A 72,089-nucleotide genomic window follows, 5' to 3' on the forward strand; every position below is an offset into this window, starting at 1 on the left:
ACACATTTGAACTCTCCTGGGGTACCCTCACACATATTATTCCCTCATTTAGTGGATATTTTCACAAAAAAGTGAAATTTTCAAAAATCCAGAAAATTGACTGAAAACGACTAAATATCAAGGACTCATTGGGCGAATCGCTATGGAACTGAAATCGGAACGCTCACTGACATTTGCCCTATCTGAAAGTGTGATAAACACTGGAAAAATGACTAAGTCCAAAAAAAAAATTTTTCAACTTTTTTCAATTTTACCCTCGTGGGATATATATTCTACCCACACACATTTGGAACTCTCCTGGGGTACCCTCACACATATTATTCCCTCATTTAGTGGATATTTTCACAAAAAAGTGAAATTTTCAAAAATCCAGAAAATTGGCTAAAAACGACTAAATATCAAGGACTCATTGGGCGAATCGCTCTGGAACTGAAATCGGAACGCTCACTGACATTTGCCCCATCTGAAAGTCTGATAAACGCTGAAAAAATGACTAAGTCCAAAAAAAAAATGTTTTCAACTTTTTTCAATTTTACCCTCGTGGGATATATATTCTGCCCACACACATTTGGAACTCTCTTGGGGTACCCTCACACATATTATTCCCTCATTTAGTGGATATTTTCACAAAAAAGTGAAATTTTCAAAAATCCAGAAAATTAGCTGAAAACGACGAAATATCAAGGACTCATTGGGCGAATCGCTCTGGTACTGAAATCAGAACGTTCACAGACATTTCCCCTATCTGAAAGTCTGATAAACGCCGGAAAAATGACTAAGTCCAAAAAAAAATTTTTTTCAACTTTTTTCAATTTTACTCCTGTGGGATATATATTCTACCCACACACATTTGGAACTCTCCTGGGGTACACTCACACATATTATTCCCTCATCTAGTGGATATTTTCACAAAAAAGTGAAATTTTCAATAATCCAGAAAATTGTCTGAAAACGGATAAATATCAAGGACTCATTGGATGAATCGCTCTGGAACTGAAATCAGAATGCTCACTGACATTTCACCTATCTGAAAGTCTGATAAACGTCGGAAAACTGACTTAGTCCAAAAAAAAATGTTTTTAAACTTTTTTCAATTTTAACCCCGTGGGATACATATTCTACCCACACACATTTGGAACTCTCCTGGGGTACCCTCACACATATTATTCCCTCATTTAGTGGATATTTTCACAAAAAAGTGAAATTTTCAAAAATCCAGAAAATTGGCTGAAAACGTCTAAATATCAAGGACTCATTGGGCGAATCGCTCTGGAACTGAAATCGGAATGCTCACTGACATTTCCCCTATCTGAAAGTCTGATAAACTCCGGAAAAATGACTAAGTCCAAAAAAAATTTTTTTTAAACTTTTTTCACTTTTACCCCCGTGGGACATATATTCTTCCCACACACATTTGGAACTCTCTTGGGGTACCCTCACACAAATTATTCCCTCATTTAGTGGATATTTTCACAAAAAAGTGAAATTTTCAAAAAACGAGAAAATTGGCTGAAAACGACTAAATATCAAGGACTTATTGGACGAATCGCTCTGGAGCTGAAATCAGAAGGCTCACTGACATTTCCCCTATCTGAAAGGCTGATAAACTCCGGAAAAATGACTAAGTCCAAAAAAAAATTTTTTTCAACTTTTTTCACTTTTACCCCCGTGGGACATATATTCTACCCACACACATTTGGAACTCTCCTGGGGTACCCTCACACATATTATTCCCTCATTTAGTGGATATTTTCACAAAAAAGTGAAATTTTCAAAAATACAGAAAATTGGCTGAAAACGACTAAATATCAAGAACTCATTGGGCGAATCGCTCTGGAACTGAAATCGGAACGCTCACTGACATTTTCCCTATCTGAAAGTCTGATAAACGTCGGAAAAATGACTACGTACAAAAAAAAGTTTTCAACTTTTTTCAATTTTACCCCCGTGGGATATATATTCTACCCACACACATTTGGAACTCTCCTGGGGTACCCTCACACATATTATTCCCTCATTTAGTGGATATTTTCACAAAAAAGTGAAATTTTCAAAAATCCAGAAAATTGGCTGAAAACGACTAAATATCAAGGACTCATTGAATGAATCGCTCTGGAACTGAAATCAGAATGCTAACTGACATTTCACCTATCTGAAAGTCTGATAAACGCCGGAAAAATGACAGTCCAAAAAAATTTTTTTTTCAATTTTACCCCTGTGGGATATATATTCTACCCACAGACATTTGGAACTCTCCTGGTGTACCCTCACACATATTATTCCCTCATTTAGTGGATATTTTCACAAAAAAGTGAAATTTTCAAAAATCCAGAAAATTGGCTGAAAACGACTAAATATCAAGGACTCATTGGGCAAATCGCTCTGGAACTGAAATCGGAACCCTCAATGACATTTCCCCTATCTGAAAGTCTGATAAACGCCAGAAAAATGACTAAGTCCAAAAAAATAATTTTTTCAACTTTTTTCAATTTTACCCCCGTGGGATATATATTCTACCCACACACATTTGGAACTCTCCTGGGGTACCCTCACACATATTATTCCATCATTTAGTGGATATTTTCACCAATAAGTGAAATTTTCAAAAATCCAGAAAATTGGCTGAAAATGACTAAATATCAAGGACTCATTGGGCGAATCACTCTGGAACTGAAATCGGAACGCTCACTGACATTTGCCCTATCTGAAAGTCTGATAAACGCTGGAAAAATTACTAAGTCCCAAAAAAATTTTTTTTCAACTTTTTTCAATTTTACCCCTGTGGGATATATATTCTACCCACACACATTTGAACTCTCCTGGGGTACCCTCACACATATTATTCCCTCATTTAGTGGATATTTTCACAAAAAAGTGAAATTTTCAAAAATCCAGAAAATTGACTGAAAACGACTAAATATCAAGGACTCATTGGGCGAATCGCTATGGAACTGAAATCGGAACGCTCACTGACATTTGCCCTATCTGAAAGTGTGATAAACACTGGAAAAATGACTAAGTCCAAAAAAAAAATTTTTCAACTTTTTTCAATTTTACCCTCGTGGGATATATATTCTACCCACACACATTTGGAACTCTCCTGGGGTACCCTCACACATATTATTCCCTCATTTAGTGGATATTTTCACAAAAAAGTGAAATTTTCAAAAATCCAGAAAATTGGCTAAAAACGACTAAATATCAAGGACTCATTGGGCGAATCGCTCTGGAACTGAAATCGGAACGCTCACTGACATTTGCCCTATCTGAAAGTGTAATAAACGCTGGAAAAATGACTAAGTCCAAAAAAAAAAAATTTTTCAACTTTTTTCAATTTTACCCCCGTGGGATATGTATTCTACCCACACACATTTGGAACTCTCCTGGGGTACCCTCACACATATTATTCCCTCATTTAGTGGATATTTTCACAAAAAAGTGAAATTTTCAAAAATCCAGAAAATTGGCTGAAAACGTCTAAATATCAAGGACTCATTGGATGAATCGCTATGGAACTGAAATCAGAATGCTCACTGACATTTCGCCTATCTGAAAGTCTGATAAACGCCGGAAAAATGACTTAGTCCAAAAAAAATTTTTTTTCAACTTTTTTCAATTTTACCCCTGTGGGATATATATTCTACCCACACAGGTTTGGAACTCTCCTGGGGTACCCTCACACATATTATTCCCTCATTTAGTGGATATTTTCACAAAAAAGTGAAATTTTCAAAAATCCAGAAAATTGGCTGAAAACGACGAAATATCAAGGACTCATTGGGCGAATCGCTCTGGAACTGAAATCGGAATGCTCACTGACATTTCCCCTATCTGAAAGACTGATAAACGCCGGAAAAATGAGTAAGTACAAAAAAAATTGTTTTAAACTTTTTTCAATTTTAACCCTGTGGGATATATATTTTACCCACACACATCTGGAACTCTCCTGGGGTACCCTCACACATTTTATTCCCTCATTTAGTGGATATTTTCACAAAAAAGTGACATTTTCAAAAATCCAGAAAATTTTCTGAAAATGACTAAATATCAAGGACTCATTGGGCGAAGCGCTCTGGAACTGAAATCGGAACACTCACTGACATTTCCCCTATCTGAAAGTCTGATAAACGCCGGAAAAATGACTAAGTCCCCCCCAAAAAATTTTTCAACTTTTTTCAATTTTACCCCGTGGGACATATATTCTACCCACACACATTCGGTACTCTCCTGGGGTACCCTCACACATATTATTCCCTCATTTAGAGGATATTTTCACAAAAAAGTGAAATTTTCAAAAATCCAGAAAATTGGCTGAAAACGACTAAATATCAAGGACTCATTGGAAGAATCGCTCTGGAACTGAAATCGGAACGCTCACTGACATTTCCTGTATCTGTAAGTGTGATAAATGCCGAAAAATGACTAAGTCCCCAAAAAAAATTTTTTATACTTTTTTCAATTTTACCCCCGTGGGATATATATTCTACCCACACACATTCAGAACTCTCCTGGGGTACCCTCACACATATTATTCCCTCATTTAGTGGATATTTTCACAAAAAAGTGAAATTTTCAAAAATCCAAAATATTGGCTGAAAACGACTAAATATCAATGACTCATTGAGCGAATCACTCTGGAACTGAAATCGGAATGCTCATTGACATTTGCCATGCCTGAAAGTCTTATAAACTCCGGAAAAATGACTAAGTCCAAAAAAAAATTTTTTTCAACTTTTTTCAATTTTACCCCCGTGGGATATATATTCTACCCACACACATTTGGAACTCTCCTGGGGTACCCTCACACATATTATTCCCTCATTTAGTGGATATTTTCACAAAAAAGTGAAATTTTCAAAAATCCAGAAAATTGGCTGAAAACGACTAAATATTAAGGACTGATTGGGCGAATCGCTCTGGAACTGAAATCGGAACGCTCACTGACATTTCCCCTATCTGAAAGTCTGATAAATGCCGAAAAAATGACTAAGTCCAAAAAAAAAATTGTTTCAACTTGTTTCAATTTTAGCCCCATGGGATATATATTCTACCAGCACACATTTGGAACTCTCCTGGGGTACCCTCACACATATTATTCCCTCATTTAGTGGAATTTTTCACTAAAAAGTGAAATTTTCAAAAATCCAGAAAATTGGCTTAAAACGACTAAATATCAAGGACTCATTGGGCGAATCGCTCTGGAACTGAAATCGGAACGCTCACTGACATTTCCCCTATCTGAAAGTCTGATAAACGCCGGAAAAATGAGTAAGTCCAAAAAAAAAATAGTTTCAACTTTTTTCAATTTTAACCCTGTGCGATATATATTCTACCCACACACATTTCGAACTCTCCCGGGGTACTCTCACACATATTATTCCCTCATTTAGTGGATATTTTCACAAAAAAGTGAAATTTTCAAAAATCCAAAAAATTGGATGAAAACGAATAAATATCACGGACTCATTGGGCGAATCGCTCTGGAACTGAAATCGGAATGCTCACAGACATTTCCCCTATCTGAAAGTATGATAAACGCCGGAAAAATGACTAAGTACAAAAAAAAATGTTTTCAACTTTTTTCAATTTTACCCCCGTGGGATATATATTCTACCCACACACATTCGGAAATCTCCTGGGGTACCCTCACACATATTATTCCCTCATTTAGTGGATATTTTCACAAAAAAGTGAAATTTTCAAAAATCCAAAATATTGGCTGAAAACGACTAAATATCAAGGAATCATTGGGCAAATTGCTCTGGAACTAAAATCGGAATGCTCACTGATATTTGCCCTATCTGAAAGTCTGATAAACTCCGGAAAAATAAGAAAGTACAAAAAAAAAATTGTTTTCAACTTTTTTCAATTTTAACCCTGTGGGATATATATTCTACCCACACACATTTGGAACTCTCCTGGGGTACCCTCACACATATCATTCCCTCATTTAGTGGATATTTTCACAAAAAAGTGACAATTTCAAAAATCCAGAAAATTGGCTACAAATGACTACATATCAAGGACACATTGGGCGAATCGCTCTGGAACTGAAATCGGAACGCTCGCTGACATTTCCTGTATCTGAAAGTCTGATCAACGCCAAAAAATGATTAAGTCTAAAAAAAAATGTTTTCAACTTTTTTCAATTTTACCCCCGTGGGATATATATTCTACCCACACACATTCGGAAATCTCGTGGGGTACCCTCACACATATTATTCCCTCATTTAGTGGATATTTTCACAAAAAAGTGAAATTTTCAAAAATCCAAAATATTGGCTGAAAACGACGAAATATCAAGGACTCATTGAGCGAATCGCTCTGGAACTGAAATCGGAACGCTCACTGACATTTCCCCTATCTGAAAGTCTGATAAATGCCGGAAAAATGACTAAGTCCAAAAAAAAAATTTTTTCAACTTTTTTCAATTTTACCCCCGTGGGATGTATGTTCTACCCACACACATGTGGAACTCTCCTCGGGTACCCTCACACATATTATTCCCTCATTTAGTGGATTTTTTCAGTAAAAAGTGAAATTTTCAAAAATCCAGAAAATTGGCTGAAAACGACTAAATATCAAGGACTCATACGGCGAATCGCTCTGGAACTGAAATTGGAATGCTCACTGACATTTCCCCTATCTGAAAGTCTGATAAATGCCGGAAAAATGACTAAGTCCAAAAAAAAAATGTTTTCAACTTTTTTCAATTTTACCCCTATGGGATATATATTCTACCCACACACATTTGGAACTCTCCTGGGGTACCCTCACACATATTATTCCCTCATTTAGTGGATATTTTCACAAAAATAGGGAAATTTTCAAAAAACGAGAAAATTGGCTGAAAATGACTAATTATCAAGGACTCATTGGGCGAATCGCTCTGGAACTGAAATCGGAACGCTCACTGTCATTTTTCCTATCTGAAAGTCGGATAAACGTCGGAAAAATGACTAAGTACAAAAAAAAAATTGTTCAACTTTTTTCAATTTACCCCCGTGGGATATATATTCTACCCACACACATTTGGAACTCTCTTGGGCTACCCTCACACAAACTATTCCCTCATTTAGTGGATATTTTCACAAAAAAGTGAAATTTTCAAAAAACAAGAAAATTGGCTGAAAACGACTAAATATCAAGGACTCATTGGGCGAATCGCTCTGAAACTGATATCGCAACGCTCACTGACATTTGCCCCATCTGAAAGTCTGATAAACGCTGAAAAAATGACTAAGTCCAAAAAAAAAATGTTTTCAACTTTTTTCAATTTTACCCTCGTGGGATATATATTCTGCCCACACACATTTGGAACTCTCTTGGGGTACCCTCACACATATTATTCCCTCATTTAGTGGATATTTTCACAAAAAAGTGAAATTTTCAAAAATCCAGAAAATTAGCTGAAAACGACGAAATATCAAGGACTCATTGGGCGAATCGCTCTGGTACTGAAATCAGAACGTTCACAGACATTTCCCCTATCTGAAAGTCTGATAAACGCCGGAAAAATGACTAAGTCCAAAAAAAAATTTTTTTCAACTTTTTTCAATTTTACTCCTGTGGGATATATATTCTACCCACACACATTTGGAACTCTCCTGGGGTACACTCACACATATTATTCCCTCATCTAGTGGATATTTTCACAAAAAAGTGAAATTTTCAATAATCCAGAAAATTGTCTGAAAACGGATAAATATCAAGGACTCATTGGACGAATCGCTCTGAAACTGAAATCAGAATGCTCACTGACATTTCACCTATCTGAAAGTCTGATAAACGTCGGAAAACTGACTTAGTCCAAAAAAAAATGTTTTTAAACTTTTTTCAATTTTAACCCCGTGGGATACATATTCTACCCACACACATTTGGAACTCTCCTGGGGTACCCTCACACATATTATTCCCTCATTTAGTGGATATTTTCACAAAAAAGTGAAATTTTCAAAAATCCAGAAAATTGGCTGAAAACGTCTAAATATCAAGGACTCATTGGGCGAATCGCTCTGGAACTGAAATCGGAATGCTCACTGACATTTCCCCTATCTGAAAGTCTGATAAACTCCGGAAAAATGACTAAGTCCAAAAAAAATTTTTTTTAAACTTTTTTCACTTTTACCCCCGTGGGACATATATTCTTCCCACACACATTTGGAACTCTCTTGGGGTACCCTCACACAAATTATTCCCTCATTTAGTGGATATTTTCACAAAAAAGTGAAATTTTCAAAAAACAAGAAAATTGGCTGAAAACGACTAAATATCAAGGACTCATTGGGCGAATCGCTCTGGAGCTGAAATCAGAAGGCTCACTGACATTTCCCCTATCTGAAAGGCTGATAAACTCCGGAAAAATGACTAAGTCCAAAAAAAATTTTTTTTCAACTTTTTTCACTTTTACCCCCGTGGGACATATATTCTTCCCACACACATTTGGAACTCTCTTGGGGTACCCTCACACAAATTATTCCCTCATTTAGTGGATATTTTCACAAAAAAGTGAAATTTTCAAAAAACAAGAAAATTGGCTGAAAACGACTAAATATCAAGGACTCATTGGGCGAATCGCTCTGGAACTGAAATCGGAACGCTTACTGACATTTTCCCTATCTGAAAGTCAGATAAACGTCAGAAAAATGACGAAGTACAAAAAAAAAATTTTTCAACTTTTCTCAATTTTACCCCTATGGGATATATATTCTACCCACACACATTTGGAACTCTCCTGGTGTACCCTCACACATATTATTCCCTCATTTAGTGGATATTTTCACAAAAAAGTGAAATTTTCAAAAATCCAGAAAATTGGCTGAAAACGACTAAATATCAAGGACTCATTGGGCGAATCGCTCTGGCACTGAAATCGGAAAGCTCAATGACATTTCCCCTATCTGAAAGTCTGATAAACGCCGGAAAAATGACTAATTCCAAAAAAAAATATTTTTTCAACTTTTTTCAATTTTACCCCCGTGGGATATATATTCTACCCACACACATTTGGAACTCTCCTGGGGTACCCTCACACATATTATTCCCTCATTTAGTGGATATTTTCACAAAAAAGTGAAATTTTCAAAAATCCAGAAAATTGGCTGAAAACGACTAAATATCAAGGACTCATTGGGCGAATCGCTCTGGAGCTGAAATCAGAAGGCTCACTGACATTTCCCCTATCTGAAAGTCTGATAAACTCCGGAAAAATGACTAAGTCCAAAAAAAAATTTTTTTCAACTTTTTTCACTTTTACCCCTATGGGATATATATTCTACCCACACACATTTGGAACTCTCCTGGGGTACCCTCACACATATTATTCCCTCATTTAGTGGATATTTTCACAAAAAAGTGAAATTTTCAAAAATACAGAAAATTGGCTGAAAACGACTAAATATCAAGAACTCATTGGGCGAATCGCTCTGGAACTGAAATCGGAACGCTCACTGACATTTTCCCTATCTGAAAGTCTGATAAACGTCGGAAAAATGACTAAGTACAAAAAAAAGTTATCAACTTTTTTCAATTTTACCCCCGTGGGATATATATTCTACCCACACACATTTGGAACTCTCCTGGGGTACCCTCACACATATTATTCCCTCATTTAGTGGATATTTTCACAAAAAAGTGAAATTTTCAAAAATCCAGAAAATTGGCTGAAAACGACTAAATATCAAGGACTCATTGAATGAATCGCTCTGGAACTGAAATCAGAATGCTAACTGACATTTCACCTATCTGAAAGTCTGATAAACGCCGGAAAAATGACAGTCCAAAAAAATTTTTTTTTCAATTTTACCCCTGTGGGATATATATTCTACCCACAGACATTTGGAACTCTCCTGGGGTACCCTCACACATATTATTCCCTCATTTAGTGGATATTTTCACAAAAAAGTGAAATTTTCAAAAATCCAGAAAATTGGCTGAAAACGACTAAATATCAAGGACTCATTGGGCGAATCGCTCTGGAACTGAAATCGGAACGCTCAATGATATTTCCGCTATCTGAAAGTCTGATAAACACCAGAAAAATGACTAAGCCAAAAAAATAATTTTTTCAACTTTTTTCAATTTTACCCCCGTGGGATATATATTCTACCCACACACATTTGGAACTCTCCTGGTGTACCCTCACACATATTATTCCCTCATTTAGTGGATATTTTCACAAAAAAGTGAAATTTTCAAAAATCCAGAAAATTGGCTGAAAACGACTAAATATCAAGGACTCATTGGGCGAATCGCTCTGGAACTGAAATCGGAACCCTCAATAACATTTCCCCTATCTGAAAGTCTGATAAACGCCAGAAAAATGACTAAGTCCAAAAAAATAATTTTTTGAACTTTTTTCAATTTTACCCCCGTGGGATATATATTCTACCCACACACATTTGGAACTTTCCTGGGGTACCCTCACACATATTATTCCATCATTTAGTGGATATTTTCACCAATAAGTGAAATTTTCAAAAATCCAGAAAATTGGCTGAAAATGACTAAATATCAAGGACTCATTGGGCGAATCACTCTGGAACTGAAATCGGAACGCTCACTGACATTTGCCCTATCTGAAAGTCTGATAAACGCTGGAAAAATTACTAAGTCCCAAAAAAAATTTTTTTCAACTTTTTTCAATTTTACCCCTTTGGGATATATATTCTACCCACACACATTTGAACTCTCCTGGGGTACCCTCACACATATTATTCCCTCATTTAGTGAATATATTCTCACAAAAAAGTGAAATTTTCAAAAATCCAGAAAATTGACTGAAAATGACTAAATATCAAGGACTCATTGGGTGAATTGCTATGGAACTGAAATCAGAATGCTCACTGACATTTCGCCTATCTGAAAGTCTGATAAACGCCGGAAAAATGACTTAGTCCAAAAAAAATTTTTTTTCAATTTTACCATTGTGGGATATATATTCTACCCACACACATTTGGAACTCTCCTGGGGTACCCCCACACATATTATTCCCTCATTTAGTGGATATTTTCACAAAAAAGTGAAATTTTCAAAAATCCAGAAAATTGGCTAAAAACGACTAAATATCAAGGTCTCATTGGGCGAATCGCTCTGGAACTGAAATCGGAACGCTCACTGACATTTGCCCTATCTGAACGTGTAATAAACGCTGGAAAAATGACTAAGTCCAAAAAAAAAATTTTTCAACTTTTTTCAATTTTACCCCCGTGGGATATGTATTCTACCCACACACATTTGGAACTCTCCTGGGGTACCCTCACACATATTATTCCCTCATTTAGTGGATATTTTCACAAAAAAGTGAAATTTTCAAAAATCCAGAAAATTGGCTGAAAACGTCTAAATATCAAGGACTCATTGGATGAATCGCTATGGAACTGAAATCAGAATGCTCACTGACATTTCGCCTATCTGAAAGTCTGATAAACGCCGGAAAAATTACTTAGTCCAAAAAAAATTTTTTTTCAATTTTACCATTGTGGGATATATATTCTACCCACACAGATTTGGAACTCTCCTGGGGTACCCCCACACATATTATTCCCTCATTTAGTGGATATTTTCACAAAAAAGTGAAATTTTCAAAAATCCAGAAAATTGGCTGAAAACGACGAAATATCAAGGACTCATTGGGCGAATCGCTCTGGAACTGAAATCGGAACGCTCACTGACATTTCCCCTATCTGAAAGTCTGATAAATGCCGAAAAAATGACTAAGTCCAAAAAAAAAATTGTTTCAACTTGTTTCAATTTTAGCCCCATGGGATATATATTCTACCAGCACACATTTGGAACTCTCCTGGGGTACCCTCACACATATTATTCCCTCATTTAGTGGAATTTTTCACTAAAAAGTGAAATTTTCAAAAATCCAGAAAATTGGCTTAAAACGACTAAATATCAAGGACTCATTGGGCGAATCGCTCTGGAACTGAAATCGGAACGCTCACTGACATTTCCCCTATCTGAAAGTCTGATAAACGCCGGAAAAATGAGTAAGTCCAAAAAAAAAATAGTTTCAACTTTTTTCAATTTTAACCCTGTGCGATATATATTCTACCCACACACATTTCGAACTCTCCCGGGGTACTCTCACACATATTATTCCCTCATTTAGTGGATATTTTCACAAAAAAGTGAAATTTTCAAAAATCCAAAAAATTGGATGAAAACGAATAAATATCACGGACTCATTGGGCGAATCGCTCTGGAACTGAAATCGGAATGCTCACAGACATTTCCCCTATCTGAAAGTATGATAAACGCCGGAAAAATGACTAAGTACAAAAAAAAATGTTTTCAACTTTTTTCAATTTTACCCCCGTGGGATATATATTCTACCCACACACATTCGGAAATCTCCTGGGGTACCCTCACACATATTATTCCCTCATTTAGTGGATATTTTCACAAAAAAGTGAAATTTTCAAAAATCCAAAATATTGGCTGAAAACGACTAAATATCAAGGAATCATTGGGCAAATTGCTCTGGAACTAAAATCGGAATGCTCACTGATATTTGCCCTATCTGAAAGTCTGATAAACTCCGGAAAAATAAGAAAGTACAAAAAAAAAATTGTTTTCAACTTTTTTCAATTTTAACCCTGTGGGATATATATTCTACCCACACACATTTGGAACTCTCCTGGGGTACCCTCACACATATCATTCCCTCATTTAGTGGATATTTTCACAAAAAAGTGACAATTTCAAAAATCCAGAAAATTGGCTACAAATGACTACATATCAAGGACACATTGGGCAAAGCGCTCTGGAACTGAAATCGGAACGCTCACTGACATTTCCTGTATCTGAAAGTCTGATAAACGCCGGAAAAATGAGTAAGTACAAAAAAAAAATTGTTTTCAACTTTTTTCAATTTTAACCCTGTGGGATATATATTCTACCCACACACATTTGGAACTCTCCTGGGGTACCCTCACACATATTATTCCCTCATTTAGTGGATATTTTCACAAAAAAGTGAATTTTTCAAAAATCCAGAAAATTGGCTGAAAACGACTAAATATCAAGGACTCATTGGGCGAATCGCTCTGGAACTGAAATCGGAACGCTCGCTGACATTTCCTGTATCTGAAAGTCTGATAAACGCCAAAAAATGATTAAGTCTAAAAAAAAATGTTTTCAACTTTTTTCAATTTTACCCCCGTGGGATATATATTCTACCCACACACATTCGGAAATCTCCTGGGGTACCCTCACACATATTATTCCCTCATTTAGTGGATATTTTCACAAAAAAGTGAAATTTTCAAAAATCCAAAATATTGGCTGAAAACGACGAAATATCAAGGACTCATTGAGCGAATCGCTCTGGAACTGAAATCGGAACGCTCACTCACATTTCCCCTATCTGAAAGTCTGATAAACGCCGGAAAAATGAGTAAGTCCAAAAAAAAAATAGTTTCAACTTTTTTCAATTTTAACCCTGTGCGATATATATTCTACCCACACACATTTCGAACTCTCCCGGGGTACTCTCACACATATTATTCCCTCATTTAGTGGATATTTTCACAAAAAAGTGAAATTTTCAAAAATCCAAAAAATTGGATGAAAACGAATAAATATCACGGACTCATTGGGCGAATCGCTCTGGAACTGAAATCGGAATGCTCACAGACATTTCCCCTATCTGAAAGTATGATAAACGCCGGAAAAATGACTAAGTACAAAAAAAAATGTTTTCAACTTTTTTCAATTTTACCCCCGTGGGATATATATTCTACCCACACACATTCGGAAATCTCCTGGGGTACCCTCACACATATTATTCCCTCATTTAGTGGATATTTTCACAAAAAAGTGAAATTTTCAAAAATCCAAAATATTGGCTGAAAACGACTAAATATCAAGGAATCATTGGGCAAATTGCTCTGGAACTAAAATCGGAATGCTCACTGATATTTGCCCTATCTGAAAGTCTGATAAACTCCGGAAAAATAAGAAAGTACAAAAAAAAAATTGTTTTCAACTTTTTTCAATTTTAACCCTGTGGGATATATATTCTACCCACACACATTTGGAAATCTCCTGGGGTACCCTCACACATATTATTCCCTCATTTAGTGGATTTTTTCAGTAAAAAGTGAAATTTTCAAAAATCCAGAAAATTAGCTGAAAACGACGAAATATCAAGGACTCATTGGGCGAATCGCTCTGGTACTGAAATCAGAACGTTCACAGACATTTCCCCTATCTGAAAGTCTGATAAACGCCGGAAAAATGACAAAGTCCAAAAAAAAAATGTTTTCAACTTTTTTCAATTTTACCCCCGTGGGATGTATATTCTACCCACACATTTGGAACTCTCCTGGGGTACCCTCACACATATTATTCCCTCATTTAGTGGATATTTTCACAAAAAAGTGACATTTTCAAAAATCAAGAAAATTTTCTGAAAATGACTAAATATCAAGGACTGATTGGGCGAATCGCTCTGGAACTGAAATCGGAACGCTCACTGACATTTTCCCTATCTGAAAGTCTGATAAACGTCGGAAAAATGACTAAATAAAAAAAAAATTTTTTCAACTTTTTTCAATTTTACCCCTATGGGATATATATTCTACCCACACACATTTGGAACTCTCCTGGGGTACCCTCACACATATTATTCCCTCATTTAGTGGATATTTTCACAAAAATAGGGAAATTTTCAAAAAACGAGAAAATTGGCTGAAAATGACTAATTATCAAGGACTCATTGGGCGAATCGCTCTGGAACTGAAATCGGAACGCTCACTGTCATTTTTCCTATCTGAAAGTCGGATAAACGTCGGAAAAATGACTAAGTACAAAAAAAAATTGTTCAACTTTTTTCAATTTACCCCCGTGGGATATATATTCTACCCACACACATCTGGAACTCTCTTGGGCTACCCTCACACAAACTATTCCCTCATTTAGTGGATATTTTCACAAAAAAGTGAAATTTTCAAAAAACAAGAAAATTGGCTGAAAACGACTAAATATCAAGGACTCATTGGGCGAATCGCTCTGAAACTGATATCGCAACGCTCACTGACATTTGCCCCATCTGAAAGTCTGATAAACGCTGAAAAAATGACTAAGTCCAAAAAAAAAATGTTTTCAACTTTTTTCAATTTTACCCTCGTGGGATATATATTCTGCCCACACACATTTGGAACTCTCTTGGGGTACCCTCACACATATTATTCCCTCATTTAGTGGATATTTTCACAAAAAAGTGAAATTTTCAAAAATCCAGAAAATTAGCTGAAAACGACGAAATATCAAGGACTCATTGGGCGAATCGCTCTGGTACTGAAATCAGAACGTTCACAGACATTTCCCCTATCTGAAAGTCTGATAAACGCCGGAAAAATGACTAAGTCCAAAAAAAAATTTTTTTCAACTTTTTTCAATTTTACTCCTGTGGGATATATATTCTACCCACACACATTTGGAACTCTCCTGGGGTACACTCACACATATTATTCCCTCATCTAGTGGATATTTTCACAAAAAAGTGAAATTTTCAATAATCCAGAAAATTGTCTGAAAACGGATAAATATCAAGGACTCATTGGATGAATCGCTCTGGAACTGAAATCAGAATGCTCACTGACATTTCACCTATCTGAAAGTCTGATAAACGTCGGAAAAGTGACTTAGTCCAAAAAAAAATGTTTTTAAACTTTTTTCAATTTTAACCCCGTGGGATACATATTCTACCCACACACATTTGGAACTCTCCTGGGGTACCCTCACACATATTATTCCCTCATTTAGTGGATATTTTCACAAAAAAGTGAAATTTTCAAAAATCCAGAAAATTGGCTGAAAACGTCTAAATATCAAGGACTCATTGGGCGAATCGCTCTGGAACTGAAATCGGAATGCTCACTGACATTTCCCCTATCTGAAAGTCTGATAAACTCCGGAAAAATGACTAAGTCCAAAAAAAATTTTTTTTAAACTTTTTTCACTTTTACCCCCGTGGGACATATATTCTTCCCACACACATTTGGAACTCTCTTGGGGTACCCTCACACAAATTATTCCCTCATTTAGTGGATATTTTCACAAAAAAGTGAAATTTTCAAAAAACAAGAAAATTGGCTGAAAACGACTAAATATCAAGGACTCATTGGGCGAATCGCTCTGGAACTGAAATCGGAACGCTTACTGACATTTTCCCTATCTGAAAGTCAGATAAACGTCAGAAAAATGACGAAGTACAAAAAAAAAATTTTTCAACTTTTCTCAATTTTACCCCTATGGGATATATATTCTACCCACACACATTTGGAACTCTCCTGGTGTACCCTCACACATATTATTCCCTCATTTAGTGGATATTTTCACAAAAAAGTGAAATTTTCAAAAATCCAGAAAATTGGCTGAAAACGACTAAATATCAAGGACTCATTGGGCGAACCGCTCTGGCACTGAAATCGGAAAGCTCAATGACATTTCCCCTATCTGAAAGTCTGATAAACGCCGGAAAAATGACTAATTCCAAAAAAAAATATTTTTTCAACTTTTTTCAATTTTACCCCCGTGGGATATATATTCTACCCACACACATTTGGAACTCTCCTGGGGTACCCTCACACATATTATTCCCTCATTTAGTGGATATTTTCACAAAAAAGTGAAATTTTCAAAAATCCAGAAAATTGTCTGAAAACGACTAAATATCAAGGACTCATTGGGCGAATCGCTCTGGAGCTGAAATCAGAAGGCTCACTGACATTTCCCCTATCTGAAAGTCTGATAAACTCCGGAAAAATGACTAAGTCCAAAAAAAATTTTTTTCAACTTTTTTCAATTTTACCCCCGTGGGATATATATTCTACCCACACACATTTGGAACTCTCCTGGGGTACCCTCACACATATTATTCCCTCATTTAGTGGATATTTTCACAAAAAAGTGAAATTTTCAAAAATCCAGAAAATTGGCTGAAAACGACTAAATATCAAGGACTCATTGAATGAATCGCTCTGGAACTGAAATCAGAATGCTAACTGACATTTCACCTATCTGAAAGTCTGATAAACGCCGGAAAAATGACAGTCCAAAAAAATTTTTTTTTCAATTTTACCCCTGTGGGATATATATTCTACCCACAGACATTTGGAACTCTCCTGGGGTACCCTCACACATATTATTCCCTCATTTAGTGGATATTTTCACAAAAAAGTGAAATTTTCAAAAATCCAGAAAATTGGCTGAAAACGACTAAATATCAAGGACTCATTGGGCGAATCGCTCTGGAACTGAAATCGGAACGCTCAATGACATTTCCGCTATCTGAAAGTCTGATAAACGCCAGAAAAATGACTAAGCCAAAAAAATAATTTTTTCAACTGTTTTCAATTTTACCCCCGTGGGATATATATTCTACCCACACACATTTGGAACTCTCCTGGTGTACCCTCACACATATTATTCCCTCATTTAGTGGATATTTTCACAAAAAAGTGAAATTTTCAAAAATCCAGAAAATTGGCTGAAAACGACTAAATATCAAGGACTCATTGGGCGAATCGCTCTGGAACTGAAATCGGAACCCTCAATGACATTTCCCCTATCTGAAAGTCTGATAAACGCCAGAAAAATGACTAAGTCCAAAAAAATAATTTTTTCAACTTTTTTCAATTTTACCCCCGTGGGATATATATTCTACCCACACACATTTGGAACTTTCCTGGGGTACCCTCACACATATTATTCCATCATTTAGTGGATATTTTCACCAATAAGTGAAATTTTCAAAAATCCAGAAAATTGGCTGAAAATGACTAAATATCAAGGACTCATTGGGCGAATCACTCTGGAACTGAAATCGGAACGCTCACTGACATTTGCCCTATCTGAAAGTCTGATAAACGCTGGAAAAATTACTAAGTCCCAAAAAAAATTTTTTTCAACTTTTTTCAATTTTACCCCTGTGGGATATATATTCTACCCACACACATTTGAACTCTCCTGGGGTACCCTCACACATATTATTCCCTCATTTAGTGAATATATTCTCACAAAAAAGTGAAATTTTCAAAAATCCAGAAAATTGACTGAAAACGACTAAATATCAAGGACTCATTGGGTGAATTGCTATGGAACTGAAATCAGAATGCTCACTGACATTTCGCCTATCTGAAAGTCTGATAAACGCCGGAAAAATGACTTGGTCCCAAAAAAATTTTTTTTCAATTTTACCATTGTGGGATATATATTCTACCCACACACATTTGGAACTCTCCTGGGGTACCCCCACACATATTATTCCCTCATTTAGTGGATATTTTCACAAAAAAGTGAAATTTTCAAAAATCCAGAAAATTGGCTAAAAACCACTAAATATCAAGGACTCATTGGGCGAATCGCTCTGGAACTGAAATCGGAACGCTCACTGACATTTGCCCTATCTGAAAGTGTAATAAACGCTGGAAAAATGACTAAGTCCAAAAAAAAAATTTTTCAACTTTTTTCAATTTTACCCCCGTGGGATATGTATTCTACCAACACACATTTGGAACTCTCCTGGGGTACCCTCACACATATTATTCCCTCATTTAGTGGATATTTTCACAAAAAAGTGAAATTTTCAAAAATCCAGAAAATTGGCTGAAAAAGTCTAAATATCAAGGACTCATTGGATGAATCGCTATGGAACTGAAATCAGAATGCTCACTGACATTTCGCCTATCTGAAAGTCTGATAAACGCCGGAAAAATTACATAGTCCAAAAAAAATTTTTTTTCAATTTTACCATTGTGGGATATATATTCTACCCACACAGATTTGGAACTCTCCTGGGGTACCCCCACACATATTATTCCCTCATTTAGTGGATATTTTCACAAAAAAGTGAAATTTTCAAAAATCCAGAAAATTGGCTGAAAAAGTCTAAATATCAAGGACTCATTGGATGAATCGCTATGGAACTGAAATCAGAATGCTCACTGACATTTCGCCTATCTGAAAGTCTGATAAATGCCGGAAAAATGACTTAGTCCAAAAAAAATTTTTTTTCAACTTTTTTCAATTTTACCCCTGTGGGATATATATTCTACCCACACAGGTTTGGAACTCTCCTGGGGTACCCTCACACATATTATTCCCTCATTTAGTGGATATTTTCACAAAAAAGTGAAATTTTCAAAAATCCAGAAAATTGGCTGAAAACGACGAAATATCAAGGACTCATTGGGCGAATCGCTCTGGAACTGAAATCGGAATGCTCACTGACATTTCCCCTATCTGAAAGACTGATAAACGCCGGAAAAATGAGTAAGTACAAAAAAAATTGTTTTAAACTTTTTTCAATTTTAACCCTGTGGGATATATATTTTACCCACACACATCTGGAACTCTCCTCGGGTACCCTCACACATTTTATTCCCTCATTTAGTGGATATTTTCACAAAAAAGTGACATTTTCAAAAATCCAGAAAATTTTCTGAAAATGACTAAATATCAAGGACTCATTGGGCGAAGCGCTCTGGAACTGAAATCGGAACACTCACTGACATTTCCCCTATCTGAAAGTCTGATAAACGCCGGAAAAATGACTAAGTCCCCCCCAAAAAATTTTTCAACTTTTTTCAATTTTACCCCGTGGGACATATATTCTACCCACACACATTCGGTACTCTCCTGGGGTACCCTCACACATATTATTCCATCATTTAGTGGATATTTTCACAAAAAAGTGAAATTTTCAAAAATCCAGAAAATTGGCTGAAAACGACTAAATATCAAGGACTCATTGGAAGAATCGCTCTGGAACTGAAATCGGAACGCTCACTGACATTTCCTGTATCTGTAAGTGTGATAAATGCCGAAAAATGACTAAGTCCCCCAAAAAAATTTTTTAAACTTTTTTCAATTTTACCCCCGTGGGATATATATTCTACCCACACACATTCAGAACTCTCCTGGGGTACCCTCACACATATTATTCCCTCATTTAGTGGATATTTTCACAAAAAACTGAAATTTTCAAAAATCCAAAATATTGGCTGAAAACGACTAAATATCAATGACTCATTGAGCGAATCACTCTGGAACTGAAATCGGAATGCTCATTGACATTTGCCATGCCTGAAAGTCTTATAAACTCCGGAAAAATGACTAAGTCCAAAAAAAAATTTTTTTCAACTTTTTTCAATTTTACCCCCGTGGGATATATATTCTACCCACACACATTTGGAACTCTCCTGGGGTACCCTCACACATATTATTCCCTCATTTAGTGGATATTTTCACAAAAAAGTGAAATTTGCAAAAATCCAGAAAATTGGCTGAAAATGACTAAATATCAAGGACTCATTGAGCGAATCGCTCTGGAACTGAAATCGGAATGCTCACTGACATTTCCCCTATCTGAAAGTCTGATAAATGCCGGAAAAATGACTAAGTCCAAAAAAAAAATTTTTTCAACTTTTTTCAATTTTACCCCCGTGGGATGTATGTTCTACCCACAGACATTTGGAACTCTCCTGGGGTACCCTTACACATATTATTCCCTCATTTAGTGGATATTTTCACAAAAAAGTGAAATTTTCAAAAATCCAGAAAATTGGCTGAAAAAGTCTAAATATCAAGGACTCATTGGATAAATCGCTATGGAACTGAAATCAGAATGCTCACTGACATTTCGCCTATCTGAAAGTCTGATAAACGCCGGAAAAATTACATAGTCCAAAAAAAATGTTTTTTCAATTTTACCATTGTGGGATATATATTCTACCCACACAGATTTGGAACTCTCCTGGGGTACCCCCACACATATTATTCCCTCATTTAGTGGATATTTTCACAAAAAAGTGAAATTTTCAAAAATCCAGAAAATTGGCTGAAAACGACGAAATATCAAGGACTCATTGGGCGAATCGCTCTGGAACTGAAATCGGAACGCTCACTGACATTTGCCCTATCTGAAAGTGTAATAAACGCTGGAAAAATGACTAAGTCCAAAAAAAAAAATTTTTCAACTTTTTTCAATTTTACCCCCGTGGGATATATATTCTACCCACTCACATTTGGAACTCTCCTGGGGTACCCTCACACATATTATTCCCTCATTTAGTGGATATTTTCACAAAAAAATTGAAATTTTCAAAAATCCAGAAAATTGGCTGAAAACATCTAAATATCAAGGACTCATTGGATGAATCGCTATGGAACTGAAATCAGAATGCTCACTGACATTTCGCCTATCTGAAAGTCTGATAAATGCCGGAAAAATGACTTAGTCCAAAAAAAATTTTTTTTCAACTTTTTTCAATTTTACCCCTGTGGGATATATATTCTACCCACACAGGTTTGGAACTCTCCTGGGGTACCCTCACACATATTATTCCCTCATTTAGTGGATATTTTCACAAAAAAGTGAAATTTTCAAAAATCCAGAAAATTGGCTGAAAACGACGAAATATCAAGGACTCATTGGGCGAATCGCTCTGGAACTGAAATCGGAATGCTCACTGACATTTCCCCTATCTGAAAGACTGATAAACGCCGGAAAAATGAGTAAGTACAAAAAAAATTGTTTTAAACTTTTTTCAATTTTAACCCTGTGGGATATATATTTTACCCACACACATCTGGAACTCTCCTCGGGTACCCTCACACATTTTATTCCCTCATTTAGTGGATATTTTCACAAAAAAGTGACATTTTCAAAAATCCAGAAAATTTTCTGAAAATGACTAAATATCAAGGACTCATTGGGCGAAGCGCTCTGGAACTGAAATCGGAACACTCACTGACATTTCCCCTATCTGAAAGTCTGATAAACGCCGGAAAAATGACTAAGTCCCCCCCAAAAAATTTTTCAACTTTTTTCAATTTTACCCCGTGGGACATATATTCTACCCACACACATTCGGTACTCTCCTGGGGTACCCTCACACATATTATTCCATCATTTAGTGGATATTTTCACAAAAAAGTGAAATTTTCAAAAATCCAGAAAATTGGCTGAAAACGACTAAATATCAAGGACTCATTGGAAGAATCGCTCTGGAACTGAAATCGGAACGCTCACTGACATTTCCTGTATCTGTAAGTGTGATAAATGCCGAAAAATGACTAAGTCCCCCAAAAAAATTTTTTAAACTTTTTTCAATTTTACCCCCGTGGGATATATATTCTACCCACACACATTCAGAACTCTCCTGGGGTACCCTCACACATATTATTCCCTCATTTAGTGGATATTTTCACAAAAAACTGAAATTTTCAAAAATCCAAAATATTGGCTGAAAACGACTAAATATCAATGACTCATTGAGCGAATCACTCTGGAACTGAAATCGGAATGCTCATTGACATTTGCCATGCCTGAAAGTCTTATAAACTCCGGAAAAATGACTAAGTCCAAAAAAAAATTTTTTTCAACTTTTTTCAATTTTACCCCCGTGGGATATATATTCTACCCACACACATTTGGAACTCTCCTGGGGTACCCTCACACATATTATTCCCTCATTTAGTGGATATTTTCACAAAAAAGTGAAATTTGCAAAAATCCAGAAAATTGGCTGAAAATGACTAAATATCAAGGACTCATTGAGCGAATCGCTCTGGAACTGAAATCGGAATGCTCACTGACATTTCCCCTATCTGAAAGTCTGATAAATGCCGGAAAAATGACTAAGTCCAAAAAAAAAATTTTTTCAACTTTTTTCAATTTTACCCCCGTGGGATGTATGTTCTACCCACAGACATTTGGAACTCTCCTGGGGTACCCTTACACATATTATTCCCTCATTTAGTGGATATTTTCACAAAAAAGTGAAATTTTCAAATATCCAGAAAATTGGCTGAAAACGACTAAATATCAAGGACTCATTGGGCGAATCGCTCTGGAACTGAAATCGGAACGCTCAATGACATTTCCTGTATCTGAAAGTCTGATAAACGGCAAAAAATGATTAAGTCTAAAAAAAAATTTTTTTCAACTTTTTTCAATTTTACCCCCGTGGGATATATATTCTACCCACACATATTCGGAACTCTCCTGGGTTACCCTCACACATATTATTCCCTCATTTAGTGGATATTTTCACAAAAAAGTGACATTTTCAAAAATCCAAAATATTGGCTGAAAACGACGAAATATCAAGGACTCATTGAGCGAATCGCTCTGGAACTGAAATCGGAACGCTCACTGACATTTCCCCTATCTGAAAGTCTGATAAATGCCGAAAAAATGACTAAGTCCAAAAAATAATTGTTTCAACTTGTTTCAATTTTAGCCCCATGGGATATATATTCTACCAGCACACATTTGGAACTCTCCTGGGGTACCCTCACAGATATTATTCCCTCATTTAGTGGAATTTTTCACTAAAAAGTGAAATTTTCAAAAATCCAGAAAATTGGCTTAAAACGACTAAATATCAAGGACTCATTGGGCGAATCGCTCTGGAACTGAAATCGGAACGCTCACTGACATTTCCCCTATCTGAAAGTCTGATAAACGCCGGAAAAATGAGTAAGTCCAAAAAAAAAATAGTTTTCAACTTTTTTCAATTTTAACCCTGTGCGATATATATTCTACCCACACACATTTCGAACTCTCCCGGGGTACTCTCACACATATTATTCCCTCATTTAGTGGATATTTTCACAAAAAAGTGACATTTTCAAAAATCCAAAAAATTGGATGAAAACGAATAAATATCACGGACTCATTGGGCGAATCGCTCTGGAACTGAAATCGGAATGCTCACAGACATTTCCCCTATCTGAAAGTATGATAAACGCCGGAAAAATGACTAAGTACAAAAAAAATGTTTTCAACTTTTTTCAATTTTACCCCCGTGGGATATATATTCTACCCACACACATTCGGAAATCTCCTGGGGTACCCTCATACATATTATTCCCTCATTTAGTGGATATTTTCACAAAAAAGTGAAATTTTCAAAAATCCAAAACATTGGCTGAAAACGACTAAATATCAAGGAATCATTGGGCAAATTGCTCTGGAACTAAAATCGGAATGCTCACTGATATTTGCTCTATCTGAAAGTCTGATAAACTCCGGAAAAATAAGAAAGTACAAAAAAAAAATTGTTTTCAACTTTTTTCAATTTTAACCCTGTGGGATATATATTCTACCCACACACATGTGGAACTCTCCTGGGGTACCCTCACACATATCATTCCCTCATTTAGTGGATATTTTCACAAAAAAGTGACAATTTCAAAAATCCATAAAATTGGCTACAAATGACTACATATCAAGGACACATTGGGCAAAGCGCTCTGGAACTGAAATCGGAACGCTCACTGACATTTCGCCTATCTGAAAGTCTGATAAATGCCGGAAAAATGACTTAGTCCAAAAAAAATTTTTTTTCAACTTTTTTCAATTTTACCCCTGTGGGATATATATTCTACCCACACAGGTTTGGAACTCTCCTGGGGTACCCTCACACATATTATTCCCTCATTTAGTGGATATTTTCACAAAAAAGTGAAATTTTCAAAAATCCAGAAAATTGGCTGAAAACGACGAAATATCAAGGACTCATTGGGCGAATCGCTCTGGAACTGAAATCGGAATGCTCACTGACATTTCCCCTATCTGAAAGACTGATAAACGCCGGAAAAATGAGTAAGTACAAAAAAAATTGTTTTAAACTTTTTTCAATTTTAACCCTGTGGGATATATATTTTACCCACACACATCTGGAACTCTCCTGGGGTACCCTCACACATTTTATTCCCTCATTTAGTGGATATTTTCACAAAAAAGTGACATTTTCAAAAATCCAGAAAATTTTCTGAAAATGACTAAATATCAAGGACTCATTGGGCGAAGCGCTCTGGAACTGAAATCGGAACACTCACTGACATTTCCCCTATCTGAAAGTCTGATAAACGCCGGAAAAATGAATAAGTCCCCCCAAAAAATTTTTCAACTTTTTTCAATTTTACCCCGTGGGACATATATTCTACCCACACACATTCGGTACTCTCCTGGGGTACCCTCACACATATTATTCCCTCATTTAGTGGATATTTTCACAAAAAAGTGAATTTTTTAAAAATCCAGAAAATTGGCTGAAAACGACTAAATATCAAGGACTCATTGGGCGAATCGCTCTGGAACTGAAATCGGAACGCTCGCTGACATTTCCCCTATCTGAAAGTCTGATAAACGCCAAAAAATGATTAAGTCTAAAAAAAAATGTTTTCAACTTTTTTCAATTTTACCCCCGTGGGATATATATTCTACCCACACACATTCGGAAATCTCCTGGGGTACCCTCACACATATTATTCCCTCATTTAGTGGATATTTTCACAAAAAAGTGAAATTTTCAAAAATCCAAAATATTGGCTGAAAACGACGAAATATCAAGGACTCATTGAGCGAATCGCTCTGGAACTGAAATCGGAACGCTCACTGACATTTCCCCTATCTGAAAGTCTGATAAATGCCGGAAAAATGACTAAGTCCAAAAAAAAAATTTTTTCAACTTTTTTCAATTTTACCCCCGTGGGATGTATGTTCTACCCACACACATTTGGAACTCTCCTCGGGTACCCTCACACATATTATTCCCTCATTTAGTGGATTTTTTCAGTAAAAAGTGAAATTTTCAAAAATCCAGAAAATTGGCTGAAAACGACTAAATATCAAGGACTCATACGGCGAATCGCTCTGGAACTGAAATCGGAATGCTCACTGACATTTCCAATATCTGAAAGTCTGATAAATGCCGGAAAAATGACTAAGTCCAAAAAAAAAATGTTTTCAACTTTTTTCAATTTTACCCCCGTGGGATGTATATTCTACCCACACATTTGGAACTCTCCTGGGGTACCCTCACACATATTATTCCCTCATTTAGTGGATATTTTCACAAAAAAGTGACATTTTCAAAAATCAAGAAAATTTTCTGAAAATGACTAAATGTCAAGGACTGATTGGGCGAAGTGCTCTGGAACTGAAATCGGAACGCTCACTGACATTTCCCCGATCTGAAAGTCTGATAAAAGCCGGAAAAATGACTAAGTCCAAAAAAAAAATTTTTTCACCTTTTTTCAATTTTACCCCCCGTGGGATGTATGTTCTACCCACACACATTTGGAACTCTCCTGGGTTACCCTCACACATATTATTCCCTCATTTAGTGGATTTTTTCAATAAAAAGTGAAATTTTCAAAAATCCAGAAAATTGGCTGAAAACGACTAAATATCAAGGACTCATATGGCGAATCGCTCTGGAACTGAAATCGGAACGCTCACTGACATTTTCCCTATCTGAAAGTCTGATAAACGCCGGAAAAATGACTAAGTCCCCAAAAAAAATTGTTTCAACTTTTTTCAATTTTATCCCCGTGGGATATATATTCTACCCACATACATTCGGAACTCTCCTGGGTTACCATCACACATATTATTCCCTCATTTAGTGGATATTTTCACAAAAAAGTGAAATTTTCAAAAATCCAAAATATTGGCTGAAAACGACGAAATATCAAGGACTCATTGAGCGAATCGCTCTGGAACTGAAATCGGTACACTCACTGACATTTCCCCTATCTGAAAGTCTGATAAATGCCGGAAAAATGACTAAGTCCAAAAAAAAAATTTTTTCAATTTTTTTCAATTTTACCCCCGTGGGATGTATGTTCTACCCACACACATTTGGAACTCTCCTTGGGTACCCTCACACATATTTTTTCCTCATTTAGTGGATATTTTCACAAAAAAGGGAAATTTTCAAAAATCCAGAAAATTGGCTGAAAACGACTAAATATCAAGGACTCATTGGGCGAATCGCTCTGGAACTGAAATCGGAACGCTCACTGACATTTCCAATATCTGAAAGTCTGATAAACGCCGGAAAAATGACTAAGTACAAAAAAAAAATGTTTTCAACTTTTTTCAATTTTACCCCCGTGGGATATATATTCTACCCACACACATCTGGAACTCTCCTGGGGTACCCTCACACATATTATTCCCTCATTTGGTGGATATTTTCACAAAAAATCGACATTTTCAAAAATCCAGAAAATTGGCTGAAAACGACTAAATATCAAGGACTCATTGGGCGAAGCGCTCTGGAACTGAAATTGGAACGCTCACTGACATTTCCCCTATCTGAAAGTCTGATAAACGCCGGAAAAATGAGTAAGTACAAAAAAAAAATTGTTTTCAACTTTTTTCAATTTTAACACTGTGGGATATATATTCTACCCACACACATTTGGAAGTCTCCTGGGGTACCCTCACACATATCATTCCCTCATTTAGTGGATATTTTCACAAAAAAGTGACATTTTCAAAAATCCAGAAAATTGGCTGAAAATGACTAAATATCAAGGACTCATTGGGCGAAGCGCTCTGGAACTGAAATCGGAATGCTCACTGACATTTCCTGTATCTGAAAGTCTGTTAAACGCCGCAAAAATTACTAAGTCCAAAAAAAAATGTTTTTCAACTTTTTTCAATTTTACCCCCGTGGGATATATATTCTACCCACACACATTTGGAACTCTACTGGGGTACCCTCACACATATTATTTCCTCATTTAGTGGATATTTTCACAAAAAAGTGAAATTTTCAAAAATCCAGAAAATTGGCTGAAAATGACTAAATATCAAGGACTCATTGGGCGAAGCGCTCTGGAACTGAAATCAGAACGCTCACTGACATTTTCTGTATCTGAAAGTCTGATAAACGCCGGAAAAATTACTAAGTCCAAAAAAAAATGTTTTTCAACTTTTTTCAATTTTACCCCCGTGGGATATATATTCTACCCACACACATTTGGAACTCTACTGGGGTTCCCTCACACATATTTTTTCCTCATTTTGTGGATATTTTCACACAAAAGTGAAATTTTCAAAAATCCAGAAAATTGGCTGAAAACGACTAAATATCAAGGAATCATTGGGCGAATCGCTCTGGAACTGAAATCGGAACGATCACTGACATTTCCTGTATCTGAAAGTCTGATAAACGCCGGAAAAATTACTAAGTCCAAAAAAAATTTTTTTCAACTTTTTTCAATTTTACCCCCGTGGGATATATATTCTACCCACACACATTTGGAACTCTCCTGGGGTACCCTCACACATATTTTTTCCTCATTTAGTGGATATTTTCACAAAAAAGGGACATTTTCAAAAATCCAGAAAATTGGCTGAAAATGACTAAATATCAAGGACTCATTGGGCGAAGCGCTCTGGAACTGAAATTGGAACGCTCACTGACATTTCCCCTATCTGAAAGTCTGATAAACGCCGGAAAAATTACTAAGTCCAAAAAAAAATGTTTTTCAACTTTTTTCAATTTTACCCCCGTGGGATATATATTCTACCCACACACATTTGGAACTCTACTGGGGTACCCTCACACATATTTTTTCCTCATTTTGTGGATATTTTCACACAAAAGTGAAATTTTCAAAAATCCAGAAAATTGGCTGAAAACGACTAAATATCAAGGACTCATTGGGCGAATCACTCTGGAACTGAAATCGGAACGCTCACTGACATTTCCTGTATCTGAAAGTCTGATAAACGCCGGAAAAATTACTAAGTCCAAAAAAAAATTTTTTTCAACTTTTTTCAATTTTACCCCCGTGGGATATATATTCTACCCACACACATTTGGAACTCTCCTGGGGTACCCTCACACAAATTATTTCCTCATTTAGTGGATATTTTCACAAAAAAGTGAAATTTTCAAAAATCTAGAAAATTGGCTGAAAACGACTAAATATCAAGGACTCATTGGGCGAAGAGCTCTGGAACTGAAATCGGAACGCTCACTGATATTTCCCCTATCTGAAAGTCTGATAAACGCCGGAAAAATGAGTAAGTACAAAAAAAAAATTGTTTTCAACTTTTTTCAATTTTAACCCTGTGGGATATATATTCTACCCACACACATTTGGAAGTCTCCTGGGGTACCCTCACACATATCATTCCCTCATTTAGTGGATATTTTCACAAAAAAGTGACATTTTCAAAAATCCAGAAAATTGGCTGAAAATGACTAAATATCAAGGACTCATTGGGCGAAGCGCTCTGGAACTGAAATCGGAATGCTCACTGACATTTCCTGTATCTGAAAGTCTGTTAAACGCCGCAAAAATTACTAAGTCCAAAAAAAAATGTTTTTCAACTTTTTCAATTTTACCCCCGTGGGATATATATTCTACCCACACACATTTGGAACTCTACTGGGGTACCCTCACACATATTATTTCCTCATTTAGTGGATATTTTCACAAAAAAGTGAAATTTTCAAAAATCCAGAAAATTGGCTGAAAATGACTAAATATCAAGGACTCATTGGGCGAAGCGCTCTGGAACTGAAATCAGAACGCTCACTGACATTTCCTGTATCTGAAAGTCTGATAAACGCTGGAAAAATGACTAAGTACAAAAAAAAATTTTTTTCCAACTTTTTTCAATTTTAACCCTGTGGGTTATATATTCTACCCACACACATTTGGAAGTCTCCTGGGGTAACCTCACACATATTATTTCCTCATTTAGTGGATATTTTCACAAAAAAGTGAAATTTTCAAAAATCCAGAAAATTGGCTGAAAACGACTAAATATCAAGGACTCATTGGGCGAATCGCTCTGGAACTTTAATCGGAACGCTCACTGACATTTCCTGTATCTGAAAGTCTGATAAACGCCGGAAAAATTACTAAGTCCAAAAAAAAATTTTTTTCAACTTTTTTCAATTTTACCCCCGTGGGATATATATTCTACCCACACACATTTGGAACTCTCCTGGGGTACCCTCACACATATTATTTCCTCATTTAGTGGATATTTTCACAAAAAAGTGAAATTTTCAAAAATCCAGAAAATTGGCTGAAAACGACTAAATATCAAGGAATCATTGGGCGAATCGCTCTGGAACTGAAATCGAAACGCTCACTGACATTTCCCCTATCTGAAATTCTGATAAACGCCGGAAAAATGACTAAGTACAAAAAAAAAATTGTTTTCAACTTTTTTCAATTTTAACCCTGTGGGATATATATTCTACCCACACACATTTGGAAGTCTCCTGGGGTACCCTCACACATATCATTCCCTCATTTAGTGGATATTTTCACAAAAAAGTGACATTTTCAAAAATCCAGAAAATTGGCTGAAAATGACTAAATATCAAGGACTCATTGGGCGAAGCGCTCTGGAACTGAAATCGGAACGCTCACTGACATTTCCTGTATCTGAAAGTCTGATAAACGCCGGAAAAATTACTAAGTCCAAAAAAAAATGTTTTTCAACTTTTTTCAATTTTACCCCCGTGGGATATATATTCTACCCACACACATTTGGAACTCTACTGGGGTACCCTCACACATATTTTTTCCTCATTTTGTGGATATTTTCACACAAAAGTGAAATTTTCGAAAATCCAGAAAATTGGCTGAAAACGACTAAATATCAAGGAATCATTGGGCGAATCGCTCTGGAACTGAAATCGGAACGCTCACTGACATTTCCTGTATCTGAAAGTCTGATAAACGCCGGAAAAATTACTAAGTACAAAAAAAAATTTTTTTTCCAACTTTTTTCAATTTTAACCCTGTGGGATATATATTCTACCCACACACATTTGGAAGTCTCCTGGTGTACCCTCACACATATTATTTCCTCATTTAGTGGATATTTTCACAAAAAAGTGAAATTTTCAAAAATCCAGAAAATTGGCTGAAAACGACTAAATATCAAGGACTCATTGGGCGAATCGCTCTGGAACTGAAATCGGAACGCTCACTGACATTTCCTGTATCTGAAAGTCTGATAAACGCCGGAAAAATTACTAAGTCCAAAAAAAAATTTTTTTCAACTGTTTTCAATTTTACCCCCGTGGGATATATATTCTACCCACACACATTTGGAACTCTCCTGGGGTACCCTCACACATATTATTTCCTCATTTAGTGGATATTTTCACAAAAAAGTGAAATTTTCAAAAATCCAGAAAATTGGTTGAAAACGACTAAATATCAAGGACTCATTGGGCGAATCGCTCTGGAACTGAAATCGGAACGCTCACTTATATTTCCCCTATCTGAAAGTCTGATAAACGCCGGAAAAATGAGTAAGTACAAAAAAAAAATTGTTTTCAACTTTTTTCAATTTTAACCCTGTGGGATATATATTCTACCCACACACATTTGGAAGTCTCCTGGGGTACCCTCACACATATCATTCCCTCATTTAGTGGATATTTTCACAAAAAAGTGACATTTTCAAAAATCCAGAAAATTGGCTGAAAATGACTAAATATCAAGGACTCATTGGGCGAAGCGCTCTGGAACTGAAATCGGAACGCTCACTGACATTTCCTGTATCTGAAAGTCTGATAAATGCTGGAAAAATTACGAAGTCCAAAAAAAATATTTTTTCAACTTTTTTCAATTTTACCTTTGTGGGATATATATTCTACCCACACACATCTGGAACTCTCCTGGGTTACCCTCACACATATTATTCCCTCATTTAGTGGATATTTTCACAAAAAAGTGACATTTTCAAAAATCCAGAAAATTGGCTGAAAATGATTAATATCAAGGACTCATTGGCCGAAGCGCTCTGGAACTGAAATCGGAACGCTCACTGACATTTCCTGTATCTGAAAGTCTGATAAACGCCGGAAAAATGACTAAGTACAAAAAATTTTTTTTTTCCAACTTTTTTCAATTTTAACCCTGTGGGATATATATTCTACCCACACACATTTGGAAGTCTCCTGGGGTACCCTCACACATATTATTTCCTCATTTAGTGGATATTTTCACAAAAAAGTGAAATTTTCAAAAATCCAGAAAATTGGCTGAAAACGACTAAATATCAAGGACTCATTGGGCGAATCGCTCTGGAACTGAAATCGGAATGCTCACTGACATTTCCCCTATCTGAAAGTCTGATAAACAACGGAAAAATGAGTAAGTACAAAAAAAAAATGTTTTTCAACTTTTTTCAATTTTAACCCTGTGGCATATATATTCTACCCACACACATCTGGAACTCTCCTGGGGTACCCTCACACATATTATTCCCTCATTTGGTGGATATTTTCACAAAAAAGGGACATTTTCAAAAATCCAGAAAATTAGCTGAAAACGACTAAATATCAAGGACTCATTGGTCGAAGCGCTCTGGAACTGAAATCGGAACGCTCACTGACATTTCCCCTATCTGAAAGTCTGATAAACGCCGTAAAAATGAGTAAGTACAAAAAAAATATTTTTTTCAACTTTTTTCAATTTTACCCTTGTGGGATATATATTCTACCCACCCACATTTGGAACTCTCCTGGGGAACCCTCACAAATATTATTCCCTCATTTAGTGGATATTTTCACAAAAAAGTGAAATTTTCAAAAATCCAGGAAATTGGCTGAAACGACTAAATATCAAGGACTCATTGGGCGAATCACTCTGGAACTGAAATCGGAATGTTCACTGACATTTCCCCTATCTGAAAGTCTGATAAATGCCGGAAAAATGACTAAGTACAAAAAAAAATTTTTTTCCAACTTTTTTCAATTTTAACCCTGTGGGATATATATTCTACCCACACACATTTGGAAGTCTCCTGGAGTACCCTCACACATATTATTTCCTCATTTAGTGGATATTTTCACAAAAAAGTGAAATTTTCAAAAATCCAGAAAATTGGCTGAAAACGACTAAATATCAAGGACTCATTGGGCGAAGCGCTCTGGAACTGAAATCGGAACGCTCACTGACATTTCCTGTATCTGAAAGTCTGATAAATGCCGGAAAAATAACTAAGTACAAAAAAAAAATTTTTTACAACTTTTATCAATTTTAACCCTGTGGGATATATATTCTACCCACACACATTTGGAACTCTCCTGGGATACTCTCACACATATTATTTCCTCATTTAGTGGATATTTTCACAAAAAAGTGAAATTTTCAAAAATCTAGAAAATTGGCTGAAAACGACTAAATATCAAGGACTCATTGGGCGAATCGCTCTGGAACTGAAATTGGAATGCTCCACTGACATTTCCTGTATCTGAAAGTCTGATAAATGCCGAAAAATGACTAAGTCCAAAGAAAAATTTTTTTCAACTTTTTTCAATTTTACCCCAGTGGGATATATATTCTACCCACACACATTCAGAACTCTCCTGGGTTACCCTCACACATATTATTCCCTCATTTAGTGGATATTTTCACAAAAAAGTGAAATTTTCAAAAATCCAGAAAATTGGCTGAAACAACTAAATATCAAGGACTCATTGGGCGTATCACTCTGGAACTGAAATCAGAATGCTCACTGACATTTCCCCTATCTGAAAGTCTGATAAATGCCGAAAAAATTACTAAGTACAAAAAAAAAATTTTTTCCAACTCTTTTCAATTTTACCCCCGTGGGATATATATTCTACCCACACACATTTGGAAGTCTCCTGGGGTACCCTCACACATATTATTTCCTCATTTAGTGGATATTTTCACAAAAAAGTGAAATTTTCAAAAATCCAGAAAATTGGCTGAAAACGACGAAATATCAAGGACTCATTGGACGAATCGCTCTGGAACTGAAATCGGAACGCTCACTGACATTTCCCTTATCTGAAAGTCTGATAAACGGCGGAAAAATGACTAAGTACAAAAAAAAATGTTTTCAACTTTTTTTAATTTTACCCCCGTGGGATATATATTGTACCCACACACATCTGGTACTCTCCTGGGGTACCCTCACACATATTATTCCCTCATTTGGTGGATATTTTCACAAAAAAGGGACATTTTCAAAAATCCAGAAAATTGGCTGAAAACGACTAAATATCAAGGACTCATTGGTCGAAGCGCTCTGGTACTGAAATCGGAACGGTCACTGACATTTCCCGTATCTGAAAGTCTGATAAACGCCGTAAAAATGAGTAAGTACAAAAAAAAAATTTTTTTCAACTTTTTTCAATTTTAACCCTGTGGGATATATATTCTACCCACACACATTTGGAAGTCTCCTGGGGTACCCTCACCCATATCATTCCCTCATTTAGTGGATATTTTCACAAAAAAGTGAAATTTTCAAAAATCCTGAAAATTGGCTGAAAACGACTAAATATCAAGGACTCATTGGGCGAATCGCTCTGGAACTGAAATCGGAATGCTCACTAACATTTCCTGTATCTGAAAGTCTGATAAACGCCGGAAAAATGACTAAGTCCAAAAAAAAATTTTTTTCAACTTTTTTCAATTTTACCCTTGTGGGATATATATTCTACCCACCCACATTTGGAACTCTCATGGGGAACCCTCACACATATTATTCCCTCATTTAGTGGATATTTTCACAAAAAAGTGAAATTTTCAAAAATCCAGAAAATTGGCTGAAACGACTAAATATCAAGGACTCATTGGGTGAATCACTCTGGAACTGAAATCGGAATGTTCACTGACATTTCCCCTATCTGAAAGTCTGATAAATGCCGGAAAAATGACTAAGTACAAAAAAAAATTTTTTTCCAACTTTTTTCAATTTTAACCCTGTGGGATATATATTCTACCCACACACATTTGGAAGTCTCCTGGGGTACCCTCACACATATTATTTCCTCATTTAGTGGATATTTTCACAAAAAAGTGAAATTTTCAAAAATCCAGAAAATTGGCTGAAAACGACTAAATATCAAGGACTGATTGGGCGAATCGCTCTGGAACTGAAATCGGAACGCTCACTGACATTTCCCCTATCTGAAAGTCTGATAAACGCCGGAAAAATGACTAAGTACAAAAAAAAAATGTTTTCAACTTTTTTCAATTTTACCCCCGTGGGATATATATTCTACCCACACACATCTGGAACTCTCCTGGGGTACCCTCACACATATTATTCCCTCATTTGGTGGATATTTTCACAAAAAAGGGACATTTTCAAAAATCCAGAAAATTGGCTGAAAACGACTAAATATCAAGGACTCATTGGGCGAATCGCTCTGGAACTGAAATCGGAACGCTCACTGACATTTCCCCTATCTGAAAATCTGATAAACGCCGGAAAAATGACTAAGTAAAAAAAAAAATGTTTTCAACTTTTTTCAATTTTACCCCCGTGGGATATATATTCTACCCAAACACATTTGGAACTCTCCTGGGTTACCCTCACACATATTATTCCCTCATTTAGTGGATATTTTCACAAAAAAGTGACATTTTCAAAAATCCAGAAAATTGGCTGAAAATGACTAAATATCAAGGACTCATTGGGCGAAGCGCTCTGGAACTGAAATCGGAACGCTCACTGACATTTCCTGTATCTGAAAGTCTGATAAACGCCGGAAAAATTACTAAGTCCAAAGAAAAATTTTTTTCAACTTTTTTCAATTTTACCCCCGTGGGATATATATTCTACCCACACATATTTGGAACTTCCTGGGGTACCCTCACACATATTTTTTCCTCATTTAATGGATATTTTCACACAAAAGTGAAATTTTCAAAAATCCAGAAAATTGGCTGAAAACGACTAAATATAAAGTACTCATTGGGCGAATCGCTCTGGAACTGAAATCGGAATGCTCACTGACATTTCCCCTATCTGAAAAGTCTGATAAATGCCGGAAAAATAACTAAGTACAAAAAAAAAATTTTTTACAACTTTTATCAATTTTAACCCTGTGGGATATATATTCTACCCACACACATTTGGAACTCTCCTGGGATACCGTCACACATATTATTTCCTCATTTAGTGGATATTTTCACAAAAAAGTGAAATTTTCAAAAATCTAGAAAATTGGCTGAAAACGACTAAATATCAAGGACTCATTGGGCGAATCGCTCTGGAACTGAAATTGGAATGCTCCACTGACATTTCCTGTATCTGAAAGTCTGATAAATGCCGAAAAATGACTAAGTCCAAAGAAAAAATTTTTTCAATTTTTTTCAATTTTACCCCGGTGGGATATATATTCTACCGACACACATTCAGAACTCTCCTGGGTTACCCTCACACATATTATTCCCTCATTTAGTGGATATTTTCACAAAAAAGTGAAATTTTCAAAAATCCAAAATATTGGTTGAAAACGACGAAATATCAAGGACTCATTGAGCGAATCGCTCTGGAACTGAAATCGGAACGCTCACTGACATTTCCCCTATCTGAAAGTCTGATAAATGCCGGAAAAATGACTAAGTCCAAAATAATTTTTTTTTCAATTTTACCCCCGTGGGATGTATGTTCTACCCACACACATTTGGAACTCTCCTGGGGTACCCTCACACATATTATTCCCTCATTTAGTGGATTTTTTCACTAAAAAGTGAAATTTTCAAAAATCCAGAAAATTGGCTGAAAACGACTAAATATCAAGGACTCATTGGGCGAATCACTCTGGAACTGAAATCGGAATGCTCACTGACATTTCCCCTATCTGAAAGTCTGATAAATGCCGGAAAAATGACTAAGTACAAAAAAAAAATTTTTTCAAACTTTTTTCTATTTTAACCCTGTGGGATACATATTCTACCCACACACATTTGGAAGTCTCCTGGGGTACCCTCACACATATTATTTCCTCATTTAGTGGATATTTTCACAAAAAAGTGAAATTTTCAAAAATCCAGAAAATTGGCTGAAAACGACTAAATATCAAGGACTCATTGGGCGAATCGCTCTGGAACTGAAATCGGAACGCTCACTGACATTTCCCCTATCTGAAAGTCTGATAAACGCCGGAAAAATGACTAAGTAAAAAAAAAAATGTTTTCAACTTTTTTCAATTTTAGCCCCATGGGATATATATTCTACCCACACACATTTGGAATTCTCCTGGGGTACCCTCACACATATTATTCCCTCATTTAGTGTAATTTTTCACTAAAAAGTGAAATTTTCAAAAATCCAAAAAATTGGCTGAAAACGACTAAATATCAAAGACTCATTGGGCTTATCGCTCTGGAACTGAAATCGGAACGCTCACTGACATTTCCCCTATCTGAAAGTCTGATAAACGCCGGAAAAATGAGTAAGTACAAAAAAAAAATAGTTTTCAACTTTTTTCAATTTTAACCCTGTGGGATATATATTCTACCCACACACATTTGGAAGTCTCCTGGGGTACCCTCACATATATTATTTCCTCATTTGGTGGATATTTTCACAAAAATGGGGAAATTTTCAAAAATCCAGAAAAGTGGCTGAAAACGACTAAGTATCAAGGATTCATTGAGCGAATCGCTCTGGAACTGAAATCTGAACGCTCACTAACATTTCCTGTATTTGAAAGTCTGATAAACGCCGGAAAAATTACTAAGTACAAAAAAATTTTTTTTTTAACTTTTTTCAATTTTACCCCCGTGGGAAATATATTCTACCCACACACATCTGGAACTCTCCTGGGGTACCCTCACACATATTATTCCCTCATTTAGTGGATATTTTCACAAAAAAGTGAAATTTTCAAAAATCCAGAAAATTGGCTGAAAACGACTAAATATCAAGGACTCATTGGGCGAATCGCTCTGGAACTGAAATCGGAATGCTCACTGACATTTCCCCTATCTGAAAGTCTGATAAACGCCGGAAAAATGACTAAGTACAAAAAAAAAAAATGTTCAACTTTTTTCAATTTTAACCCTGTGGAATATATATTCTACCCACACACATTTGGAACTCTCCTGGGGTACCCTCACACATATTATTCCCTCATTTAGTGGATATTTTCACAAAAAAGTGAAATTTTCAAAATTTCAGAAAATCGCCTGAAAACGACGAAATATCAAGGACTCATCGGCGAATCGCTCTGGAACTGAAATCGGAACGCTCACTTACATTTCCACTATCTGAAAGTCTGATAAACGACAGAAAAATGACTAAGTACAAAAAAAAAATAATTTTCAACTTTTTTCAATTTTACCCCGGTGGGATATATATTCTACCCACAAACATTTGGAACTCTCCTGGGGTACCCTCACACATATTATTCCATCATTTAGTGGATATTTTCACAAAAAAGTGAAATTTTCAAAAATCCAGAAAATTGGCTGAAAATGACTAAATATCAAGGACTCATCCGGCGAATCGCTCTGGAACTGAAATCGGAACGCTCACTTACATTTCCACTATCTGAAAGTCTGATAAACGCCGGAAAAATGACTAAGTCCAAAAAAAAATGTTTTCAACTTTTTTCAATTTTACCCCCGTGGGATATATAATCTACCCCCACACATTTGGAAGTCTCCTGGGGTACCCTTACACATATTATTCCCTCATTTAGTGGATATTTTCACAAAAAAGTGAAATTTTCAAAAACCAAGAAAATTGGCTGAAAACGACTAAATATCAAGGACTTATTGGGCGAATCACTCTGGAACTGAAATCGGAAAGCTCACTGACATTTCCCCTATCTGAAAGTCTGATAAACGCCGGAAAAATGACTAATTACAAAAAAAAATTTTTTTCAACTTTTTTCAATTTTACCCCCGTGGGATATATATTCTACCCACACACATTTGGAACTCTCCTGGGGTACCCTCACACATATTATTCCCTCATTTAGTGGATATTTTCACAAAAAAGTGAAATTTTCAAAAATCCAGAAAATTGGCTGAAACGACTAAATATCAAGGACTCATCGGCGAATCGCTCTGGAACTGAAATCGGAACGCTCACTGACATTTCCCCTATCTGAAAGTCTGATAAACGTCGGAAAAATGACTAAGTAAAAAAAAAAAAAATGTTCAACTTTTTTCAATTTTAACCCTGTGGAATATATATTCTACCCACACACATTTGGAACTCTCCTGGGGTACCCTCACACATATTATTCTCTCATTTAGTGGATATTTTCACAAAAAAGTGAAATTTTCAAAATTTCAGAAAATCGCCTGAAAACGACGAAATATCAAGGACTCATCGGCGAATCGCTCTGGAACTGAAATCGGAAAGCTCACTGACATTTCCACTATCTGAAAGTCTGATAAACGCCTGAAAAATGACTAAGTACAAAAAAAAATTTTTTTCAACTTTTTTCAATTAAACCCTGTGGGATGTATATTCTACCCACACACATTTGGAACTCTTCTGGGGTACCCTCACACATATTATTCCCTCATTTAGTGGATATTTTCACAAAAAAGTGAAATTTTCAAAATTTCAGAAAATCGCCTGAAAACGACGAAATATCAAGGACTTATCGGCGAATCGCTCTGGAACTGAAATCGGAACGCTCACTGACATTTCCCCTATCTGAAAGTCTGATAAACGACAGAAAAATGACTAAGTCCAAAAAAAAATGTTTTCAACTTTTTTCAATTTTACCCCCGTGGGATATATATTCTACCCCCACACATTTGGAACTCTCCTGGGGTACCCTCACACATATTATTCCCTCATTTAGTGGATATTTTCACAAAAAAGTGAAATTTTCAAAAATCCAGAAAATTGTCTGAAAACGACTAAATATCAAGGACTCATCCGGCGAATCGCTCTGGAACAAATGCTCACTGACATTTCCCCTATCTGAAAGTCTGATAAACGCCTGAAAAATGACTAAGTACAAAAAAAAAATTTTTTTCAACTTTTTTCAATTTAACCCTGTGGGATGTATATTCTACCCACACACATTTGGAACTCCCCTGGGGTACCCTCATACATATTATTCCCTCATTTAGTGGATATTTTCACAAAAAAGTGAAATTTTCTAAAATCCAGAAAATTGGCTGAAAATGACTAAATATCAAGGACTCATCCGGAGAATCGCTCTGGAACTGAAATCGGAACGCTCACTTACATTTCCACTATCTGAAAGTCTGATAAACGCCGGAAAAATGACTAAGTCCAAAAAAAAATGTTTTCAACTTTTTTCAATTTTACCCCCGTGGGATATATATTCTACCCCCACACATTTGGAACTCTCTTGGGGTACCCTTACACATATTATTCCCTCATTTAGTGGATATTTTCACAAAAAAGTGAAATTTTCAAAAACCAAGAAAATTGTCTGAAAACGACTAAATATCAAGGACTCATTAGGCGAATCACTCTGGAACTGAAATCGGAAAGCTCACTGACATTTCCCCTATCTGAAAGTCTGATAAACGCCGGAAAAATGACTAATTAGAAAAAAAAATTTTTTTCAACTTTTTTCAATTTTACCCCCGTGGGATATATATTCTACCCACACACATTTGGAACTCTCCTGGGGTACCCTCACACATATTATTCCCTCATTTAGTGGATATTTTCACAAAAAAGTGAAATTTTCAAAAACCCAGAAAATTGGCTGAAAACGCCAAATATCAAGGACTCATTGAGCGAATCGCTCTGGAGCTGAAATCGGAATGCTCACTGACATTTCCCCTATCTGAAAGTCTGATAAACGCCGGAAAAATGACTAATTAGAAAAAAAAATTTTTTTCAACTTTTTTCAATTTTACCCCCGTGGGATATATATTCTACCCACACACATTTGGAACTCTCCTGGGGTACCCTCACACATATTATTCCCTCATTTAGTGGATATTTTCACAAAAAAGTGAAATTTTCAAAAACCCAGAAAATTGGCTGAAAACGCCAAATATCAAGGACTCATTGAGCGAATCGCTCTGGAGCTGAAATCGGAATGCTCACTGACATTTCCCCTATCTGAAAGTCTGATAAACGCCGGAAAAATGACTAAGTACAAAAAAAAATTTTTAAAACTTTTTTCAATTTTACCCCTGTGGGATATATATTCTACCCACACACATTTGGAACTCTCCTGGGGTACCCTCACACATATTATTCCCTCATTTAGTGGATATTTTCACAAAAAAGTGAAATTTTCAAAATTTCAGAAAATCGCCTGAAAACAACGAAATATCAAGGACTTATCGGCGAATCGCTCTGGAACTGAAATCGGAACGCTCACTGACATTTCCCCTATCTGAAAGTCTGATAAACGACAGAAAAATGACTAAGTACAAAAAAAAAATAATTTTCAACTTTTTTCAATTTTACCCCCGTGGGATTTATATTCTACCCACACACATTTGGAAATCTCCTGGGGTACCCTAACACATATTATTCCCTCATTTAGTTGATATTTTCACAAAAAAAGTGAAATTTTCAACAATCCAGAAAATTGCCTGAAAACGACTAAATTTCAAAGACTCATCCGGAGAATCGCTCTGGAACTGAATCGAAATGCTCACTAACATTTCCGCTATCTGAAAGTCTGATAAACGCTGGAAAAATGACTAAGTCCAAAAAAAAATGTTTTCAACTTTTTTCAATTTTACCCCGGTGGGATATACATTCTACCCACACACATTTGGAACTCTCCTGGGGTACCCTCACACATATTATTCCCTCATTTAGTGGATATTTTCACAAAAAAGTGAAATTTTCAAAAATCCAGAAAATTGGCTGAAAACGACGAAATATCAAGGACTCATCCGGCGAATCGCTCTGGAACTGAAATCGAAATGCTCACTGACATTTCCCCTATCTGAAAGTCTGATAAACGCCTGAAAAATGACTAAGTACAAAAAAAAAATTTTTTTCAACTTTTTTCAATTTAACCCTGTGGGATGTATATTCTACCCACACACATTTGGAACTCTCCTGGGGTACCCTCACACATATTATTCCCTCATTTAGTGGATATTTTCACAAAAAAGTGAAATTTTCAAAAATCCAGAAAACTGGCTGAAAATGACTAAATATCAAGGACTCATCCAGCGAATCGCTCTGGAACTGAAATCGGAACGCTCACTTACATTTCCACTATCTGAAAGTCTGATAAACGCCGGAAAAATGACTAAGTCCAAAAAAAAATGTTTTCAACTTTTTTCAATTTTACCCCCGTGGGATATATATTCTACCCACACACATTTGGAACTCTCCTGGGGTACCCTCACACATATTATTCCCTCATTTAGTGGATATTTTCACAAAAAAGTGAAATTTTCAAAAATCCAGAAAATTGGCTGAAAACGACGAAATATCAAGGACTCATCCGGCGAATCGCTCTGGAACTGAAATCGAAATGCTCACTGACATTTCCCCTATCTGAAAGTCTGATAAACGCCTGAAAAATGACTAAGTACAAAAAAAAATTTTTTTTCAACTTTTTTCAATTTAACCCTGTGGGATGTATATTCTACCCACACACATTTGGAACTCTCCTGGGGTACCCTCACACATATTATTCCCTCATTTAGTGGATATTTTCACAAAAAAGTGAAATTTTCAAAAATCCAGAAAATTGGCTGAAAATGACTAAATATCAAGGACTCATCCGGCGAATCTCTCTGGAACTGAAATCGGAACGCTCACTTACATTTCCACTATCTGAAAGTCTGATAAACGCCGGAAAAATGACTAAGTCCAAAAAAAAATGTTTTCAACTTTTTTCAATTTTACCCCCGCGGGATATTATTCCCTCATTTAGTGGATATTTTCACAAAAAAGTGAAATTTTCAAAAACCCAGAAAATTGGCTGAAAACACCAAATATCAAGGACTCATTGAGCGATTCGCTCTGGAGCTGACATCGGAATGCTCACTGACATTTCCCCTATCTGAAAGTCTGATAAACGCCGGAAAAATGACTAAGTACAAAAAAAAATTTTTTTAAACTTTTTTCAATTTTACCCCTGTGGGATATATATTCTACCCACACACATTTGGAACTCTCCTGGGGTACCCTCACACATATTATTCCCTCATTTAGTGGATATTTTCACAAAAAAGTGAAATTTTCAAAATTTCAGAAAATCGCCTGAAAACGACGAAATATCAAGGACTTATCGGCGAATCGCTCTGGAACTGAAATCGGAACGCTCACTGACATTTCCCCTATCTGAAAGTCTGATAAACGACAGAAAAATGACTAAGTACAAAAAAAAAAATAATTTTCAACTTTTTTCAATTTTACCCCCGTGGGATTTATATTCTACCCACACACATTTGGAAATCTCCTGGGGTACCCTCACACATATTATTCCCTCATTTAGTTGATATTTTCACAAAAAAAGTGAAATTTTCAACAATCCAGAAAATTGCCTGAAAACGACTAAATTTCAAAGACTCATCCGGCGAATCGCTCTGGAACTGAAATCGAAATGCTCACTAACATTTCCGCTATCTGAAAGTCTGATAAACGCTGGAAAAATGACTAAGTCCAAAAAAAAAATGTTTTCAACTTTTTTCAATTTTACCCCGGTGGGATACACATTCTACCCACACACATTTGGAACTCTCCTGGGGTACCCTCACACATATTATTCCATCATTTAGTGGATATTTTCACAAAAAAGTGAAATTTTCAAAAATCCAGAAAATTGGCTGAAAACGACGAAATATCAAGGACTCATCCGGCGAATCGCTCTGGAACTGAAATCGAAATGCTCACTGACATTTCCCCTATCTGAAAGCATGATAAACGCCTGAAAAATGACTAAGTACAAAAAAAAAATTTTTTAAACTTTTTTCAATTTAACCCTGTGGGATGTATATTCTACCCACACACATTTGGAACTCTCCTGGGGTACCCCCACACATATTATTCCCTCATTTAGTGGATATTTTCACAAAAATTAAATTTTCAAAAATCCAGAAAATTGTCTGAAAATGACTAAATATCAAGGACTCATTGGGCGAATTGCTCTGGAACTGAAATCGGAAAGCTAACTGACATTTCCCCTATCTGAAAGTCTGATAAACACCGGAAAAATGACTAAGTCCAAAAAAAAAATGTTTTCAACTTTTTTCAATTTTACCCCGGTGGGATATAAATTCTACTCACACACATTTGGAACTCTCCTGGGGTACCCTCACACATATTATTCCCTCATTTAGTGGATATTTTCACAAAAAAGTAAAATTTTCAAAAATCCAGAAAATTGGCTGAAAACGACGAAATATCAAGGACTCATCCGGCGAATCGCTCTGGAACTGAAATCGGAAAGCTAACTGACATTTCCCTTATCTGAAAGTCTAATAAACGTCAGAAAAATGACTAAGCACAAAAAAAAAAAATTTTTCAACTTTTTTCAATTATACCCCCGTTGGATATATATTCTACCCCCACACATTTCTAACTCTCCTGGGGTACCCTCACACATATTATTCCCTCATTTAGTGGATATTTTCAGAAAAAAGTTAAATTTTCAAAAATCCAGAAAATTTGCTGAAAACGACGAAATATCAAGGACTCATCCGGCGAATCGCTCTCGAACTGAAATCGAAATGCTCACTGACATTTCCCCTATCTGAAAGCATGATAAACGCCTGAAAAATGACTAAGTACAAAAAAAAATTTTTTAAACTTTTTTCAATTCAACCCTGTGGGATGTATATTCTACCCACACACATTTGGAACTCTCCTGGGGTACCCTCACACATATTATTCCATCATTTAGTGGATATTTTCACAAAAAAGTTAAATTTTCAAAAATCCAGAAAATTGGCTGAAAATGACTAAATATCAAGGACTCATTGGGCGAATTGCTCTGGAACTGAAATCGGAAAGCTAACTGACATTTCCCCTATCTGAAAGTCTGATAAACGCCGGAAAAATGACTAAGTCCAAAAAAAAAATGTTTTCAACTTTTTTCAATTTTACCCCGGTGGGATATAAATTCTACTCACACACATTTGGAACTCTCCTGGGGTACCCTCACACATATTATTCCCTCATTTAGTGGATATTTTCGCAAAAAAGTGAAATTTTGAAAAATCCAGAAAATTGGCTGAAAACGACGAAATATCAAGGACTCATCCGGCGAATCGCTCTGGAACTGAAATCGGAAAGCTAACTGACATTTCCCCTATCTGAAAGTCTAATAAACGTCGGAAAAATGACTAAGTACAAAAAAAAAAATTTTTCAACTTTTTTCAATTATACCCCCGTTGGATATATGTTCTACCCCCACACATTTGGAACTCTCCTGGGGTACCCTCACACATATTATTCCCTCATTTAGTGGATATTTTCACAAAAAAGTAAAATTTTCAAAAACCCAGAAAATTGGCTGAAAATGACTAAATATCAAGGACTCATCGGCGAATCGCTCTGGAACTGAAATCGGAACGCTCACTGACATTTCCCCTATCTGAAAGTCTGATAAACGACAGAAAAATGACTAAGTAAAAAAAAAAAAAATGTTTCAACTTTTTTCAATTTTAACCCTGTGGGATATATATTCTACCCACACACATTTGGAACTCTCCTGGGGCACCCTCACACATATTATTCCCTCATTTAGTGGATATTTTCACAAAAAAGTGAAATTTTCAAAAATCCAGAAAATTGGCTGAAAACGCCTAAATATCAAGGACTCATTGGGCGAATCGCTCTGGAACTGAAATCGGAATGCTCACTGACATTTCCCCTATCTGAAAGTCTGATAAACGCCGGAAAAATGACTAAGTCCAAAAAAAAAATTTTTTCAACTATTTTCAATTTTAACCCTGTGGGATATATATTCTACCCACACACATTTGGAACTCTCCTGGGGTACCCTCACACATATTATTCCTCATTTAGTGGATATTTTCACAAAAAAGTGAAATTTTCAAAAATCCAGAAAATTGGCTGAAAACGACGAAATATCAAGGACTCATCCGGCGAATCGCTCTGGAACTGAAATCGAAATGCTCACTGACATTTCCCCTATCTGAAAGTCTGATAAACGCCTGAAAAATGACTAAGTACAAAAAAAAAATTTTTTTCAACTTTTTTCAATTTAACCCTGTGGGATGTATATTCTACCCCCACACATTTGGAACTCTCCTGGGGTACCCTCACACATATTATTCCCTCATTTAGTGGATATTTTCACAAAAAAGTTAAATTTTCAAAAATCCAGAAAATTGTCTGAAAACGACTAAATATCAAGGACTCATTGGGCGAATCACTCTGGAACTGAAATCGGAAAGCTCACTGACATTTCCCCTATCTGAAAGTCTGTTAAACGCCGGAAAAATGACTAAGTCCAAAAAAAAAATGTTTTCAACTTTTTTCAATTTTACCCCCGTGGGATATATATTCTACCCCCACACATTTGGAACTCTCCTGGGGTACCCTCACACATATTATTCCCTCATTTAGTGGATATTTTCACAAAAAAGTTAAATTTTCAAAAATCCAGAAAATTGTCTGAAAACGACTAAATATCAAGGACTCATTGGGCGAATGGCTCTGGAACTGAAATCGGAACGCTCACTGACATTTCCCCTATCTGAAAGTCTGATAAACGCCGGAAAAATGACTAAGTCCTAAAACAAAATAGTTTTCAACTTTTTTCAATTTTACCCAAGTGGGATTTATATTCTACCCACACACATTTGGAACTCTCCTGGGGTACGCTCACACATATTATTCCCTCATTTAGTGGATATTTTCACAAAAAAGTGAAATTTTCAAAAATCCAGAAAATTGCCTGAAAACGCCTAAATATCAAGGACTCATTGGGCGAATCGCTCTGGAACTGAAATCGAAATGCTCACTGACATTTCCCCTATCTGAAAGTCTGATAAACGTCAGAAAAATGACTAAGTACAAAAAAAAAAAATGTTTCAACTTTTTTCAATTTTACCCCCGCGGGATATATATTCTACCCCCACACATTTGGAACTCTCCTGGGGTACCCTCACACATATTATTCCCTCATTTAGTGGATATTTTCACAAAAAAGTGAAATTTTCAAAAATCCAGAAAATTGGCTGAAAACGCCTAAATATCAAGGACTCATTGGGCGAATCGCTCTGGAACTGAAATCGGAATGCTCACTGACATTTCCCCTATCTGAAGGTCTGATAAACGCTGAAAAAATGACTAAGTCTAAAAAAAAAATTTTTTCAACTATTTTCAATTTTAACCCTGTGGGATATATATTCTACCCACACACATTTGGAACTCTCCTGGGGTACCCTTACACATATTATTCCCTCATTTAGTGGATATTTTCAAAAAAAAGTGAAATTTTCAAAAATCCAGAAAATTGGCTGAAAACGCCTAAATATCAAGGACTCATTGGGCGAATCGCTCTGGAACTGAAATCGGAATGCTCACTGACATTTCCCCTATCTGAAAGTCTGATAAATGCCGGAAAAATGACTAAGTACAAAAAAAAAATTTTTTTCAACTTTTTTCAATTTAACCCTGTGGGATATATATTCTACCCACACACATTTGGAACTCTCCTGGGGTACCCTCACACATATTATTCCCTCATTTAGTGGATATTTTCACAAAAAAGTGAAATTTTCAAAATTTCAGAAAATCGCCTGAAAACGACGAAATATCAAGGACTCATCGGCGAATCGCTCTGGAACTGAAATCGGAACGCTCACTGACATTTCCCCTATCTGAAAGTCTGATAAACGCCGGAAAAATGAATAAGTCCAAAAAAAAAATGTTTTCAACTATTTTCAATTTTAACCCTGTGGGATATATATTCTACCCACACACATTTGGAACTCTCCTGGGGTACCCTCACACATATTATTCCCTCATTTAGTGGATATTTTCACAAAAAAGTTAAATTTTCAAAAATCCAGAAAATTGTCTGAAAACGACTAAATATCAAGGACTCATTGGGCGAATTGCTCTGGAACTGAAATTGGAAAGCTCACTGATATTTCCCCTATCTGAAAGTCTGATAAACGCCGGAAAAATGACTAAGTCCAAAAAAAAAATGTTTTCAACTTTTTTCAATTTTACCCCCGTGGTATATATATTCTACCCCCACACATTTGGAACTCTCCTGGGGTACCCTCACACATATTATTCCCTCATTTAGTGGATATTTTCACAAAAGAGTGAAATTTTCAAAAATCCAGAAAATTGGCTGAAAACGCCTAAATATCAAGGACTCATTGGGCGAATCGCTCTGGAACTGAAATCGGAATGCTCACTGACATTTCCCCTATCTGAAAGTCTGACAAACGCCGGAAAAATGACTAAGTACAAAAAAAAAATTTTTTCAACTTTTTTCAATTTTACCCCCGTGGGATATATATTCTACGCACACACATTTGGAACTCTACTGGGGTACCCTCACACATATTATTCCCTCATTTAGTGGATATTTTCACAAAAAAGTGAAATTTTCAAAAATCCTGAAAATTGGCTGAAAATGACTAAATATCAAGGACTCATCCGGCGAATCGCTCTGGAACTGAAATCGGAACGCTCACTTACATTTCCACTATCTGAAAGTCTGATAAACGCCGGAAAAATGACTAAGTCCAAAAAAAAATGTTTTCAACTTTTTTCAATTTTACCCCCGTGGGATATATATTCTACCCCCACACATTTGGAACTCTCCTGGGGTACCCTCACACATATTATTCCCTCATTTAGTGGATATTTTCACAAAAAAGTGAAATTTTCAAAAATCCAGAAAATTGTCTGAAAACGACTAAATATCAAGGACTCATTGGGCGAATCACTCTGGAGCTGAAATCGGAAAGCTCACTGACATTTCCCCTATCTGAAAGTCTGATAAACGCCGGAAAAATGACTAAGTCCAAAAAAAAAATGTTTTCAACTTTTTTCAATTTTACCCCCGTGGGATATATATTCTACCCCCACACATTTGGAACTCTCCTGGGGTATCCTCACACATATTATTCCCTCATTTAGTGGATATTTTCACAAAAAAGTGAAATTTTCAAAATTTCAGAAAATCGCCTGAAAACGACGAAATATCAAGGACTCATCGGCGAATCGCTCTGGAACTGAAATCGGAACGCTCACTGACATTTCCCCTATCTGAAAGTCTGATAAACGCCGGAAAAATGAATAAGTCCAAAAAAAAAATGTTTTCAACTATTTTCAATTTTAACCCTGTGGGATATATATTCTACCCACACACATTCGGAACTCTCCTGGGGTACCCTCACACATATTATTCCCTCATTTAGTGGATATTTTCACAAAAAAGTTAAATTTTCAAAAATCCAGAAAATTGTCTGAAAACGACTAAATATCAAGGACTCATTGGGCGAATTGCTCTGGAACTGAAATTGGAAAGCTCACTGACATTTCCCCTATCTGAAAGTCTGATAAACGCCGGAAAAATGAATAAGTCCAAAAAAAAAATGTTTTCAACTTTTTTCAATTTTACCCCCGTGGTATATATATTCTACCCCCACACATTTGGAACTCTCCTGGGGTACCCTCACACATATTATTCCCTCATTTAGTGGATATTTTCACAAAAAAGTGAAATTTTCAAAATTTCAGAAAATCGCCTGAAAACGACTAAATATCAAGGACTCATCGGCGAATCGCTCTGGAACTGAAATCGGAACGCTCACTGACATTTCCCCTATCTGAAAGTCTGACAAACGCTGGAAAAATGACTAAGTACAAAAAAAAATTTTTTTCAACTTTTTTCAATTTTACCCCCGTGGGATATATATTCTACGCACACACATTTGGAACTCTACTGGGGTGCCCTCACACATATTATTCCCTCATTTAGTGGATATTTTCACAAAAAAGTGAAATTTTCAAAATTTCAGAAAATCGCCTGAAAACGACGAAATATCAAGGACTCATCGGCGAATCGCTCTGGAACTGAAATCGGAACGCTCACTGACATTTCCCCTATCTGAAAGTCTGATAAACGCCGGAAAAATGAATAAGTCCAAAAAAAAAATGTTTTCAACTATTTTCAATTTTAACCCTGTGGTATATATATTCTACCCCCACACATTTGGAACTCTCCTGGCGTACCCTCACACATATTATTCCCTCATTTAGTGGATATTTTCACAAAAAAGTGAAATTTTCAAAGATCCAAAAAATAGGCTGAAAACGACTAAATATCAAGGACTCACTGGGCGAATCGCTCTGGAACTGAAATCGGAACGCTCACTGACATTTCCCCTATCTGAAAGTCTGATAAACGCCGGAAAAATGACTCAGTCCAAAAAAATAATTTTTTCAACTATTTTCAATTTTAACCCTGTGGGATATATATTCTACCCACACACATTTGGAACTCTCCTGGGGTACCCTCACACATATTATTCCCTCATTTAGTGGATATTTTCACAAAAAAGTGAAATTTTCAAAATTTCAGAAAATCACCTGAAAACGACTAAATATCAAGGACTCATCGGCGAATCGCTCTGGAACTGAAATCGGAACGCTCACTGACATTTCCCCTATCTGAAAGTCTGATAAACGACAGAAAAATGACTAAGTACAAAAAAAAAAATTTTCAACTTTTTTCAATTTTAACCCTGTGGGATATATATTCTACCCACACACATTTGGAACTCTCCTGGGGTACCCTCACACATATTATTCCCTCATTTAGTGGATATTTTCACAAAAAAGTGAAATTTTCAAAAATCCAGAAAATTGGCTGAAAACGCCTAAGTATCAAGGACTCATTGGGCGAATCGTTCTGGAACTGAAATCGGAATGCTCACTGACATTTCCCCTATCTGAAAGTCTGACAAACGCCGGAAAGATGACTAAGTACAAAAAAAAATTTTTTTCAACTTTTTTCAATTTTACCCCCGTGGGATATATATTCTACCCACACACATTTGGAACTCTCCTGGGGTACCCTCACACATATCATTCCCTCATTTAGTGGATATTTTCACAAAAAAGTGAAATTTTCAAAAACCCAGAAAATTGGCTGAAAACGCCTAAATATCAAGGACTCATCGGCGAATCGCTCTGGAACTGAAATCGGAACGCTCACTTACATTTCCCCTATCTGAAAGTCTGACAAACGCCGGAAAAATGACTAAGTCCAAAAAAAAAATTTTTTTCAACTTTTTTCAATTTTACCCCCGTGGGATATATATTCTACGCACACACATTTGGAACTCTACTGGGGTACCCTCACACATATTATTCCCTCATTTAGTGGATATTTTCACAAAAAAGTGAAATTTTCAAAATTTCAGAAAATCGCCTGAAAACGACGAAATATCAAGGACTCATCGGCGAATCGCTCTGGAACTGAAATCGGAACGCTCACTGACATTTCCCCTATCTGAAAGTCTGATAAACGCCGGAAAAATGAATAAGTCCAAAAAAAAAATGTTTTCAACTATTTTCAATTTTAACCCTGTGGTATATATATTCTACCCCCACACATTTGGAACTCTCCTGGCGTACCCTCACACATATTATTCCCTCATTTAGTGGATATTTTCACAAAAAAGTGAAATTTTCAAGGATCCAAAAAATAGGCTGAAAACGACTAAATATCAAGGACTCACTGGGCGAATCGCTCTGGAACTGAAATCGGAACGCTCACTGACATTTCCCCTATCTGAAAGTCTGATAAACGCCGGAAAAATGACTAAGTCCAAAAAAATAATTTTTTCAACTATTTTCAATTTTAACCCTGTGGGATATATATTCTACCCACACACATTTGGAACTCTCCTGGGGTACCCTCACACATATTATTCCCTCATTTAGTGGATATTTTCACAAAAAAGTGAAATTTTCAAAATTTCAGAAAATCGCCTGAAAACGACTAAATATCAAGGACTCATCGGCGAATCGCTCTGGAACTGAAATCGGAACGCTCACTGACATTTCCCCTATCTGAAAGTCTGATAAACGACAGAAAAATGACTAAGTACAAAAAAAAAAATTTTCAACTTTTTTCAATTTTAACCCTGTGGGATATATATTCTACCCACACACATTTGGAACTCTCCTGGGGTACCCTCACACATATTATTCCCTCATTTAGTGGATATTTTCACAAAAAAGTGAAATTTTCAAAAATCCAGAAAATTGGCTGAAAACGCCTAAGTATCAAGGACTCATTGGGCGAATCGTTCTGGAACTGAAATCGGAATGCTCACTGACATTTCCCCTATCTGAAAGTCTGACAAACGCCGGAAAGATGACTAAGTACAAAAAAAAAATTTTTTCAACTTTTTTCAATTTTACCCCCGTGGGATATATATTCTACCCACACACATTTGGAACTCTCCTGGGGTACCCTCACACATATCATTCCCTCATTTAGTGGATATTTTCACAAAAAAGTGAAATTTTCAAAAACCCAGAAAATTGGCTGAAAACGCCTAAATATCAAGGACTCATCGGCGAATCGCTCTGGAACTGAAATCGGAACGCTCACTGACATTTCCCCTATCTGAAAGTCTGATAAACGCCGGAAAAATGAATAAGTCCAAAAAAAAAATGTTTTCAACTATTTTCAATTTTAACCCTGTGGTATATATATTCTACCCCCACACATTTGGAACTCTCCTGGCGTACCCTCACACATATTATTCCCTCATTTAGTGGATATTTTCACAAAAAAGTGAAATTTTCAAAGATCCAAAAAATACCCTGAAAACGACTAAATATCAAGGACTCACTGGGCGAATCGCTCTGGAGCTGAAATCGGAACGCTCACTGACATTTCCCCTATCTGAAAGTCTGATAAACGCCGGAAAAATGACTAAGTCCAAAAAAATAATTTTTTCAACTATTTTCAATTTTAACCCTGTGGGATATATATTCTACCCACACACATTTGGAACTCTCCTGGGGTACCCTCACACATATTATTCCCTCATTTAGTGGATATTTTCACAAAAAAGTGAAATTTTCAAAATTTCAGAAAATCGCCTGAAAACGACGAAATATCAAGGACTCATCGGCGAATCGCTCTGGAACTGAAATCGGAACGCTCACTGACATTTCCCCTATCTGAAAGTCTGATAAACGCCGGAAAAATGACTAAGTCCAAAAAAAAAATGTTTTCAACTTTTTTCAATTTTACCCCCGTGGTATATATATTCTACCCCCACACATTTGGAACTCTCCTGGGGTACCCTCACACATATTATTCCCTCATTTAGTGGATATTTTCACAAAAAAGTGAAATTTTCAAAATTTCAGAAAATCGCCTGAAAACGACGAAATATCAAGGACTCCTCGGCGAATCACTCTGGAACTGAAATCGGAACGCTCACTGACATTTCCCCTATCTGAAAGTCTGACAAACGCTGGAAAAATGACTAAGTACAAAAAAAAATTTTTTTCAACTTTTTTCAATTTTACCCCCGTGGGATATATATTCTACGCACACACATTTGGAACTCTACTGGGGTACCCTCACACATATTATTCCCTCATTTAGTGGATATTTTCACAAAAAAGTGAAATTTTCAAAATTTCAGAAAATCGCCTGAAAACGACGAAATATCAAGGACTCATCGGCGAATCGCTCTGGAACTGAAATCGGAACGCTCACTGACATTTCCCCTATCTGAAAGTCTGATAAACGCCGGAAAAATGAATAAGTCCAAAAAAAAAATGTTTTCAACTATTTTCAATTTTAACCCTGTGGTATATATATTCTACCCCCACACATTTGGAACTCTCCTGGCGTACCCTCACACATATTATTCCCTCATTTAGTGGATATTTTCACAAAAAAGTGAAATTTTCAAAGATCCAAAAAATAGGCTGAAAACGACTAAATATCAAGGACTCACTGGGCGAATCGCTCTAGAACTGAAATCGGAACGCTCACTGACATTTCCCCTATCTGAAAGTCTGATAAACGCCGGAAAAATGACTAAGTCCAAAAAAATAATTTTTTCAACTATTTTCAATTTTAACCCTGTGGGATATATATTCTACCCACACACATTTGGAACTCTCCTGGGGTACCCTCACACATATTATTCCCTCATTTAGTGGATATTTTCACAAAAAAGTGAAATTTTCAAAAATCCAGAAAATTGGCTGAAAACGCCTAAGTATCAAGGACTCATTGGGCGAATCGTTCTGGAACTGAAATCGGAATGCTCACTGACATTTCCCCTATCTGAAAGTCTGATAAACGCCGGAAAAATGACTAAGTATAAAAAAAAAAATTTTTTCAAGTTTTTTCAATTTTACCCCCGTGGGATATATATTCTACCCACACACATTTGGAACTCTCCTGGGGTACCCTCACACATATTATTCCCTCATTTAGTGGATATTTTAAAAAAAAACTGAAATTTTCAAAAATCCAGAAAATTGTCTGAAAACTACTAAATATCTAGGATTTATTGGGCGAATCGCTCTGGAACTGAAAACGGAGCGCTCACTGACATTTGCCCTATCTGAAAGTCTGATAAACGCCGGAAAAATGACTAAGTCCAAAAAAAAATAATTTTCAACTTTTTTCAATTTTTACCCCCGTGGGATATATATTCTACCCACACACATTTGGAACTCTCCTGGGGTACCCTCACACATATTATTCCCTCATTTAGTGGATATTTTCACAAAAAAGTGAAATTTTCAAAAATCCAGAAAATTGTCTGAAAACGACTAAATATCAAGGACTCATTTGGGCGAATTGCTCTGGAACTGAAATCGGAAAGCTCACTGACATTTCCCCTATCTGAAAGTCTGATAAATGCCGGAAAAATGACTAAGTCCAAAAAAATAATTTTTTCAACTATTTTCAATTTTAACCCTGTGGGATATTTATTCTACCCACACACATTTGGAACTCTCCTGGGGTACCCTCACACATATTATTCCCTCATTTAGTGGATATTTTCACAAAAAAGTGAAATTTTCAAAATTTCAGAAAATCACCTGAAAACGACTAAATATCAAGGACTCATCGGCGAATCGCTCTGGAACTGAAATCGGAACGCTCACTGACATTTCCCCTATCTGAAAGTCTGATAAACGACAGAAAAATGACTAAGTACAAAAAAAAAAATTTTCAACTTTTTTCAATTTTAACCCTGTGGGATATATATTCTACCCACACACATTTGGAACTCTCCTGGGGTACCCTCACACATATTATTCCCTCATTTAGTGGATATTTTCACAAAAAAGTGAAATTTTCAAAAATCCAGAAAATTGGCTGAAAACGCCTAAGTATCAAGGACTCATTGGGCGAATCGTTCTGGAACTGAAATCGGAATGCTCACTGACATTTCCCCTATCTGAAAGTCTGATAAACGCCGGAAAAATGAATAAGTCCAAAAAAAAAATGTTTTCAACTTTTTTCAATTTTACCCCCGTGGGATATATATTCTACCCACACACATTTGGAACTCTCCTGGGGTACCCTCACACATATCATTCCCTCATTTAGTGGATATTTTCACAAAAAAGTGAAATTTTCAAAAACCCAGAAAATTGGCTGAAAACGCCTAAATATCAAGGACTCATCGGCGAATCGCTCTGGAACTGAAATCGGAACGCTCACTGACATTTCCCCTATCTGAAAGTCTGATAAACGCCGGAAAAATGACTAAGTCCAAAAAAATAATTTTTTCAACTATTTTCAATTTTAACCCTGTGGGATATATATTCTACCCACACACATTTGGAACTCTCCTGGGGTACCCTCACACATATTATTCCCTCATTTAGTGGATATTTTCACAAAAAAGTGAAATTTTCAAAATTTCAGAAAATCGCCTGAAAACGACGAAATATCAAGGACTCATCGGCGAATCGCTCTGGAACTGAAATCAGAACGCTCACTTACATTTCCCCTATCTGAAAGTCTGACAAACGCCGGAAAAATGACTAAGTACAAAAAAAAAATTTTTTCAACTTTTTTCAATTTTACCCCCGTGGGATATATATTCTATGCACACACATTTGGAACTCTACTGGGGTACCCTCACACATATTATTCCCTCATTTAGTGGATATTTTCACAAAAAAGTGAAATTTTCAAAATTTCAGAAAATCGCCTGAAAACGACGAAATATCAAGGACTCATCGGCGAATCGCTCTGGAACTGAAATCGGAACGCTCACTGACATTTCCCCTATCTGAAAGTCTGATAAACGCCGGAAAAATGACTAAGTCCAAAAAAAAAATGTTTTCAACTTTTTTCAATTTTACCCCCGTGGTATATATATTCTACCCCCACACATTTGGAACTCTCCTGGGGTACCCTCACACATATTATTCCCTCATTTAGTGGATATTTTCACAAAAAAGTGAAATTTTCAAAATTTCAGAAAATCGCCTGAAAACGACGAAATATCAAGGACTCATCGGCGAATCGCTCTGGAACTGAAATCGGAACGCTCACTGACATTTCCCCTATCTGAAAGTCTGATAAACGCCGGAAAAATGAATAAGTCCAAAAAAAAAATGTTTTCAACTATTTTCAATTTTAACCCTGTGGTATATATATTCTACCCCCACACATTTGGAACTCTCCTGGCGTACCCTCACACATATTATTCCCTCATTTAGTGGATATTTTCACAAAAAAGTGAAATTTTCAAAAATCCAGAAAATTGGCTGAAAACGCCTAAGTATCAAGGACTCATTGGGCGAATCGTTCTGGAACTGAAATCGGAATGCTCACTGACATTTCCCCTATCTGAAAGTCTGATAAACGCCGGAAAAATGACTAAGTACAAAAAAAAAAATTTTTTCAAGTTTTTTCAATTTTACCCCCGTGGGATATATATTCTACCCACACACATTTGGAACTCTCCTGGGGTACCCTCACACATATTATTCCCTCATTTAGTGGATATTTTAAAAAAAAACTGAAATTTTCAAAAATCCAGAAAATTGTCTGAAAACTACTAAATATCTAGGATTTATTGGGCGAATCGCTCTGGAACTGAAAACGGAGCGCTCACTGACATTTGCCCTATCTGAAAGTCTGATAAACGCCGGAAAAATGACTAAGTCCAAAAAAAAATAATTTTCAACTTTTTTCAATTTTTACCCCCGTGGGATATATATTCTACCCACACACATTTGGTACTCTCCTGGGGTACCCTCACACATATTATTCCCTCATTTAGTGGATATTTTCACAAAAAAGTGAAATTTTCAAAAATCCAGAAAATTGGCTGAAAACGACTAAATATCAAGGACTCATTGGGTGAATCGCTCTGGAACTGAAATCGGAACGCTCACTGACATTTCCCCTATCTGAAAAGTCTGATAAATGCCGGAAAAATGACTAAGTCCAAAAAAAAATTTTTTACAACTTTTTTCAATTTTACCCCCGCGGGATATATATTTTACCGACACACATTTGGTACTCTCCTGGGGTACCCTCACACATATTATTCCCTCATTTAGTGGATATTTTCACAAAAAAGTGACATTTTCAAAAATCCAAAATATTGGCTGAAAATGACTAAATATCAAGGACTCATTGGGCGAATTGCTCTGGAACTGAAATCGGAACGCTCACTGACATTTCCCCAATCTGAAAGTATGATAAACGCCAGAAAAATGACTAAGTCAAAAAAAAAATTTGTTCAACTTTTTTCAATTTTACCCCCGTGGGATATATATTCTACCCACACACATTTAGAACTCTCCTGGGGTACCCTCACACATATTATTCCCTCATTTAGTGGATATTTTCACAAAAAAGTGAAATTTTCAAAAATACATTAAATTGGCTGAAAACGACTAAATATCAAGGACTCATTGGGCGAATCGCTCTGGAACTGAAAACGGAACGCTCACTGACATTTCCCCTATCTGAAAGTCTGATAAATGCCAGAAAAATGACTAACTCCAAAAAAAAAATTTGTTCAACTTTTTTCAATTTTACCCCCGTGGGATATATATTCTACCCACACACATTTAGAACTCTCCTGGGGTACCCTCACACATATTATTCCCTCATTTAGTGGATATTTTCACAAAAAAGTGAAATTTTCAAAAATCCAGAAAATTGGCTGAAAACGACTAAATATCAAGGATTCATCCGGCGAATCGCTCTGAAACTGAAATCGGAACGCTCACTGACATTTGCACTATCTGAAAGTCTGATAAACGCCGGAAAAATGACTAAGTCCAAGAAAAAATTTTTTTAAACTTTTTTCAATTTTACCCCCGTGGAATATATATTCTACCCACACACATTTGGAACTCTCCTGGGGTACCCTCACACATATTATTCCCTCATTTAGTGGATATTTTCACAAAAAAGTGACATTTTCAAAAATCCAAAATATTGGCTGAAAATGACTAAATATCAAGGACTCATTGGGCGAAATGCTCTGGAACTGAAATCGGAACGCTCACTGACATTTCCCCTACCTGAAAGTCTGATAAACGCCGGAAAAATGACTAAGTCCAAATAAAATTTTTTTGCAACTTTTTTCAATTTTACCCCCGTGGGATGTATATTCTACCCACACACATTTGGTACTCTCCTGGGGTACCCTCACACATATTATTCCCTCATTTAGTGGATATTTTCACAAAAAAGAGAAATTTTCAAAAATCCAGAAAATTGGCTGAAAACGACTAAATATCAAGGACTCATTGGGCGAATCGCTCTGGAACTGAAATCAGAACGCTCACTGACATTTCCCCTATCTGAAAGTCTGATAAATGCCGGAAAAATGACTAAGTCCAAAAAAAAATGTTTTTAAACTTTTTTCAATTTTACCCCTGTGGGACAAATATTCTACCCACACATTTGGAACTCTCCTGGGGTACCCTCACACATATTATTCCCTCATTTAGTGGATATTTTCACAAAAAAGTGAAATTTTCAAAAATCCAGAAAATTGGCTGAAAACGACTAAATATCAAGGACTCATTGGGCGAATTGCTCTGGAACTGAAATCGAAACGCTCACTGACATTTCCCCTATCTGAAAGTCTGATAAACGCCGGAAAAATGACTAAGTCCAAGAAAAATTTTTTTTTAACTTTTTTCAATTTTACCCCCGTGGAATATATATTCTACCCACACACATTTGGAACTCTCCTGGGGTACCCTCACACATATTATTCCCTCATTTAGTGGATATTTTCACAAAAAAGTCAAATTTTCAAAAATCCAGAAAATTGGCTGAAAACGACTAAATATCAAGGACTCCTTGGGCGAATCGCTCTGGTACTGAAATCGGAACGCTCACTGACATTTCCCCTATCTGAAAGTCTGATAAATGACGGAAAAATGACTAAGTCCAAAAAAAATTTTTTTTCAATTTTAACCCTGTGGGATATATATTCTACCCACACACATTTGGAACTCTCCTGGGGTACCCTCACACATATTATTCCCTCATTTAGTGGATATTTTCACAAAAAAGTGAAATTTTCAAAAATCCAGAAAATTGGCTGTAAACGACTAAATATCAAGGACTCATTGGGCGAATCGCACTGGAACTGAAATCGGAACGCTCACTGACATTTCCCCTATCTGAAAGTCTGATAAACGCCGGAAAAATGACTAAGTCCAAAAAAAAATTGTTTTCAACTTTTTTCAATTTTACCCCCGCGGGATATATATTCTACCGACACACATTTGGTACTCTCCTGGGGTACCCTCACACATATTATTCCCTCATTTAGTGGATATTTTCACAAAAAAGTGAAGTTTTCAAAAATCCAGAAAATTGGCTGAAAACGACTAAATATCAAGGGCTCATTGGGCGGATCGCTTTGGAACTGAAATCGGAACGCTCACTGACATTTGCCCTCTCTGAAAATCTGATAAATGCCGGAAAAATGACTTAGTCCAAGAAAAAAATTTTTTCAACTTTTTTCAATTTTACCCCCGTGGAAAATATATTCTACCCACACACATTTGGAACTTTCCTGGGGTACCCTCACACATATTATTCCCTCATTTAGTGGATATTTTCACAAAAAAGTGAAATTTTCAAAAATCCAGAAAATTGGCTGAAAACGACTAAATATCAAGGACTCATTGGGCAAATCGCTATGGAACTGAAATCGGAACGCTCACTGACATTTCCCCTATCTGAAAGTCTGATAAACGACGGAAAAATGACTAAGTCCAAAAAAAAAATGTTTTCAACTTTTTTCAATTTTAACCCTGTTGGATATATATTTTACCCACACACATTTGGATCTCTCCTGGGGTACCCTCACACATATTTTTCCCTCATTTATTGGATATTTTCACAAAAAAGTGTAATTTTCAAAAATCCAGAAAATTGGCTGAAAACGACTAAATATCAAGGATTCATTGGGCGAATCACTCTGGACCTGAAATCGGAACGCTCACTGACATTTCCCCTATCTGAAAGTCTGATAAATGCCTGAAAAATGACTAAGTCCAAAAAAAAAAATTTGTTCAACTTTTTTCAATTTTACCCCCGTGGGATATATATTCTACCCACACACATTTGGAACTCTCCTGGGGTACCCTCACACATATTATTCCCTCATTTAGTGAATATTTTCACAAAAAAGTGAAATTTTCAATAATCCAGAAAATTGGCTGAAAACGACTAAATATCAAGGAATCATTGGGCGAATCGCTCTGGAACTGAGATCAGAACGCTCACTGACATTTCCCCTATCTGAAAGTCTGATAAATGCCGGAAAAATGACTAAGTCCAAAAAAAAAATTTGTTCAACTTTTTTAAATTTTTCCCCCGTGGATTATATATTCTACCCACACACATTTGGAACTCTCCTGGGGTACCCTCACACATATTATTCCCTCATTTAGTGAATATTTTCACAAAAAAGTGAAATTTTCAATAATCCAGAAAATTGGCTGAAAACGACTAAATATCAAGGACTCATTGGGCGAATCGCTCTGGAACTGAAATCGGAACGCTCACTGACATTTCCCCTATCTGAAAGTCTGATAAATGCCGGAAAAATGACTAAGTCCAAAAAAAAAATTTGTTCAACTTTTTTCAATTTTTCCCCTGTGGATTATATATTCTACCCACACACATTTGGAACTCTCCTGATGTACCCTCACACATATTATTCCCTCATTTAGTGGATATTTTCAAAAAAAAGGGGGAAATTTTCAAAAATCCAGAAAATTGGCTGAAAACGACTAAATATCAAGGACTCATTGGGCGTATCACTCTGGAACTGAAATCGGGAACGATCATTGACATTTCCGCTATCTGAAAGTCTGATAAACACCGGAAAAATGACTAGGTCCAAAAAAAAATTGTTTTCAACTTTTTTCAATTTTACCCCCGTGGGATATATATTCTACCCACACACATTTAGAACTCTCCTGGGGTACCCTCACACATATTTTTCCCTCATTTAGTGGATATTTTCACAAAAAAGTGAAATTTTCAAAAATACAGAAAATTGGCTGAAAACGACTAAGTATCAAGGACTCATTGGGCGAATCGCTCTGGAACTGAAAACGGAACGCTCACTGACATTTCCCCTATCTGAAAGTTTGATAAATGCCTGAAAAATGACTAAGTCCAAAAAAAAAAATTTGTTCAACTTTTTTCAATTTTACCCCCGTGGGATATATATTCTACCCACACACATTTGGAACTCTCCTGGGGTACCCTCACACATATTATTCCCTCATTTAGTGGATATTTTCACAAAAAAGTGAAATTTTCAAAAATCCAGAAAATTGGCAGAAAACGATTAAATATCTACTCATTGGGCAAATCGCTCTGGAACTGAAATCGGAATGCTCACTGACATTTCCCCTATCTGAAAGTCTGATAAACGACGGAAAAATGACTAAGTCCAAAAAAAAAAATGTTTTCAATTTTAACCCTGTTGGATATATATTCTACCCACACACATTTGGAACTCTCCTGGGGTACCCTCACACATATTATTCCCTCATTTATTGGATATTTTCACAAAAAAGTGAAATTTTCAAAAATACAGAAAATTGGCTGAAAACGATTAAATATCAAGTACTCATTGGGCAAATCGCTCTGGAACTGAAATCGGAACGCTCACTGACATTTCCCCTATCTGAAAGTCTGATAAACGCCAGAAAAATGACTAAGTCAAAAAAAAAATTTGTTCAACTTTTTTCAATTTTACCCCCTGGGATATATATTCTACCCACACACATTTGGTACTCTCCTGGGGTACCCTCACACATATTATTCCCTCATTTAGTGGATATTTTCACAAAAAAGTCAAATTTTCAAAAATCCAGAAAATTGGCTGAAAACGACAAAATATGAAGGACTCATTGGGCGAATCGCTCTGGAACTGAAATCAGAATGCTCACTGACATTTCCCCTATCTGAAAGTCTGATAAATGCCTGAAAAATGACTAAGTCCAAAAAAAAAATTTGTTCAACTTTTTTCAATTTTTCCCCCGTGGGATATATATTCTACCCACACACATTTGGAACTCTCCTGGGGTACACTCACACATATTATTCCCTCATTTAGTGGATATTTTCACAAAAAAGTGTAATTTTCAAAAATCCAGAAAATTGGCTGAAAACGACTAAATATCAAGGATTCATTGGGCGAATCACTCTGGAACTGAAATCGGAACGCTCACTGACATTTCACCTATCTGAAAGTCTGATAAACGCCGGAAAAATGACTAAGTCCAAAAAAAAAATGTTTTTAACTTTTTTCAATTTTAACCCTGTGGGATATATATTCTACCCACACACATTTGGAACTCTCCTGGGGTACCCTCACACATATTATTCCCTCATTTAGTGGATATTTTCACAAAAAAGTGAAATTTTCAAAAATCCAGAAAATTGGCTGTAAACGACTAAATATCAAGGACTCATTGGGCGGATCGCTTTGGAACTGAAATCGGAACGCTCACTGACATTTGCCCTATCTGAAAATCTGATAAATGCCGGAAAAATGACTAAGTCCAAGAAAAAAATTTTTTCAACTTTTTTCAATTTTAACCCTGTTGGATATATATTCTACCCACACACATTTGGATCTCTCCTGGGGTACCCTCACACATATTTTTCCCTCATTTATTGGATATTTTCACAAAAAAGTGTAATTTTCAAAAATCCAGAAAATTGGCTGAAAACGACTAAATATCAAGGATTCATTGGGCGAATCACTCTGGAACTGAAATCGGAACGCTCACTGACATTTCCCCTATCTGAAAGTCTGATAAATGCCTGAAAAATGACTAAGTCCAAAAAAAAAATTTGTTCAACTTTTTTCAATTTTTCCCCCGTGGGATATATATTCTACCCACACACATTTGGAACTCTCCTGGGGTACACTCACACATATTATTCCCTCATTTAGTGGATATTTTCACAAAAAAGTGTAATTTTCAAAAATTCAGAAAATTGGCTGAAAACGATTAAATATCAAGTACTCATTGGGCAAATCGCTCTGGAACTGAAATCGGAACGCTCACTGACATTTCCCCTATCTGAAAGTCTGATAAACGACAGAAAAATAACTAAGTCCAAAAAAAAAAATGTTTTCAACTTTTTTCAATTTTAACCCTGTTGGATATATATTCTACCCACACACATTTGGAACTCTCCTGGGGTACCCTCACACATATTATTCCCTCATTTATTGGATATTTTCACAAAAAAGTGAAATTTTCAATAATCCAGAAAATTGGCTGAAAACGACTAAATATCAAGGAATCATTGGGCGAATCGCTCTGGAACTGAGATCAGAACGCTCACTGACATTTCCGCTATCTGAAAGTCTGATAAATGCCGGAAAAATGACTAAGTCCAAAAAAAAAATTTGTTCAACTTTTTTAAATTTTCCCCCCGTGGATTATATATTCTACCCACACACATTTGGAACTCTCCTGGGGTACCCTCACACATATTATTCCCTCATTTAGTGGATATTTTCACAAATAAGTGAAATTTTCAAAAATCCAGAAAATTGGCTGAAAACGATGACATATCTACTCATTGGGCAAATCGCTCTGGAACTGAAATCGGAACGCTAACTGACATTTCCCCTATCTGAAAGTCTGATAAACGACGGAAAAATGACTAAGTCCAAAAAAAAAAATGTTTTCAACTTTTTTCAATTTTAACCCTGTTGGATATATATTCTACCCACACACATTTGGAACTCTCCTGGGGTACCCTCACACATATTATTCCCTCATTTATTGGATATTTTCACAAAAAAGTGAAATTTTCAAAAATACAGAAAATTGGCTGAAAACGACTAAATATCAAGGACTCATTGGGCGAATCGCTCTGGAACTGAAAACGGAACGCTCACTGACATTTCCCCTATCTGAAAGTCTGATAAATGCCGGAAAAATGACTAACTCCAAAAAAAAAATTTGTTCAACTTTTTTCAATTTTACCCCCGTGGGATACATATTCTACCCACACACATTTGAAACTCTCCTGGGGTACCCTCACACATATTATTCCCTCATTTAGTGGATATTTTCACAAATAAGTGAAATTTTCAAAAATCCAGAAAATTGGCTGAAAACGATTAAATATCAAGTACTCATTGGGCAAATCGCTCTGGAACTGAAATCGGAACGCTCACTGACATTTCCCCTATCTGAAAGTCTGATAAACGCCAGAAAAATGACTAAGTCAAAAAAAAAATTTGTTCAACTTTTTTCAATTTTACCCCCGTGGGATATATATTCTACCCACACACATTTAGAACTCTCCTGGGGTACCCTCACACATATTTTTCCCTCATTTAGTGGATATTTTCACAAAAAAGAGAAATTTTCAAAAATACAGAAAATTGGCTGAAAACGACTAAATATCAAGGAATCATTGGACGAATCGCTCTGGAACTGAAAACGGAACGCTCACTGACATTTCCCCTATCTGAAAGTCTGATAAATGCCGGAAAAATGACTAAGTCCAAAAAAAAAATTTGTTCAACTTTTTTCAATTTTACCCCCGTGGGATACATATTCTACCCACACACATTTGGAACTCTCCAGGGGTACCCTCACACATATTATGCCCTCATTTAGTGGATATTTTCACAAATAAGTGAAATTTTCAAAAATCCAGAAAATTGGCTGAAAACGATTAAATATCTACTCATTGGGCAAATCGCTCTGGAACTGAAATCGGAATGCTCACTGACATTTCCCCTATCTGAAAGTCTGATAAACGACGGAAAAATGACTAAGTCCAAAAAAAAAATTTTTTCAACTTTTTTCAATTTTACCCCCGTAGGATATATATTCTACCCACACATTTGGAACTCTCCTGGGGTACACTCACACATATTATTCCCTCATTTAGTGGATATTTTCACAAAAAAGTGTAATTTTCAAAAATCTAGAAAATTGGCTGAAAACGACTAAATATCAAGGACTCATTGGGCGAATCGCTCTGGAACTGAAATCGGAACGATCACTGACATTTCCCCTATCTGAAAGTCTGATAAACACCGGAAAAATGACAGTCCAAAAAAAAAATTTGTTCAACTTTTTTCAATTTTACCCCCGTGGGATATATATTCTACCCACACACATTTGGACCTCTCCTGGGGTACCCTCACACATATTATTCCCTCATTTAGTGGATATTTTCACAAAAAAGTGTAATTTTCAAAAATTCAGAAAATTAGCTGAAAATGACTAAATATCAAGGACTCATTGGGCGAATCGCTCTGGAACTGAAATCGGAACGCTCAGTGACATTTCCCCTATCTGAAAGTCTGATAAATGCCAGAAAAATGACTAAGACAAAAAAAAAATGTGTTCAACTTTTTTCAATTTTACCCCCGTGGATTATATATTCTACCCACACACATTTGGAACTCTCCTGGGGTACCCTCACACATATTATTCCCTCATTTAGTGAATATTTTCACAAAAAAGTGAAATTTTCAATAATCCAGAAAATTGGCTGAAAACGACTAAATATCAAGGACTCATTGGGCGAATCGCTCTGGAACTGAAATCAGAACGCGCACTGATATTTCCCCTATCTGAAAGTCTGATAAATGCCGGAAAAATGACTAAGTCCAAAAAAAAAATTTTTTCAACTTTTTTCAATTTTACCCCCGTAGGATATATATTCTACCCACACACATTTGGAACTCTCCTGGGGTACACTCACACATATTATTCCCTCATTTAGTGGATATTTTCACAAAAAAGTGAAATTTTCAAAAATCCAGAAAATTGGCTGAAAACGACTAAATATCAAGGACTCATAGGGCAAATCGCTCTGGAACTGAAATCGGAACGATCACTGACATTTCCCCTATCTGAAAGTCTGATAAACACCGGAAAAATGACAGTCCAAAAAAAAAATTTGTTCAACTTTTTTCAATTTTACCCCCGTGGGATATATATTCTACCCACACACATTTGGACCTCTCCTGGGGTACCCTCACACATATTATTCCCTCATTTAGTGGATATTTTGAAAAAAAAAGGGAAATTTTCAAAAATCCAGAAAATTGTCTGAAAAGGACTAAATATCAAGGACTCATTGGGCGAATCGCTCTGGAAGTGAAATCGGGAACGATCATTGATATTTCCCCTATCTGAAAGTCTGATAAATGCCGGAAAAATGACTAAGTCCAAAAAAAAAAATTTGTTCAACTTTTTTCAATTTTACCCCCGGGGGATATATATTCTACCCACACACATTTGGAACTCTCCTGGGGTACCCTCACACATATTATTCCCTCATTTAGTGAATATTTTCACAAAAAAGTGAAATTTTCAATAATCCAGAAAATTGGCTGAAAACGACTAAATATCAAGGACTCATTGGGCGAATCGCTCTGGAACTGAAATCGGAACGCTCACTGACATTTCCCCTATCTGAAAGTCTGATAAATGCCGGAAAAATGACTAAATCCAAAAAAAAAAATGTGTTCAACTTTTTTCAATTTTACCCCCGTGGGATATATATTCTACCCACACACATTTGGAACTCTCCTGGGGTACCCTCACACATATTATTCCCTCATTTAGTGAATATTTTCACAAAAAAGTGAAATTTTCAAAAATCCAGAAAATTGGCTGAAAACGACTAAATATCAAGGTCTCATTGGGCGAATCGCTCTGGAACTGAGATCAGAACGCTCACTGACATTTCCTCTATCTGAAAGTCTGATAAATGGCGTAAAAATGACTAAGTCCAAAAAAAAAATTTTTTCAACTTTTTTCAATTTTACCACCTTAGGATAGGTATTCTACCCACACACACATTTGGTAAACTCTCCGGGGGTACACTCACACATATTATTCCCTCATTTTGTGGATATTTTCACAAAAAAGTGTAATTTTCAAAAATCCAGAAAATTGGCTGAAAACGACTAAATATCAAGGACTCATTGGGTGAATCGCTCTGGAACTGAAATCGGAACGCTCACTGACATTTCCCCTATCTGAAAGTCTGATAAATGCCAGAAAAATGACTAAGACAAAAAAAAATGTGTTCAACTTTTTTCAATTTTACCCCCGTAGGATATATATTCTACCCACACACATTTGGAACTCTCCTGGGGTACACTCACACATATTATTCCCTCATTTAGTGGATATTTTCACAAAAAAGTGAAATTTTCAAAAATCCAGAAAATTGGCTGAAAACGACTAAATATCAAGGACTCATAGGGCAAATCGCTCTGGAACTGAAATCGGAACGATCACTGACATTTCCCCTATCTGAAAGTCTGATAAACACCGGAAAAATGACAGTCCAAAAAAAAAATTTGTTCAACTTTTTTCAATTTTACCCCCGTGGGATATATATTCTACCCACACACATTTGGACCTCTCCTGGGGTACCCTCACACATATTATTCCCTCATTTAGTGGATATTTTGAAAAAAAAAGGGAAATTTTCAAAAATCCAGAAAATTGTCTGAAAAGGACTAAATATCAAGGACTCATTGGGCGAATCGCTCTGGAAGTGAAATCGGGAACGATCATTGATATTTCCCCTATCTGAAAGTCTGATAAATGCCGGAAAAATGACTAAGTCCAAAAAAAAAAATTTGTTCAACTTTTTTCAATTTTACCCCCGGGGGATATATATTCTACCCACACACATTTGGAACTCTCCTGGGGTACCCTCACACATATTATTCCCTCATTTAGTGAATATTTTCACAAAAAAGTGAAATTTTCAATAATCCAGAAAATTGGCTGAAAACGACTAAATATCAAGGACTCATTGGGCGAATCGCTCTGGAACTGAAATCGGAACGCTCACTGACATTTCCCCTATCTGAAAGTCTGATAAATGCCGGAAAAATGACTAAATCCAAAAAAAAAAATGTGTTCAACTTTTTTCAATTTTACCCCCGTGGGATATATATTCTACCCACACACATTTGGAACTCTCCTGGGGTACCCTCACACATATTATTCCCTCATTTAGTGAATATTTTCACAAAAAAGTGAAATTTTCAAAAATCCAGAAAATTGGCTGAAAACGACTAAATATCAAGGTCTCATTGGGCGAATCGCTCTGGAACTGAGATCAGAACGCTCACTGACATTTCCTCTATCTGAAAGTCTGATAAATGGCGTAAAAATGACTAAGTCCAAAAAAAAAATTTTTTCAACTTTTTTCAATTTTACCACCTTAGGATAGGTATTCTACCCACACACACATTTGGTAAACTCTCCGGGGGTACACTCACACATATTATTCCCTCATTTTGTGGATATTTTCACAAAAAAGTGTAATTTTCAAAAATCCAGAAAATTGGCTGAAAACGACTAAATATCAAGGACTCATTGGGTGAATCGCTCTGGAACTGAAATCGGAACGCTCACTGACATTTCCCCTATCTGAAAGTCTGATAAATGCCAGAAAAATGACTAAGACAAAAAAAAATGTGTTCAACTTTTTTCAATTTTACCCCCGTAGGATATATATTCTACCCACACACATTTGGAACTCTCCTGGGGTACACTCACACATATTATTCCCTCATTTAGTGGATATTTTCACAAAAAAGTGAAATTTTCAAAAATCCAGAAAATTGGCTGAAAACGACTAAATATCAAGGACTCATAGGGCAAATCGCTCTGGAACTGAAATCGGAACGATCACTGACATTTCCCCTATCTGAAAGTCTGATAAACACCGGAAAAATGACAGTCCAAAAAAAAAATTTGTTCAACTTTTTTCAATTTTACCCCCGTGGGATATATATTCTACCCACACACATTTGGACCTCTCCTGGGGTACCCTCACACATATTATTCCCTCATTTAGTGGATATTTTGAAAAAAAAAGGGAAATTTTCAAAAATCCAGAAAATTGTCTGAAAAGGACTAAATATCAAGGACTCATTGGGCGAATCGCTCTGGAAGTGAAATCGGGAACGATCATTGATATTTCCCCTATCTGAAAGTCTGATAAATGCCGGAAAAATGACTAAGTCCAAAAAAAAAAATTTGTTCAACTTTTTTCAATTTTACCCCCGGGGGATATATATTCTACCCACACACATTTGGAACTCTCCTGGGGTACCCTCACACATATTATTCCCTCATTTAGTGAATATTTTCACAAAAAAGTGAAATTTTCAATAATCCAGAAAATTGGCTGAAAACGACTAAATATCAAGGACTCATTGGGCGAATCGCTCTGGAACTGAAATCGGAACGCTCACTGACATTTCCCCTAACTGAAAGTCAGATAAACGCCGGAAAAATGGCTAAGTCCAAAAAAAAAATTTGTTCAACTTTTTTCAATTTTACCCCTGTGGACTATATATTTTACCCAGACACATTTGGAACTCTCCTGGGGTACCCTCACACATATTATTCCCTCATTTAGTCCATATTTTCACAAAAAAGTGAAATTTTCAAAAATCCAGAAAATTGGCTGAAAACTACTAAATATCAAGGACTCATAGGGCAAATCGCTCTGGAATTGAAATCGGAACGCTCACTGACATTTGCCCTATCTGAAAGTCTGATAAACGCCGGAAAAATGACTAAGTCCAAAAAAAAATTTTTTTTCAACTTTTTTCAATTTTACCCCCGTGGGATATATATTCTACCCACACACATTTGGAACTCTCCTGGGGTACCCTCACACATATTATTCCCTCATTTAGTAGATATTTTCACAAAAAAGTGTAATTTTCAAAAATCCAGAAAATTGGCTGAAAACGACTAAATATCAAGGACTCATTGGGCGAATCGCTCTGGAACTGAAATCGGAATGCTCACTGATATTTCCCCTATCTGAAAGTCTGATAAATGCCGGAAAAATGACTAAGTCCAAAAAAAAAATTTGTTCAACTTTTTTCAATTTTACCCCCGTGGGATATATATTCTACCCACACACATTTGGAACTCTCCTGGGGTACCCTCACACATATTATTCACTCATTTAGTCGATATTTTCACAAAAAAGTGAAATTTTCAAAAATTCAGAAAATTGGCTGAAAACGACTAAATATCAAGGACTCATTGGGCGAATCGCTCTGGAACTGAAATCGGAACGCTCACTGACATTTCCCCTATCTGAAAGTCTGATAAATGCCGGAAAAATGACTAAATCCAAAAAAAAAAATGTGTTCAACTTTTTTCAATTTTACCCCCGTGGGATATATATTCTACCCACACACATTTGGAACTCTTCTGGGGTACCCTCACACATATTATTCCCTCATTTAGTGAATATTTTCACAAAAAAGTGAAATTTTCAAAAATCCAGAAAATTGGCTGAAAACGACTAAATATCAAGGTCTCATTGGGCGAATCGCTCTGGAACTGAGATCAGAACGCTCACTGACATTTCCTCTATCTGAAAGTCTGATAAATGGCGTAAAAATGACTAAGTCCAAAAAAAAAATTTTTTCAACTTTTTTCAATTTTACCACCTTAGGATAGGTATTCTACCCACACACACATTTGGTAAACTCTCCGGGGGTACACTCACACATATTATTCCCTCATTTTGTGGATATTTTCACAAAAAAGTGTAATTTTCAAAAATCCAGAAAATTCGCTGAAAACGACTAAATATCAAGGACTCATTGGGTGAATCGCTCTGGAACTGAAATCGGAACGCTCAGTGACATTTCCCCTATCTGAAAGTCTGATAAATGCCAGAAAAATGACTAAGACAAAAAAAAAATGTGTTCAACTTTTTTCAATTTTACCCCCGTGGGATATATATTCTACCCACACACATTTAGAACTCTCCTGGGGTACCCTCACACATATTATTCCCTCATTTAGTGGATATTTCACAAAAAAGTGAAATTTTCAAAAATACAGAAAATTGGCTGAAAACGACTAAATATCAAGGACTCATTGGGCGAATCGCTCTGGAACTGAAAACGGAACGCTAACTGACATTTCCCCTATCTGAAAGTCTGATAAATGCCGGAAAAATGACTAAGTCCAAAAAAAAATTTGTTCAACTTTTTTCAATTTTACCCCCGTGGGATATATATTCTACCCACACACATTTGGAACTCTCCTGGGGTACCCTCACACATATTATTCCCTCATCTAGTGAATATTTTCACAAAAAAAGTGAAGTTTTCAATAATCCAGAAAATTGGCTGAAAACGACTAAATATCAAGGAATCATTGGGCGAATCGCTCTGGAACTGAAATCGGAACGCTCACTGACATTTCCCCTAACTGAAAATCTGATAAACGCCGGAAAAATGGCTAAGTCCAAAAAAAATTTTTTTTCAACTTTTTTCAATTTTACCCCCGTGGAATATATATTTTACCCACACACATTTGGAACTCTCCTGGGGTACCCTCACACATATTATACCCTCATTTAGTGGATATTTTCACAAAAAAAGTGAAATTTTCAAAAATCCAGAAAATTGGCTGAAAACGACTAAATATCAAGGACTCATTGGGCGAATCGCTCTGGAACTGAAATCGGAACGCTCACTGACATTTCCCCTATCTGAAAGTCTGATAAATGCCGGAAAAATGACTAAATCCCCAAAAAAAAATGTGTTCAACTTTTTTCAATTTTACCCCCGTGGGATATATATTCTACCCACACACATTTGGAACTCTCCTGGGGTACCCTCACACATATTATTCCCTCATTTAGTGAATATTTTCACAAAAAAGTGAAATTTTCAATAATCCAGAAAATTGGCTGAAAACGACTAAATATCAAGGACTCATTGGGCGAATCGCTCTGGAACTGAGATCAGAACGGTCACTGACATTTCCTCTATCTGAAAGTCTGATAAATGCCGTAAAAATGACTAAGTCCAAAAAAAAAATTTTTTCAACTTTTTTCAATTTTACCCCCTTAGGATAGATATTCTACCCACACACACATTTGGTAAACTCTCCTGGGGTACACTCACACATATTATTCCCTCATTTTGTGGATATTTTCACAAAAAAGTGTAATTTTCAAAAATCCAGATAATTGGCTGAAAACGACTAAATATCAAG

Source organism: Phyllobates terribilis, unplaced genomic scaffold (assembly GCF_046119375.1).
Source record: "Phyllobates terribilis strain yellow unplaced genomic scaffold, ASM4611937v1 Scaffold_24__1_contigs__length_18792416, whole genome shotgun sequence".
Classification (NCBI taxonomy): Eukaryota; Metazoa; Chordata; class Amphibia; order Anura; family Dendrobatidae; genus Phyllobates; species Phyllobates terribilis.